The sequence below is a fragment of the Zootoca vivipara genome, chromosome 1 (assembly GCF_963506605.1).
Source record: "Zootoca vivipara chromosome 1, rZooViv1.1, whole genome shotgun sequence".
NCBI lineage: Eukaryota > Metazoa > Chordata > Lepidosauria > Squamata > Lacertidae > Zootoca > Zootoca vivipara.
The window spans coordinates 18,643,264-18,715,352 of record NC_083276.1 but is presented as its reverse complement, the minus strand read 5'-3'; the positions used below and the strand labels follow the sequence as shown (position 1 = coordinate 18,715,352).

At 42.5% G+C, this 72,089-nt stretch overlaps 1 protein-coding gene across 4 annotated transcripts; it reads left to right on the top strand.

Annotated features, from left to right (window-relative positions):
- The first annotated feature begins 29,573 nt into the window (after positions 1–29,573).
- Positions 29,574–69,209, top strand: VRK1 (VRK serine/threonine kinase 1). 4 transcript variants are annotated; one of them, XM_035106459.2, is made up of 13 exons: positions 29,574–29,703; positions 38,486–38,644; positions 40,304–40,359; positions 43,367–43,436; positions 44,743–44,830; positions 47,576–47,684; positions 47,818–47,910; positions 51,382–51,514; positions 52,352–52,472; positions 54,331–54,389; positions 55,293–55,471; positions 64,294–64,405; positions 64,681–64,846. In XM_035106459.2, exons 2-13 carry the CDS (start codon positions 38,494–38,496, stop codon positions 64,767–64,769), a joined length of 1,260 nt encoding a protein of 419 aa, XP_034962350.1. In that variant the 5' UTR covers positions 29,574–29,703; positions 38,486–38,493; the 3' UTR covers positions 64,770–64,846. The 4 variants fall into 4 exon arrangements, with proteins under 4 accessions (XP_034962350.1, XP_034962341.1, XP_034962360.1 ...); XM_035106450.2 differs by lacking the exon at positions 29,574–29,703 and adding an exon at positions 29,723–29,843; XM_035106469.2 differs by lacking the exons at positions 29,574–29,703; positions 64,681–64,846 and adding exons at positions 29,734–29,868; positions 68,848–69,209.
- Positions 69,210–72,089: the final 2,880 nt, after the last annotated feature.

Below are 72,089 nucleotides of genomic sequence, written 5' to 3'. Positions count from 1 at the left end.
CTTGATACAGATTAGCTGGGTTTCCAGAGAGCACACTGCTTTGCCATCACATGGAAGGTGATTTGGACAAAGCAGGCGACCAGTGACCATATTAAGCTGCTTTATACTGACTTGGACCCTTGCTCCATCTAGCATAGTATTGTCCACAATAATGGGCAAGAGCTTCCCATGGCTTCAGGTAGTCTTTTTCAGCCCTACCTGAAAATGCAAGGAATAGAACATGGAGCCTTCTGCAAGCAACGATCCATTTTCTTTCAACTGAGCTATAGGCCTCCACTAAGGCCCCTGTTGGCTTTATGATGACCACTTCCTGGCAGTCAGAGCAGGCCCAGTACAATTCCCCCCCCCCAAAAGCACTTTTTTCAGGCACAGCCCCCGAAAACACAGGTTATAGGGTGCCATGCAAGATCATGGCTCCAAAGAAACACTTTTTTGGGGGGGGAAGGGAATTTGTGGCATGAAATCGAGGCACCCCAAATGGCCACCATTCTCTTACAAAGGAAAAAACTGAGATGCCCCGTTTTCCCCCAGGACACTGGCAGGGTATGTTGCTTGCATCCTCTGGGACCTTGATTCCATTGTTACAATAGATGAATCTTGAGGGGTGTCCAGAGCACTGTCTAGACGTGTTGTGTCCGATGAGCTTCAGTTCATAAAGCTCGAGGTGGACATGGGCACCACTTGTACTCTGGACCCTTGCCCCTCTGTTGGGAGAGAGATGGGGGAAATGTGTCTTGACCACTCAGCAGCTTTTGATACTGTCAACCATGGCATCCTATGGAGTGGCTGTCCAAGTAGAGGGTGGGCAGCATGGCTTTGCTGTTGTTCTGGTCCTGCTTGGATGGGAAATGCTTGGGGAGTGCTCTTTGGCTCCATCGAGCCTTCACTGTGGGGCTCCTCAGGGTTCAATTTTATCTCCCATTCTGTTCAACGTCTACATGAAACTGGGCTCATTGTTAGCAATATGCTGATGACACACAGCTCTATTTTTACATCCTCGGGAGTGGCAGTAGATGTGCTGGACTACTGTGGCAAAACATGGTTGGGCCTTTTCTGTGGTGGCTCGCCGTTTGTGGAATGCCCTCCCCAGGGAGTCTCAGCTGGCACCTTTGTTACATATCTCTAGTTGCCAGGCAAAAACATTCCTCTTTTTCCAGGCCTTTGGTTAATTAAACATTATATGGCCTTTTAAGCTGGGCGGAACGGTATGTGTCTGTTTGTTTCTATGTTACATATTTGTGTGCTTTTATATTGTAAACTGCTTTGTGATCCTCCTCTGATGAAGGGTGGTATAGAAAATATAATAATAATAATAATAATAATAATAATAATAATAAGAAGAAGAAGAAGAAGAAGAAGAAGAAGAAGAAGAAGAAGGCTGTCACCTATATGCTTGATCCTATATACAGGATTGTATATAAAAATGTATGTATTACAATAAATTTGCAATGAGATGCAGGTGAATTTTCATTACAACTTAAAAATCACAAACTGATGTAGAAATGTGAATAAATGAAGACTGGTTTTTATTTCTTAAGAAACTGAGAGAAACCAAAATGGAACAGGTAGGTAGCCGTGTTGGTCTGACATAGTCGAAACAAAATAAAAAAAAATTCCTTCCAGCAGCACCGTAAAGACCAACTAAGTTTTTTATTTTGGTATGAGCTTTCGTGTGCGTGCACACTTCTTCAGATACATCTGAAGCTCATACCAATGGCAAACTTAGCTGGTCTCTAAGGTGCTACTGGAAGGAATTTTTTTATTTTGTTTCAAAATGGAACAGATTTACCCAAATCTAATTTAGACTTTATACCAACTGAAGACTTGTAGCATGGGAAGTAATTACTCTTTCCTTATTGAACTGAACAGATCGCTGAACTTTAAGAGTCAGATTTGTTCTTTTCTTCATTATTATTATTATTATTATTATTATCATCATCATCATCATCATCATTATCATCATCTCTTTTGAAGAAAATAGGAAAGCTGTGTTGGGAAACGATATATGTTGCAAGGCATTTTAAATTGTGTCACTCTATTTTTGCCCTGTATTTTGTATTCAGGAATAAAAAAGGAAGTTTAAAGAAATACATGTTTGGATACATGCCCCATATATATAGAAGCATGTGTCTACAGGCAGGACAGCATCTAAGATAATCACTAATCACTGAGTTGTTTACATCTTTCCATCAAATAAAAGCACACAACCATAAAGAGAAAGTGATAAAAATTATGTTTTGGCTGAAGATATGTTAACTTGCTGTCACTTCCCTTGTGGAACATGTTGTGTATTGAGGATTTTATATCTGCATTACTATTGTCTGTATGTGCTTTAGGGTAAAGTAACTGCCTTTTGGCTCAGCTACTATTGGTTCATTTAAGCTGCTGTATTTGGATCGTCTATCTTATTGGTTCCCTCCAAAAGGCAGCACTGTGATTGCCTGATATTGTTCCCTCCAAAATGTATCCCTTTCTAGCTAGTCCCCTGTCCCTATAAATGTAGCTTTCCTGTCCTCAGAGTCAGTCTTGTCTTGTTGCCTTAAATAAAGAGCTGTTATCATGAAGATGTTGTAACTGAATGACTACTATTAAGAAACCCACGACACAACAGAACATACATCTTACCTATTAGAACTGATTCAGCAAATCTTAGGTGATTAATTGTATGGTTTCTAATTGATTAATTAATTGATATGTGGCTCCCTCATGAGGAAAGATCCACTGGGTTCAATCCTGCACATGGGAGTAAGTCCCATTTGGTGGGTCTTACTTTTGAAGAGAGGATTGAACTGTAAATATGACACATTCTATTTACTTATTCATAAAACAATATTTTAGAAGGAAAAGGCCTTATTTCTTTGGGTGGTACCTTCACAACTCCAGAAGGGCTTGTGATCAATCTACTAAAGAAGAGGTAAAAGGCTGCAGTCTTCCCACAACCTCCCACCTTTTTTTGGGAAAGTCCTTCAATTCTCTGAAACTGATTTGCCTGTGTGCTTGCGGGTGGGAGGCAAGGGGAGGGGAATCTACAATAAACATGTCTCCTCCTACTATAGTAGCAGATGCCTCCACTGGATCAAAAGTCTCTTCATGGGCGTAGTAGTTGCGCTACACTCATTGCATGTGACTTGGGTGTTGAGAAAATGAAGTAGGAACACCTCTTCCAAGGCAGTGCACACTGCCTGCATTTTTGGTAAATATATGTATTTTAAAATCAAATGCACCCCTTGCTGTGTGGAATTGCAAGCATGAAGTCCATTGTGTGGACTTGGTGCTGTTTTAATTGATCCAAAAGATTTATTTATATTACATTACATTTGCAGCCTTTTACCTGGCATTGCTCAGGAAGAAACAAACAAACAAATGAAATGAGCAGTTAAAATCAGAGCAGTTCTGAAAGATTTAGCCCACCATCTTGATTCAAAATGGTGTGTCCAGATGTATCCAGACATAGACAAAAACCTGCTTCTTGGTTGCAGGAACCATTCTGCAAAATTTGGTTATTATATCTTAAGAGGTGCCCAAATGCATAGGGAATAGGTGAACAACACATGCACACACACACACACACACACAAATTATATATATATATATATATATATATATATATATATATATATATATATATATATATATAGCCCTTTACTCAGATGCCCCAGGGTGGAAATACATAAGTGAATACAAAAGTTAAGACAATAATACTAAAACAGGCAAGCGTGAATTCCATGCAAAATTTCAAATACATTGCAGCAGCCATGATAATCCAATCTAATATACCCCACCCCACTCCTAAAAGCCTGAGGTGTGTCTTCAACTGATGACAGCATGACAACGATGTTGTGGTGAGAGGCAGTTCAGAAGGGGAGGTCATTCCATAGATGGGAAGCCACTACCAAGAGAACCCATCCAGGGGTCTCCAGCCCAGAGATCTCATTGGATCTATGGACCACTAACAGAGTCCTGGAAGGCAAAATGGGATTGTAAATCTGCATCTGTACTGGAATTGTTTCAGATGTTATAATTGTTTCATTGTTCTTGTGTTTGCCGCACTGAGCTCATTTGAGAGGAAGGATGAGAGAGAAATTTAATAATAATAATAATAATAATAATAATAATAATAATAATAGTAATGTACTTAATCCAATTGATTTGCTGATGAGATTTTGCTTACACCCCTCCTGTCTATAGATCCCTGTCTATAGATGAGCAGATAGGAAATCAAAGCACATAGCTCTCTAGATATTGCAGGTAGAAATTATGTCTTACAAGCAAATAGGCAAAGAGAATAAACACAATCTATTTCTGTATTTCACGTGGTGTGTTTAATTTTTTTCCCATACGACAGGGAAAGAAGAGAAAGAGCTTATCAAGTGAAAACAATAATGCCCAGATTGCATATATTTCAAAGCATCCTTTGCTAGGGCATGTTGAGTGATAGTTTTAATACACATAGCAGCAATAAAATATAGATGTTTCACACTGGTATAGATTATTTATTGATCTCATTCTGTGTTACTAAATAGATACTGTAGTAATGGTCATTGAGAAATACATATTTGTCCACTGACACATGTTTATACAAAATGTCACATATGCAGTGCCAAAATATAACTAAGCATTCCTGAGAACAGCTGGGAATACTATATTTTTTTAGGGTGTTGAAATAATACCATACCCATTCTGTTTTGCTTTTTTTAAAAACACACACAAAAACTTTCCTTTATCACTCTGGTCCCGCAGTGTGAGAATGCTCCCCCCTCCCATTCCCCTGTAGATGCAAATGTAATTTTTAACACATTTCTCCAGCAGAAAAGTTATTTTATCAAAACACAACATTGATGTTAAGCTGCAACCTCTTACCCAGCACAGTGTTTTAAAAAACTTAATGGCTTTCTCCATGTTTTTAATGGCTGCAATATTATGCAGCTAACAAACAATTTCAGAATTAAGTTGCCACAATTAGGAATTAGAAGCAGGTGGCACAATAATGGTGCTTTTTCATTTCATTTATTAGGAGGAGGGGGGAGGGAGGAAAAGCTTCTCTCCCCCCCCCAAAACAACACAGAGCTTTAGTTATTTTCATCAATTCTACAGTAAGAGCATGTAAGCAATTTGCAAGACCCAAATCATTTCAAGTATAACTTCACGCCCGTCGTTCATTCTCTGGAGTTTTTAAAAGCTACTTTGCAGCCAGCACAAATTTGAAAAGATAATTTATTCCCAGTTTCGCAGGTACAAATATTTATTTATTTGGCTGGTACATTTCTTTCAATTATAAGATTTCTTACCCACCCTTCACCGTAAACTCCCATGGTGGGTTATGAGAATAGAATATACAATTGTATTTTTTAAAAAAACAGCCTAAAACCATTTGCAATTATAAAACACACACACACACACATTCAAAATGGAACAGAACAATATGGACAGGAGCTAGTAAGATGCTGTTTAACAACACTATGTTGCCTTAAAAAAACAAAACAAAAAAACTAAAATTTTCTAAGGCAACAGATGGATTTCATTTCCTCTGCTGGGTGATCCCCGAGGTAGGTGTCTGCGTGTGTGTACAGATATATACGTGTGTGTGTGTAAGTATGTGTCTTAAAACCTCACAAACAAGCACATAACAACATGCCCCCAAAGTCTGTTTCAATCGTTCTTGCTTCCTTTCCTTTGCCCATTTGCAAAAGAAGGGTGTTAAGCTGATGCTGCCGTTCCCACAGGGTTCAGTGTTAAAAAGGAGACATTAAGCGAAAAATGTTATCGATAAACACACCATTTATGTAAGTAGATTCTTGTGCTCAAAAACATTAAACCGTGCAGTAAGCCTCCTTCCTCCCCGCTCTCTTCACATCTATTCCTTCTGCACAAGCCTGGGAGCTGTGACCCTGGCACGCCCTCTAGCGGCGAAGTTCAGCAAAACAACCTCTCTTTCCTTACCTTTCTTGCCGAATGTGGGATTTGCATGAGCCAAAGCTGAATGGCAAAGCCTGTCCCCCCTCCCCCGGAGAGACATTTTGAGACCTAAGGAAGAGAGAAATCCTGTCTCTTCCTGTCCCGCTAGCGTTGCCAGATTGCTTTTTGCAAAAGCCTGTTCCTTAGCTAAAGGTTTCTCATTTTTCCCATCTGAAGTTCAGTTCTTCACATTTCCACATCAGTTGGTGAATTTTGTTTTTTTTAAAAAAGCAAGTCCTCGTGACAATTCATCGGTGCTTTCGTTTGAATTTATCCTGGCATGCACTCCTTTGTTGGCAATTTCGCCTTACAAAATACATTTTGATATGCTAGTTTCATGCACATTTAAATGCACTCTCCCCTAATTTGCGTAAACATTACTTTGCTGGAGAACTGCATTGCAAAATTCGGAGAAATGTGAATTTCAAACGATGGCTATGTTCTGGCTTGCATATTGTTTCAGGAAGTGGAAATTAGATACGTTTACCTCTCAATGTGAACTGAGCTTCTCCACCTCTAACTGCGTAATCTTCAGTAGATCGGCAAGGGGTTGTTGTTGTTGTTCCTACTCCCAATTGTTTAACAATAGTGACAACAAAACTGCTTTTTCCATCTAGGCTGTTGAAATGAAAAATGCTCATCAAGAATAGACATTTAAATTAGAGTTAGCTCAGTTCAGTTCAGTTCTTGTACTGAAAAAAGATTCCCTAGGCTCAGAAGGGCCCCCTTCTTTAATTCCTCCTACTGCACCATTCTTTGTGGTAGATCTTGGGGGTTCTTGGGTGCGGTGGAGATCCAACAAGCCTGAAGTCTGCTCACCCCTGGTTTAAAGGACTTTCCTTTATTCCAGAAATCCCTATGCCTCTGGGAGACATGTTGGCTTTACATTGGAGAAGTACCCCAGACTCCCATATATACTGTGTGTGTGTATGTGTGTGTGTGTGTGTGTGTGTGTGTGTGTGTGTGTGTGTGTGTGTATTACTTAGTTTAATTGGATCCACTAAATACAATGGGAATTACTCTTTTGCAGACTATAGGAGCAATCCCATGTACAAGAAGCTGGTATACAGTTACACTAGTTCCAAACCCCATTCAGCAGTGGGGCTGCTGCTCTGCTTAAGCCTGGCAGAGGCAAAACAAGCCTTCAAAACAGTTATTGATATTATTGTTGTATCTTTAATTTTAGAGCTTATGATTTACGTGGAAATTGTTTCCATTTGGCTGTGTACTTTTTGATGATACTACTGGCCCAGAGGTGGAAAGAAGACAAAGTTCCAACCAGAGAGGAATGGTTGATGAAGATGATGGACGATGCCGAAATGGTGAAATTGACTGGGAAAATCAGAGACCAGGAAGAGAAGAAATTCAAGAAGGAATGGGAAAAAAGTACAGTGTATTTAAGAGAACACTGTAAACAACTAAAAACCTTGGCAGGATTAGAATAATGCTTGTAACGCACAAACTACAATGTAAAAATGGTTATTAATATTTCTAACAAATTAGAGAAAATAGGATAAGCTGAAGGAAAAAGGGATTGACAACGGAAACCAGGGAAGGCGGTGGTAAGTCAAGGGATTCTGAGAATTCTAAATGTGAAGCTGAATGATATGTTTAAATTGAAATTTGTATTGTAAAATCTAATAAAAATATTTATTTAAAAAAAAGCAAAGTGTGAAATGTCCCATCTTTAGCGTATGGTGGAAGGGATACCATACCAATGAATCTTAACATGGAGAAAGTTTTCTCCTGAGGCCTAATTCTGCATCATTAAGCCCTTAACCCAGTCGTGCTTTGCAAGGGGACAAACTATTGTGAAGCGGGTGGAAATGTGTCTGTATTCACGTACTACTGGTTTGTGTGTGTGCGACTCTGGAGAATGTGGGCATTGATTGATTGATTGATTAAATGTATGTACCGCCCTTTATCCAAGGTCAGGCGTTCCCCATGCCTGCCTTACATGGAGACAACTAGTAAGGAAAAAACCTACAGTACTTGCTAATTTTTCATGTCAGACTTTTTTTTTAAAGGAAGAGGGTCAAGGTCAAGAGTACGGGGCACAGCCCTATATTACATTATTATTATTATTATTATTAATTTCCATACCACCCTTCATCCAATGCTCACAGGGCAGTAAAGAACGAAAACACACAACATAGCGGCAAACAAAAACAGAAGCCCTCCGCACATTTTAAAAGGCCAGAGATTGTTTAAATAGCCAGAGGCTTGGTTATTGAGGAAAGCCACTTCCGTGCCTTTGCCGGAGGTGGAGTTGTGGGCAGCCCGACGAGCCCATTGCGTGGGGGCTGCAGTGTCAGCCCCTACGCAATGGTAGTTCCCGCCTGCGTCATCCGCCCCCTTGTCCAATAGGGATGAGGGGCGGGGCCGCAGCGTTTAAACCCCTTCGCGCGGCCGGGGCCCGTTCTCTTTCTCCCAGTTCGCCGGAGCGAACAGAAGCACCCGCCCACCCGCCCCTTAAAAAGAGAATAGGGGGCGCTGCTGCGGACCTGGTCGGTTGCCTGGTTAGTCAGTGGACCGGGTAGGACTTTTCCCATACTGGGCTAGCCATGATGGGTTTTTCGCCTACCTCGTAGCATGTCGTCACAACTTAGGTTAGGCGGTTAGGCGTTGGAAATTTGCATAACAATAAGATGGAGGAGGGGCAGATTGCGTCATCACCTGCCCAAATTTGGAGAAGTAATTCCGTTAAAGGATTCCGGGGGCGAGGCTTGGTCCAGAGCCTGGAGTCGCCAGGGCCGTAAGGCACGCCCCGTACGGTGGCCACAGAAGGAGTTCCGGTTGATCGGCATCGCCGGGTTCCTTACTGGTGGTTAACTTCTCACGGACTTCAACACACGGGTTGGAGTCAGATTTAGTCTGATAGGTTCCAACGCCTAAGCCAATTCCGCTCAACATGCATATTTAATAAAGTTGTGGCCTGAACCACCCAATTAACCTTTAAATTCGGTGTCACGTGTCATTATTACACTGATCGGAGGGCATTGCTACACAAAGTTTTTGCCTTGTGTCTAAAGATATATACTGAAGGTGCCAGGTGAGCCCCCCCCCCCCCGGGGGGAAACATTCCACAAACAGGGAGCCATCGTGGAAAAGGTCCATTCTCATGCTGTCGTCCTCCAGGACTCTCATGAAGGAGGCACATGAAGAAGGGCCTCAGAGGATGATCAAAGGAGCCGGGTCGGTTCATATGGCAGGTGAATCTCATGAGAATGAGACTTAATGAACCCATGTCTGTGACCCAGCTTTAGGAATTCCAAGTTTAGGCTTCAAAGGACCTGTGGTAACAGCAGTCGCTCCCGTTTTGCCAGGTTAAAATAGAGGCGCTTGCTGAACGTTGCGTAGAAAGATAGTTCCTGAGAAGAGGGGGGAAGGAAGAAACAGCACGAAGAAGAGATGCTTGAGGAATTTCAGCCTCACAAATCCTGATACAGAAATACCTGATCCGTGCATCTCAGACGAATGTGCGGATCAGAGCTTGGCTGTCCACCAGATTTCACACATCTCCAAATGCTGCAGTGCCGTTTCTGGCAGTTTAAATGTACCAAAATATACATTTTAAAAATGTATTTTGAGAGAAGATGCGTATTTACATATATATTAAGATATGTGTGAAAATGTGCATTTAAATACTTATTATGAGAGTATTTATTTTTTTAAATTGTAGATGAGTTTGGAGATGCAATGAAATTGAGAGTGAAAACAAGCGAAGCTGACATGGATTGGAAACAGAAAGTCTAGGCCAACTTTACAAACAAGGCATTTCTACACTGAGACCATCAGTGCTTATGCAGCATCAAAGAAGCCTCTTCAAAGTTCACATTTCCCTGTCGCTCCTAAAGGTTTGGGTTTTAAAAATATCAGCAGGATTTTGGTAACATTAAAAAGGTAAAGGTAAAGGGACCCCTGACCATTAGGTCCAGTCGTGACCGACTCTGGGGTTGCGCGCTCATCTCGCATTATTGGCCGAGGGAGCCGGCGTACAGCTTCCAGGTCATGTGGCCAGCATGACAAAGCCGCTTCTGGCAAACCAGAGCAGCACATGGAAACACCGTTTACCTTCCCGCTGTAGCGGTTCCTATTTATCTACTTGCACTTTGACGTGCTTTCGAACTGCTAGGTTGGCAGGAGCTAGGACCGAGCAACGGGAGCTCACCCCGTAACAGGGATTCGAACCGCTGACCTTCTGATCAGCAAGCCCTAGGCTCAATGGTTTAACCACAGCGCCACATTACTTTGCAATATTTCCACTCTGCTAAATGAATGAATGAAAGAATAACGGAGGGAAAGGAACAATCCCAACGGCACAAAAATCAACCAATCAATCAATTGGATTAAACTTCCTGAGAAGTCTACCACGGAAATGTTTTTTTAAATTGTTTTTATTATTAAAGATTTTCTGGGGTTACAAAAGTACACGCCTCCTCTCTATTATCAGATCGTAAAGTCCTTTCTGCAGATCAGTTCTAATCAATGTGAGACTGTGATGTTGCAATTCAGTATAAGGTTGGAGCAAACTTCTGTTCTTTTACATGTTATATGTGTGAGGTTGTTGTGTCAGCGTCACATGGGTAAGGTTCTCTTTCCATCCATTTATTAGTTATCATTGCATGGTTGGTTGCCTACAGTTGGCTGCAGAGAGTTTTGTTATGAATCGCTATGGCTAACTTGGAAACATGGAAATGTTAAATTAAATGTATTTAATTGTGTGAGCCAGGCGTCCCCACCCACCCCAGGACCGCCCACATTGATTACGCAGGACATGTAAAGGTAAAGGTAAAGGTACCCCTGACCATTAGGTCCAGTCGTGGACGACTCTGAGGTTGCTGTGCTCATCTCGCTTTACTGGCCGAGGGAGCCGGCGTACAGCTTCCAGGTCATGTGGCCAGCATGACTAAGCCGCTTCTGGCGAACCAGAGCAGCACACGGAAATGCCATTTACCTTCCAACTGTAGCGGTACCTATTTATCTACTTGCACTTTGACATGCTTTCAAACTGCTAGGTTGGCAGGAGCTGGGACCGAGCAACCGGAGCTCACCCCTTTGTGGGGATTCAAACCGCCAACCTTCTGATTGGCAAGCCCAAGGCTCAGTGGTTTAACTCACAGCACCACCCGTGTCCCTACACAGGACATGTAGCTTGGGTCATATAAGGCTACAACTCTTATTTATTACAGATGGTTTGGCAAGGCATTGGAAAACCATTTTGAGCACCCGCCTGCTTGCTGAGGCACACCATTGTCAAGGCTTCAGGAATTCTATTCCTTCCATGGTGGCAGCAAGAAGCAAGGTAGAGTCCTTATTAATGAGTTTATTCATTCATAACAGCGAGAGACAAAATAATGCAGTATGCCCTGATAAATGCTTTGCTCCAACTGAACTCCTCCTCCCTCCTCCCTAGCAACAGCATTTCCCCTTACTGTGGCCGCTCGTGGTCAATTGTCTTTGAGTCCTTTGTTCCTGCACTCTTAATGAGAGCCGAGTTCTGGGAGAAGGGGGTTCAGAAATGCTCTCCAGTGACAACATGTCAGCTGGCTGCTCCGCCTCTGTCTCCCCTCCCTCTTCTCCTAACACTTCCCAACTCTTCTGTTTGTCTATCTCTGAGCTGTGACCTTCCTCAAAACCCTGCTGTAAATCAATGCTGCGTTCCTCTTCTCCTGCAGCGTCAAGAGAAGGGTGTGTGTGATCTCCACCATTCCACCCCCTTGAGTCAAATCCCTGACAACAATTTGGGGTCAACCCGAGTCAAAGGGGGGGTCTGATGACACGCATCAAGTAGGTACCACCCACAGAGTTGCCAGCTTGAGGAGTGCTATGGCCCCTGCCCCTGCTTGGGCTTCCGGAGAGAAGCAGCTCCTCCTGGATCCCTTTGGTGGGATCAGGTGCGCCGGGTTCCACCCAGAATTGTGGGTGCCCGGCCCGTGTGTGATGTCACATGCAGCATGTGATATCACATGTCATTGCTGCAGTGGGGAGGGCCCAACAGAGCACCCCACTGCAGTGCACAACATGTTGGGTCGCCCAGCTGGGTACCCATGGTGAAAATTATGTGGGTACCCAGGCACCCAGGGCCCCCTGAAGATGGCAGTTATGACAGGGATACCCTGTGCTTTGGGGGGGGGCAGGCAGAGGCTACAACCTCCCCTCCACCCAAAACTAAGGTTTACCCTGTGCCTTAACTGACAATGTTGTGACAATTGCTGTGAGGTCGGCATAACCAAAGGACGGTGCCAATAAGTCCCCTGGGCAAATTCCTACCTGGTCCTGAATACAGCCACCAAGAGTAGCTATAGCAAGGTCAAGTATCTCAGGACAGTTCACAACATTAAAAAATGCAACATAAAAGCACAGAATACATGCTAAAAATAAACATACACTTGTACCTTGGAAGTCGAATGGAATCCATTCCGGAAGTACGTTCGACTTCCAAAACGTTCGACTACCAAATCGCGGCTACATCGGATGTTCAAGTCCCAAAAGAATGTTCTCAAACTGGAACAATTACTTCTGGGTTTGTGGCGTTCAGGAGCCAAAACGTCTGAGTTCAAGGGCGTTCGGGATCCAAGGCATGACTGTATATCAAGTGTGGATGGCTCTTTCTCATTTGCAAAATGTGGCAGACCAAGCGAAAAGATAGTAGTGGAAGAAAATAAGCCTACAAGATGAGCCTGCTAGATCAGGCCAATGGCCCATCTAGTCTAGCATCCTGTTGTCATAGTGGTTAACCAGATGCCTGTGGGAAATCCACACATAGGATGGGATCACAAGAGCACTCTCCCTTCCTGTGGCTTTCAGAAGCGTTGTTGCCTCCAACAGTGATCCCCACCCCACCCCTGTTTGGGGTGTGTCCCTGGAGACAGGCATTGGCCAAAACTACTGTAATGGGCAAATTTTTATTGAAGCATAGATCAAATTAAATTTGGGAACTGGAAGTTAAAATTAAGAGGTAGGAACAGACGGTCTGTAGGCGTGTCCCCCGAGATGTTCCTCTTTTGTGTTAGTAGTCTGTCTTGCTGATCTGAACGAAATCTGGCTCTAACCAATACTGTTACCCTCTGTTTCTTTCATTCATTTTCTTTAACGACTGCTTAATTCAATCGCTGTCCAATCTTTAAATATATTACTTTCTTTAAATTTCAGCCGCGTCCTCCCTACGCTAAAACTTTTGATTTAATAGAATATTCAAGAGATATATCTCTACAGGTGGGACCAGATTTTTTTTTCCTTGCTCCCCCACCCCTCTTGCTTCACGTCAGAAGCTCTCTTAAAAGCGGAAAGGTTTTTAGAAGATAAAAAAAAATGCAAGATGACTTGTAGGATGCTTAGGTCACAGCTGTAGTTGAGGAGCTAGGAATGAATAAGGGAACTGTGAGCTCCCCCCCCCCCTTGACCTTCCCCTCCTCTCCTCTGTCCTAATAACATTTATTAAATATTATCAAATAAATAAATAATGTATTACCGTATTTAATTAAACGGGTTAGCCATATCCTCCAAAATGGGAAAGTATAATTTAATGTCAGCTTACTATCTGGGACCGTAAGCCACAGCTTGAAATTTGTTTAGTAAACTGGCAGTAGGTCACAGTTCCCAGCTAACTTTGGTTTAACGTGCCTTTGGTAGTGGCACCCGCCCTGTGGAACGCCCTCCCACCGGATGTCAAAGAGAAAAACAACTACAGCGGTACCTCGGGTTAAGAACTTTATTCGTTCTGGAGGTCCGTTCTTAACCTGAAACTGTTCTTAACCTGAGGTAATGGGGCCTCCCACTGCTGCCGCGCTGCCGCCATGCGATTTCTGTTCTCATCCTGAAGCAAAGTTCTTAACCCGAGGTACTATTTCTGGGTTAGTGGGGGGGGGGTCTGTAACCTGAAGCATCTGTAACCTGAGCGTCTGTAACCCGAGCTACCACTGTACCAGACCATAGGTGCCAACTCCCAGATTGAAAAATCCAGCAGCGGCAGCGGAAGTCATGCGGCGGCCATTTTGGAACTGGGCAGAGCAGCACCGGAAGTCGCTTCTACGCATGCTCTGCCCATTTCCAAAATGGCTGCAGCGCCAGAAATCGCTTCTGCGCATGTCCAGAGACTCTAGACATGCGCAGAAGGAGCCTCCCCGGGCCGGTAAGAATCCGGGGGATTTACAGTTTTTTTAAAAAATCCGGGCTGCCAGCGGGAAACGGCTGGAAAAGCGGGGGTTTCCCGGGGAATACGGGAGACTTGGCAGCTATGTACCAGACTTTTAGAAGACATCTGTTTAAGGAAGCTTTTAATGTTTGATGGACTATTGTATTTTAATATTTTGTTGGAAGCAGCCCAGAGTGACTGGAGAAACCCAGCCAGATGGGTGGGGTATAAATAATATGTTGTTGTTGTTGTTGTTGTTGTTGTTAGGTTTGCAGACTTCTGAACCATTGTTGGTGGTAAATTTCAAGAGGGCTTTCTCTGTGGTGGTCCCACCCCTGGGGGGAACTCCCAGCTGCAACAGATTAGGTTATCTTCTTCTCCATCTGTGTTCTGATAGCAGCCAAAGCAACCTTGAGTATCCTTAGTGAGGCACAGTACTCCTGAAGTTTCAGAAGCTCTGCTCTCAAGACTTCTGGAGTAAACGCAGTGCAAGCAGAGCCTGGCTGCCTACGGCAAACAGCAAGATGGCATCCCATCTCATTGACTCCCCACTAGGGTGATGACTTTTTCATTTTCTCTCTCAAAAATTATTTCCTGTAGTACAAATGGATGAACTTTTGCCTATTAATGACTAAAATGAGGTATATTCCATTGAAATATTAAAAAAAGCTTATGCACAAACCGTTTTTAATTTTTTTGTATGCCGTTTTACCATTTCATAAAATTGTATTAACAATTCTATATATATTTCATATCAAATTTGGACACAACACCACATTCCACAGTGGGGAGTATTCTTAGCAACATAGGGTATACAAATGTCACACCTGCGCAAGGTAAAACCCCCTTTTTGGGACCTCAAAACTCAGCCAGTAGACCCTGCCGGGCATGCTGGGAAAAGAACCTACAGGTAGCAAAACATCGTCCTCTAGCGGCGTCTATACTGTTACTGCAGCTAAGAAAAGCTTCCTTGTGTGTTTGATGACCCTATATAATGTTGTATATATGTGACTCTAAAGCTTGGGTTCAATTTTATATCTGCTTACAGTGACTTCAAAAATGCTCAAAAAACTGATAAATAAAATTTTTTAAATCATTTTGTGCGTGAGGGGTTTTTTTTTTTAATCAAATCTCTTTGGAAGTAAGATTTTATCTAATCTTTAATGAAAGCTCATCAAATTATGATACAGGGAAATGAGGTTGTAAAAAAGCCATCACCCTACTCCCCACATATTTGAAGCTGGCTGGTGTTGAATCTTCCGCACTGGTGAAACCATCCCTTGTGATGGCAGTTCAGAGGATGTCAGGTAAGCTGCATGGCACACGCATTTCAGCTTTCCAGCTTCTTAGCATCAGTCTCCGCCCTCCAGCATCTGAGGCACCTACCTCACTCTGTATAATGGTAGGGGTTGGCCCTGATTACATACCATCCAACTTGGGGAGACTCTAAACCGGGATCCGGGTCTTCCGGGATACGCTTCCAGGTGAATCACACAACCCACATCTTGCTCTCGCGCCCCCCCCCAAAAAAACACTTGGGGGAGGCTCGTGAGAGTGCGGCACAAGTGAGTGGGACCCAAAATGGCTGTTGCAATCTTGCACAAAAAAACCAGGAGGTCTTGGCTTTTTCCTGGGGCACTTGGTAGCGTGTGATTTGAAGTTGTAACAGGAGATATATTGAGAGACTATCATCCCAGAAACTGTGCACAAGAAAGCCACAGCTATACAAGGAAGGAAGGAAGGAAGGTGGGAATGTCAACTGTTTGTCAGGAAAGAGAGAATGAGAGTGAGCAGGTGCAGCCCTCCACTCGCCCCACTCCAGAACAGCTGATCAGTGGGGCCCTTTCAAAAACATTGCTTTGTGTGTGCCATCCTGGGGAGGGGGGTTGTGCATGCAAATTCTGCCCCCAGCTATTTCCCTCCTGCCATCCCCTTTTTAATTGCTATTGCATCTCTTCGACATACCTAAATTCAAAGTTGAAGTTTGCTTTTGAAATATCTTATCCAATGTTTTCAAGGCATAAGTTATCACAAGCACAGATCTGCAGGAAGGCGCTTTAGAGCAGGTCTGGCTATTTTTCCATCTAGTCCAAGGTTGCCTACTCTGAACGGCAGGAGCTTTCCCGGCCTCAAGCAGAAGTCGTTTCCTTCTCCTGCCACCTGGTAATTTTAATAAGCAATGCCTTGCCTCTTTCTTCCCCCTCTCCTTGCTGCCAGCCACATGCTTAATTAGGGCTTAGCCCCTGATGGAAGGCCTTGCAAGACCCTACTTGTTAGTGAAAATAATGTAGGAAAAAGCATTATGCCAGGGAAATTTGCTTGCAAAAATGCATGCATTAGACAAAATTATGTGCAAAAATACAGTGGTACCTCAGGTTACAAACACTTCGGGTTACAGACTCCGCTAACCTGGAAGTAGTACCTTGGGTTGAGAACTTTGCTCCAGGATGAGAACAGAACTCGTGCGTTGGTGGCGCGGCGGCAGCAGGAGGCCCCATTAGCTAAAGTGGTACCTCAGGTTAAGAATGGATTCAGGTTAAGAACGGACCTCTGGAACGAAGTAAGTTTGTAACCAGAGGTACCACTGTATGTAATATTTTGTGAAATGCACATGGGAATATGTATAAATTAAAACATTTGCAAGCTGTTGAGGAAATGGGGACAACTGAACATTGATAAAATTACCAGCTGAGGGAACCCAAAATTGGCTTATTCATCCATAGCTAACAAGCCGAATGGGGACATAGAGAAAAGTGAGGTTTTCTTCTTGTAAGAACTCCAAGATAAGGGATGGGGAAGGGAAACATGGCGCATATTAAGAAATACTCATAACCCTCACAGTGAATGCAGTCTTGCCCATTTCGTCATTGGTTCAAGTGATGTAGTATTTGGGAGCCTCCATTAAACCAAGTGCCATATATATTCACATATTACTTCATCTTCCCTGCTTTATATCTTGGAAGAAACATTGCCCTCTCTTTTTAAAAGTACATTATTATTTTTGCTGTTTGATAAAATAGGCCAATATACATTATGATATGTTGACGAGGCGGCGGTGATACAAATTCAGCACTTTTAAGAATTGGCATGCCGTTCCAAAATCACACACACACACATAAAGGTTTCAAATGGCCATGCTTACTTTCCAGAGCAAGTTGAGGGTTCCCCCCTCCCCCCTTTTTCCAAATGAAGACTTGATGGCTGCAATTTGATTATTAACAGAGAAAAGAGCGCAGATGGAAGTGATATTTAAATTTCAGCATGTGTTGATATTGCATGGGGTGGGGAGGGAGATGAGGAAAAAATGTTTAGTGGAAGGTTTTAGCAATATTGCCAGTTCTGTTTATTTATCCCATATCAAGGATGCAGTAGAAATGGTTACAAAAAAGATTGCAGCAGGCGTGTTCCCCGGTCCATTAAGGGGAACATTAGCTCCAGCGGTACATGCCAGCTAATGTGCTGCAAAACCACCCAGCGTTTCTGCCACCAAAGGAAATCTCCTTACTCCAAACAGCCTATTACAAGCGCAGCCTGTATGGAGAGTGGTTGCACAGGGAATCGGTTCAGCGTTGTGGACCCACAACCCCCCATAGCCCCACCCCTCCACCCACCGGTGCCTCCCCCAAATCAGTCAATAGCTTTTGTTTATTCCAGGTTCAACAGTGAGCAGGTTGGACCTCATCAGACCCTGGTTGATGTCAATGGGAGCGAGATGGGATCCCACCCCTCCGTCAATCCCTTCAGTGCTTGTTAGAGCATCCAAGTTGCTAGGCTTGCAAATGCCAAAGAGGAAAGAAGGGAGTCTTCTTTTTCTCCCTGCCACTGGCAGTGGGAAGCAGCAGAGAAAGGAAGGGCTCCAGCTGAGATTTATCAGGTCTAGCCAAATCAAAAAGAGCCTCTGGGTTGGCTCAGGTGGGTCAAGAGGAGTTGCAATTTGCATGCACTCTGGTGCTGCTTCCGTTGGCTGCCCACAGCATCTAATCTCCTCCTGCCCCTGCTGCTGCCGGCTCCTTGCAGGCCCCATTGCTCAAGACCGCCTGCATGGCCCCTATCCAAGAGAGAAATTGGGGGTGCAAGGGGTTCTCCAAGGCAATCTCACTCGTTTGCCTATGAGGTGGCTGCACCATCCAGGCAGGGGAGGTGGAACAATGAGGATCAGGGACTGCGAGTCCACTGGCGGTGGGTGGGTGGGTGTTAGTGGAAGATGTCGAGGCAGCAGGAGTTGCAGCCAGGTGGGAAATGTTGGTCCTCCATAAGCGGCAAGATATATTGGGCTGACGATCGGGCCACTGTGCTTGCCTCATATCTGAAGCAAGCATTATGAGCCGCTGGGTTTAAGACGATTTGGTGCATATCTGAGAAATCTGCACATGTGAGCATGCAAAGTTTGAATGTGACCCACATAGGTTGCCCCTCTGCAGTGTGTAAGACTGCTGGCCACCCCAAGATTTAACTGCAAACCTGTGGACATTTATTTTAATTATTAAATTTCTATGCTGCCCTTCTTCCCAAAGCAAGCCCAGGGCAGCAGACAACAAAACGATACCAAGAAGAAGAAAAGCCATTTAAAACATCTGGAAATATTTTCAAACCATCTAATATCGTCTTTGTCGTGGATTTATTAATTGCCTTTTAAACCATGTAAGATCATTAAAATACAGAAATGAAAGTGGGGGGAAATTGTGACAGTCTCGGAAGGGTCTATGGCTGCAGATCCTCTAAGGTATTGCCCCAGCTATTGGCAGAGCAAATGCCGACCCTCGTGAATAAGGCGTGGGATGTAATTCGATCTTCTCCAATCCGTTCGGTACCCAGGCTGCTTTGTGGGGACTGGTATTGGGGCTGCCAACAAGCACACTGATGCCAATTGTGACAGTTGTTTATGTGAGAGGGGACATCTGTCTACAGAGAAATCTGGAGTGGGATGACGGAATTATATCCTGCAGGCCACTGAGGTGGTCATCAGATAGCAATATAAGTCCTTCCTATTATTGGCTTAGTTCTGATGTGACCCATTGCCCTGTTACAGCGTGGGGAAAGTTCTGTCCTCTATAAAGTTGTCATAGCAAAGTTATTTTTCACGAACAGGAAAAGCTTTCTCTTCACTGACAGATGGATAGCTGTCAACAGTATCTTGCTTCTCTATGTTTTTCATCTATTATGAAGTACAGCCATGAGTAAATGCATAAAAATATGCTATACCATAAATTCCACCATTAAAACACACACACACACACACACACACACACACACACACACACACACACACAACCCTCTGCATTTGATCGTGTTCTGGATGTGAATTCTGTGGTACAGATTTGCTTTCATGATTGTGGATTCTGGAAGTCCTTTCAGTTGCCACCCTGAACCAATAAATTCGTATTCCGGAGGGCATTTCAGTTTGATAGGGAAGGGCATATTTACTTATTAAAATAGCTTGACCCCCCCCCCCCAACCTCTTAGTTAAAGGTCCTCAACCACATGAACTGCCCCCCCAACAAATATTAAAAACAGTGAAATGGTCTAGCGCAGATGTTCTCATGCACATGGATGATATTTCTGAGCATTAGTAGACACAAGGTTTTATCAGTATTTAGGTAGGTAGGTAGGTAGGTAGGTAGGTAGATATGCAGGGCATCTTATGCATTTGATCTGGAAACTGTAGTTAGCACAGAATGCTGTGGCACAATTGCTGACAGGAGTGAGACCCTGTCAGCATATTACACCCCTGTTCCAAGACCTCTGCTTGCGGCTGCTTTGTTACCAGACCAATTTCATGGTGTTGCTACTAGCATATAAAGCCCTCCACAGCTCGGGACCAGTTTGCTTGACGGATCACCTTATTGCATATGTGCCCATTTGACCGCTTCAATTTGCGGAACTGCCACTTTTGCAAATGCCAAAGCATGTTTATTCTGCTCTTGCAAGAAATCGATCCTTTAGTGTGGTGGCAGCGCCTATTCCTTGGAACTGCATATAAATAGCAGGCAGGTGACATTGCTGTCCTCTTTTCCACACGTGCTAAAAAGTTCTTTGTTTGGGCAAACCTCTCCAGACATGTAATCTTACTTATATTCGCTTTTAAAACTGTTGGTTTCATCCATAACTTGATTGTTTGTATTATAGCTACTTTTAAAAACAAAGTTTTATTTTATCCATACCTTTAAATGAATATTTTATATTAGTTTATGTCAACTGCTCAGGGTTTTATTATCATTAAGCAGTATATAAACCTTGTTAAATACAACAGACAAATACAAATAGTACTATAGATGTATTTGCAATTTTGCAATTAATATTAGTTTTTAAAAGGGACTACAAATAACCTTGGTAGGAGCAAGAGTCACAGCCAAGGCCTTTGCAAGATCCTGTGCACACTTGCCATGGAGTTGGCTTAGTTGGTTAGAGTGTGCAGCTGATCATGCCAAGGTTGCAGGTTTGATCCCCGTATGGGGCAGCTGCACATTCCTGCATTGCATGGGGTTAGACTAGATAATTCTCCGGGTCCCTTCCAACTGTACAATTCAAAGGCCCTTGGAACACAGAAGGACTTCCTCCAGAGGTATCATGAAAACAGGATTGTCCTACACCATGCTAAAAAGAAACACCGATACAAAAACCACCTCACTGTATTTTAAGAGCCATTGTTTGATACCTTTTATGCCTTGTAATAGCCAAAGACGAAGACATTCCCGAGAAATAATTTGATGTAGTCGGAAACCCAGGGAGGCTGCTCCTCCACCCCACCCCAACAACCTGAGTATACACGTCCCATGACTTCTTGGTTACTACAGAACATCCTTGGAAATTAAACCCCTTTGAAGAAAGCTGTGTTTGATATCTTGGCTACAATCCTTGCGATGCAAGAAGCCTTTGTCCATCCTTTGCAGTTATATTTAAAGCAAAAGAGCTCTGCTGAGCTCAAGCCAATATGTGTGCATAGGTAGATATAATCAACAGAGGTGTTGACACCAACACAATGGCTAAGCAGTCAAGGAGAGGTAGTACTAGTTACAGGTAGGTAGCCTTGTTGGTCTGACGTAGTTGAAACAAACAAACAAAAATCCTTCCAGTAGCACCTTAGAGACCAACTAAGTTTGTCATAGGTATGAGCTTTCGTGTGCATGCACACTTCTTCAGATACACTGAAACAGAAGTCACCAGACCCTTATGTATAGTCAGAGGGTGGGGAGGGGTATTACTCAGAAGGGTGGTGGGAATGGTTGATTGGCTGATAGGTGTGGTAAACCTGTTGACGACTGTTAATGACTGCAATTGGTCTTGCAGGAAAAAGCAATGGGTGAGGTGCTAAAGAAAGCTTTATCATGTATAATGAGATAAGAATCCAATTCAGACCAGGTCTCTCCATGGTTTTAAGCTTGGTAATGAGTTGCAATTCAGCAACTTCTCTTTCCAGTCTGTTTCTGAAATTTTTCTGTAATAAGACAGCTACTTTGAGATCTTGTATAGAATGTCCTGGGAGATTGAAGTGTTCTCCTACTGGTTTCTCTGTCTTGTGATTCCTGATGTCAGATTTATGTCCATTTATCCTTTGGCGTAGGGTTTGGCCCATAGCTGCCAAGTTTTCCCTTTTCTCGCGAGGAAGCCTATTCAGCATAAGGGAAAATCCCTTAAAATAAGGGATAACTTGGCAGCTATGGTTTGGCCTGTTTGTCCAATATAGAGAGCTGAAGGGCATTGCTGGCATTTGATGGCATACACAATGTTAGAAGATGAGCAATTAAATAGTCCTGAGTTGGTATGTTTGATGTTGTTGGGGCCAGTAATGGTGTTGTCCGGGAGAGGTAGTGATACCCTACAATGTGAGCATGCTGTCCGCATCGTAGGCATGTTCCATTTTGTCCTCTTCAGAGAGGAGAAAGATGACAGCGTCCTTTGGACACGGACACTAATAATAATAATTTATTTATATTCCACCCCTCTGACTGGGTTGCCCCAGGCACTCTCGATAGCTTCCAACTATTATAAAACCACAGTAGAACATTGAACATTAAAAGCTTCCTGATACAGGGCTGCCTTCAGATGTCTTCTAAAAGTCAGATACCGGTAGTTGTTTATTTCCTTGACATCTGATGGAAGGGCATCCCACAGGGTGGGTGCCACTACCGAGAAGGTCCTCTGCCTCGTTCCCTGTAACTTCACTTCTTGCAGCGAGGGGACCGCCAGAAGGCCTTCAGAGCTGGACCTCAGAGTCTGAGGCTGAACGCTGGGGTTGGAGACACTTCTTCAAGTATACAGGGCTGAGGCTGTTTAGGGCTTTTATGGTCAGCACATTGCTGAAGCTAAGTGGACCTCAGCCTACTTGGATGGGAAGCTGCATTTGAATTCAAGATTTATTGCTTGAATACGTTTGTATCACACCCTTCCTCTCAAAGGAGCCTAGGGCAGCAAACACATCAGGGTTTGAGCAACGCAATAATTACTGTTCAAAATGTTTATAGCATTTAGACGCCTAATATATAAGCCACTTTGGGTTTTGACAGGGCTGTAGCTCAATGGCAGAGCAGCTGTTTTGCATGCAGAAGTTCAATTTCCAGCATCTCAAGGTACGGCTTGGAGGAAGAGTCCCTGTTTGAAACCCTGGTCTGATTGTGTATCAGACACCTTTCTATTGCAATAAACCAAGTTCTTGACAGTCTCTGCAGTGCAACCGATTTGTGGGGCAAAAGAATTAGCAGTTCTCAGTCTTTTTTTAAAATTTCTACAGAGAAGCACCCATCCCCCCCCTTTATTTTTGTGGTACAGTATTAATCTTGCCATCTCCATGCTTTAGGTTGGGGTGGGAGTAGGATGGGGAGCGGGAAATAGTATTATAATTCTGTCCAAAAAATAAAATAAAAAATGAAACACTTCAATTCGTGATTGGCAGGTTGATTACAATAATGCATGTGATTAAATTCTTAGCGTGCTTGTCTAAAGAATGAGAGAATGTCAGTGGTGATTAACAGTATTTTTGTTAACTCTCAGTGCGTTAACTTTTTGAGCTTGCATTGCCTGTGCAGGAGAACCAACGGGACATCTGATGATGAGTTTTTCAGAGGTTGGGTGCCTTTTGTTTACCTTTTGCTTTTAATATAAAAAAGAAGCAGCCAGGAAAGGACATTGATACTCAGGGAATCAGTGAATAAATAATCTAAATTCCTTATTTATATGCCATGTAAACTACCATGCAAATATACTAGCACGGAGTTCCTTGCATCCTCTACTTTTTGCTATTGCTCCTGACGCAGTGTGCTTTTCAGGATATCATGGGCCTTCTTGGCATCTGTTCTCAGACTGTGGAACTCCCTTCCACCAGAGGTTAGGCTAAACCCCTCTCTGCTTTCCTTTTTCTGATAGGCAAAGAGTATTTTGTTCTGACAGGGTCTTCTGAGGGTGAATGTTGTACGTATGTACTTTTAAATGGCTTTAAGTGTTTTCAGTGCTGTTTTTAATAGGGTTGCTCAGTGCTTTTTCCCCCTAGAAAAATGGGTGTCGGTACTCACCATGAAGTTACAGTAAGAGCCACACTTTTTAACAATGAAAAAAGAGGTGCCATTACTGCGTACCCTTGAGGTACCCCCTGGGGAAAAAAGCACTGGGGTTGCTTATTATTTGTTTGTTTTAAAATGGTTGTGTATATTATTATTATTATTATTTATTTATTTATACCCCGCCCATCTGGCTGGGTTTCCCCCACCCCTCTGGGCGGCTTCCAGCAAATACCAAAATACATTAAAATATCACAGATTAAAAACTTCCCTAAACAGCCTTTAGCTGTTTTCTAAATGTCAGGTAGTTGTTTACCTCCTTGACCTCCGATGGGAGGGCGTTCCACAGGGGGGGCGCCACTACCGAAAAGGCCCTCTGCCTGGTTCCCTGTAGCTTTGCTTCACACAGTGAGGGAACCGCCAGAAGGCCCTCGGTGCTGGATCTCAGTGTCCGGGCTAAACGATGGGGGTGGAGACGCTCCTTCAGGTATACAGGATTGAGGCCGTTTAGGGCTTTAAAGGTCAGCACCTTTAAAAACTTGAGGAAGTAGCCCATCTAGGAGAAGGAAAACTCTTATCCTAAACCTCCGCTGCCTTGCGGGACACCTTCAGGAAAAGAAAAGGCTAAGGCGTAACCCTACGAAAATCCAGAGTGGTGCCCCTAAGACGGTTGGGTGGCGACTTGTACGCCTCCTTCCAGCAACTCCTGCAAGCAAACTGCTGCCAAATGTATTGCTTTCCTTTCTTTTGGACCACATCAGTGAGGCTGAGAGAGGGGTCTTGTTGTCTGGGCAGCCCAGGACCTCCATACACACTGCCCAGGGTTGCATCCTTCCACCAGCATGGTCTGGTGGCATGGAGTGACCACTTATATATCACCAAAGAAGAAAGCAAAAGAAGATGCAGATTGTGTTAAAACTGGCATATGATGAACAGGTGCAAATTTAGAAATAACCACTCTAATTTATATAGAAATACAGGCCTGTGTGGCAGCCGTTGGTGGGCAATTTCAATGCCAACCGCTCCCCTTTTTGAGGTTTGTTTAGCATTGAACTGACCCGGCACAATGCTGCTTCCTATCTTCCAACCCTGACAATCTGCTCGGTGTTCCTCTCCTCTTTTCAAAGTTCCAGATGCAACAAAATTAGGATATTGAGCAAGCCCCAGATGCCGCACCTTACATGGCTGGTGGGTCATAAACTCAGCAGACCTAACTCAACTTGTTGGTAGGAACTAAGAATGGGCAAATCTGCCAGTTTTGGTTTCTTTCTCTGTTTCTTTTTTTTTTAATCTTCAACTTGATCACCCACTTTTCCACATCACTTAGCATATGTGTGTGTGTGTGTGTGTGTGTGTGTGTGTGTGTGTGTATGCATGTGCGCGCTCATGAAAACTCACCCTCCCTAATATACACATTTTTAATGCAAATTTGCCTAATGCACACATTTAACAATCCCACAATATAATGCATCTTATGCACACTTTAACCCAGTATGCCTGTTGTCTTTGTCCATGGAGTTTTCTTGGCAGGGATACTGGAGTGGCTTGCCAGTTCCTTCTCCAGGTGGATCACGTTTAGTCAAAACTCTCCACTATGACCTGTCCATCTTGGGTGGCCCTGCATGGCATAGCTCATAGCTTCTCTGAGTTATTCAAGTCCCTTCGCCACGACAAGTCATTGATCCACAAAGGCATTGCCTACAAAGGTCCGTATAGTTAAAGCAGTGGTTTTCCCAGTAGTGATGTATGGAAGTGAGAGCTGGACCATAAAGAAGGCTGATCGCCGAAGAATTGATGCTTTTGAATTATGGTGCTGGAGGAGACTCTTGAGAGTCCCATGGACTGCAAGAAGATCAAACCTATCCATTCTTAAGGAAATCAGCCCTGAGTGCTCACTGGAAGGACAGATCGTGAAGCTGAGGCCCCAATACTTTGGCCACCTCATGAGAAGAGAAGAATCCTTGGAAAAGACCCTGATGTTGGGAAAGATTGAGGGCACTAGGAGAAGGGGACGACAGAGAACGAGATGGTTGGACAGTGTTCTCGAAGCTACGAACATGAGTTTGACCAAACTGCGGGAGGCAGTGCAAGACAGGAGTGCCTGGCGTGCTATGGTCCATGGGGTCATGAAGAGTCGGACACGACTAAACAACAATGCAAATTTGCCTAATGCACACATTTAACTATCCCACAATATAATGCATCTTATGCACACTTTAACCCAATATATTCAAATTTGGTTGGAGAACAGCGTGGCAAAATTAGGAGCATTTCATATTTTGAAGGACAGCTGTCATTGGGTTTGCCTGTTTTGGGAAATTGCAAATTAGGTACGTTCACCTTTAAGTGCACACGTTATCAAGTTTCTTCCTCACCCCTAATAGGAATTCACTCTAGCCTTTCAGTCCCTCAGTGTCTGGGGTTGTGCCTATTAGTAGTATTAGTAGCAAATGAGGATTTAAAAATACACCTACCTTCCACCTCACTGCATTGTGCCTGTTCCTAATTACCTCAGGAAATCACTCTTTGATCAGCAAAGCTTCTATCACTAAAGGCCAAACTCACTTCATTCAAGAGCTTTACGTCCTCCCAGCAATAGAGTAATAAATAAGGAGTTTATAGATTCTGGGGTTCTTGTTTTTAAATAGCATGTATTAAGAACACCGCTAGCATTTAATACAGTGATGTTTCGAGGTATGCTAATAGCCACAAGAAAATTTTCAAACCTCCATAATGTGCTTTAATCACCGGCTGGAGATCAAAACCCACCATGTGGTTTTATACAGCCTGGGCACCTTCCAGGATTGCCTTACATGGAAACAGATCAATGGCAAAATTGGTAGATACTGCAAAGCTTTTGCAATAAAAGCTTTTTATGTATCTCGTTCAAAGCATGTAAGTGCCTTTTAGATCACTGATTGAACTGTAGACAGTATAAAGTGGAACCTTTTAATACTAAAATAAATTTCCAGAGTAAAAATTCCATTATAGGGAAAAGTGTTTTTGCTGCAGCAGGATAGATAATAATTCTTTCACACGTAATGGGATTCATGAAATGTTTGATGATAAACAGAAGTCCTTTGTACAACCATAGCAAGACTGTACCGTTTGTGGGGGCCTGTATTAGGTATATGGTGGGTGGCATCATATGTTATATTCCAGAAGGTGATTAGAAGGTAGGCCTAATGATGGGCCAGGTAAGAGGGTAAAAAGCACTCTCATCAACAAAAAAATTGGGGCGATAAAATAAATAAGCATAACCACTTTGAAAGTCACAAGAATCCTTTTAATTTGAATTGATGTCATTCAACAACAACAAAATAATTTCCCAGGCTTGGAACTCTTTAAGAGACTCCCAAGTTGAACTTACTGAAGTGAATCATTCATCCGCCTCCTGATATCACTGGGGAAAATATTGTTGGCCTGCTTCCCGTGTAACTTTCTGCAACTACAATGAATATTTTCAACCCTCTCTCCCACCAGTGATTCCAAACTTCCAGGGATGCATATGTGCGGAAAGGTTATACAGTCAAACCTCGGTTTGCGACCGCCTCCGTTTGCGACCGCTTCGGTTTCCGACCACCGCGGACCCAGAAGTGTTTTCATCCGGGTTCCGCGGCGCTCGGATGCGCAGAAGCGGTCTGCGCAGCGCGCGCATGCGCAGAAGTGCTCTATTGGTGCTTTGTGCACACGCAGAATAATAATAATATAATAATAATTTATTTATACCCCGCCCTTCTGGCTGGGTTTCCCCAGCCACTCTGGGTGGCTTCCACCCAAATATTAAAAACAGAATCAGAAGCGTGCCTTCGGCGAGCGGCTGATATATATGAAGCCCTTTTGGAGAGGGTTCACAACAGCAGTCAGCACCCTTGGGCACCTGCTGACGGCCCTCTGCTTCTGACACATGGCGTCTTCTTTTCTGGAACTCCTCCAGTGATTGCCAGGCAGTTGCCATGCTAACTGCTCACAGTTACCCCAGAGCACCTTACCAGCAATCTGCAGAGATAAATAGAAGGGTTGCCCACTGACGTAGGAGACACAGTGGTTCTCAAACTCTTTTCCCTGGGCCACACTTTCAGACCCTCCAAGTGTTCCTATTTTCCAAGGACAGTCCTGGGTTTACAAAAGCCTTCCCGGTTTCTGATGTGATCCCCAGATGTCACACTTTCCCCCAGGATGTCCCTATTTTCAATGGAGAAATGTTGGAGGGTATGGTAGGACGTCCCTGTCTTCGTCAGAGGAACCGTAGAGGATATGCACTTTCAGAATAAAAATGTTATCGTGCCACACTGAATTTTTTTATTGATAAGAAATACATTGGGAAACAAAAAGAAACAACTCCTAGCAGTCCTTGAACTGCAACATAGAACACAAATACTTTATAATATAATCATTGGACATCCAGAAAGTATGAAACAATGCAGCTACATAAGAACAGGAATCAAGAAGCTGTTAATTATACAATGGAGTCATATATATATATGTCCCAATGATCACTGCCTGTAATTTTTGCATCTCATAATTTTCTGCTTCATATACCTGCCAATTAATATTTCATTTCATGCCTCTGACAAAGCGAGCTTGACCTCTGGAAAAGTTATGCCAGAATAAATTTGATAGACTTTAAAGTGCACAATACTATTTTGTTATATACGGTATGCTTAACATTGAACTTAAGAATGGAAGGAGAGTTTGCTGGGTCAGGCCAGTGGCCCATTTAGTCCAGCATCCTCTTCTCACAGTGGCCAAGCAGATGCCTGACGGAAACCAGCAAGCAGAACCTAAGCACAAGAGCACTCTCCCTTTCTGTGGTTTCCAGCAACTAGCATTGAGCATAGCCATCATGGCTAGTAGACCTTATCACTCTATCCTCTGAATTTGTACCAAATCCTCTTTTAAAGCCATCTAAGTTGTTGGCCATCACTGCCTCCTGGGGGAGTGAGATTCATAGTTTAACTGTGTGCTGTGTGAAGCAGTCTTTTCTCTTCTCCATCCTGAATCTTCAACGTTCAGCTTCATTGGATAACCACAAGTTCAAGTGTTATGAGAGAGGGACATTTCTCCTCTATCCGCTTTTTCCATTAAATGCATACTTTAAAAAAACTTCTACCACGTTGCTCACCTTTTCTCTAAACCAAAGTCCCAAATGCTGCAGTAGTATTTTTCTTACGGCTGCGCTATAAGTTCTTGTTCTTTTCTAACACATTTGCTGTTTGCTGACCACTGATGCACTTTCTCCCACTTCTGTACTGACTGAAATGAGTTTGCGCGCACAGTTCTGCCTACCTAGAAAATATGAACAAGCTTATTCCATGAATATGCATTCTACTTATTTTGCATGAAGCTCTTGCCAACCTATTGCATTTTTTTTATTTTGAAAAAAATGCAAATGGCAGCTAATCTTAAACAAGGGGATTGCCTAGCCCTTTCCCATCACATGATTTGCATAATAAGTCACCCAGAACTGGGGTACTGGCATATTGAGTATTATTATTATTATTATTAATTGTTGTTGTTTAGTCGTTTAGTCGTGTTGGACCAGAGCACGCCAGGCACTCCTGTCTTGCACTGCCTCCCGCAGTTTGGTCAAACTCATGTTCGTAGCTTCGAGAACACTGTCCAAATTAATTATTATTAATAGAATAACAGAAAAAGGTGGGGTGTTAACAACAACAACACCCCAGCTTTTCTTCTGAGGGGACTCAAGGCGGCTTACAGAAAAAAAAGACCCACAAAGACATAAACGAGGCGCAGGGGGAATCATTAAAACAACAACCACAAATCAACATATATAACATCTACCAGTGAATGTACAGTACGGTAGTTTAAAATACTGTACATTCAAACTTAGCACCACCCCCCTCTTCAAAGGCGCATGCGCGAGAGGAGTGGGCGGGGTGGGAATAAGCGAGAAACGGCGGCGCGCCGTTCCTACGCGGGAAATAAAACTACACTTCCCAGAATGCATTGCAGCACGCGGTGGTGTCGGGGGAGAGAGAGAGAGAGAAAAAAACGAGGCGTTTGCCTTGCGACGGCGGCCAAGGAGGGGCAAACGTCACAAAAAAGAAGCCTCGTCGCTTTCAGGAGGAAGGGCGCGTGGATTAATTAACCAATGAGGTGCCGCGTCGCGCGGGGGCGGGAAAGGGTGGAAGCCGAGCGCCGGACTTTGACAGGGAAGCGGAGAGAGCGAGGGACTCGCGGCGGGAATTTCAGAGCGGGCGGAAGGAAGCGAGCGAGCAGAGGAGGGAAGCAGGGAGGTATATTACAGAAGTAAAAACAAAAGTAAGGAAAGGCCGTTGCTGCAGCCTGAGGGAAGGCAGGCGGGCGAGCCCGTGAGGGGGGCGAGGCGGGCTTAGGCCGCCGCAGGCCCAGGCTGCTCGCTCCTCTCCCCCCCCCCCTTCGGCATTCCCAGCTGCACAGTGTAAATAACGATGATGATGATGATGATAAGAATAAGAAATAACAGCCTCCAGGGTAGGGCTGGGAGGGCAACTCTGCTGAGGCGAAGTGAGGCGGGTTGGACTAGATGATCCTTGGGGTACCCCTCCCGGTTCTACACGTGGGCTGGCAGGTTGCGGGGTAGGCGGAGCCACTCGGGAGGGGGGACTTTTCTGTGAGGGAGTTTTGTGGCACATTATTATTATTATTTATTATTATTATAGAGTGGGCTAGGGTCACTTTTATCAGATACAAACGGGGAGAAGAAAGTGCGTCTGCATCTCATTCCAATCCTTGCCCTCCTCCCCATTATTGAGACTCCTTAAAATCACTATTATAGCTGCGCTCATTATCCTTGGAGGTGCTGGAGGCAGCTTAGGTGGCTGTATCTGCGGCCCATTTCGTCCTCATGGGAACCATTGGGAGGGAGGCCTGTTCAGGAGAGAGGCAGGGAGTAATAATACTACTAATAATAATTTATTATTTATACCCCGCCCATCTGGCTGGGTTTCCCCAGCCACTCTAGGGCGGCTTCCAACAAAATATTAAAAATACAATAAAACATCAAACATTAAAAACTTCCTTAAACAGGGCTCAAGGCCGCTCAGTGTGTGGCTGGGTGCAAACCTAACTCCACTTGGCTGGGTATAAGCCCCGTGGATTTATTATTTATTATAAAACCTAACCCCACTTGGCTGGGTATAAGCCCCGTGGATTTATTATTATCTATTAAATTTCTTGTCATTTTGCCTTGCCCAGGGAAACCCAAAGCAACTAAATAGATGTGGTTAGGCTGGACTGCAAGTGGGGATGTTCACCTGGGTATGGCGAGCCTCTGGCCCTCCAGATGTTTATGGACTATGGTTCCCATTACTGCTGACCACAGCATTGAGCTGATGGGAGTGGCAATCCGACACATCTTGAAGGCTGCTGGTGACAATCAGCCAAAACTGCACCAGCCTCTGCACCATGCTGGCTTTGGAGATAGGGGAAGGGGGTTGTGTGCTCTTGCACACTTTATCTCACACACAACCATCACCTGCTGGAGGCCTTTTCATTATCTCACTTTGTATTGAAGCCCATTCCAAAGGGAATTCCCTTTGGTGTAAATGTGGCAGGTTGTATTCCAGCTCAGGATACTCCAGGTCAACAAGTTTTAATGCAAAACAAAGGCATTGTAGTGGCGGAGTTTTTAGAGCTGTCACGTACCAATAGAACTGCAAGAGAGCCATGCTGAATCTGTCCAAAAAGATGCACACACCTTTGCACTCTGCTTTTCACAGTGGGCAGTGAGATGTCATCTTGTAATTTGTCCCGTTGTTTGACCTTGGTATCAGCTATTTGGAAGGTACACTACCCCTGAACCTAGATGTTCCATTTAGCCATCATGATCGACAGTACAATGCTCTCACAAGGAAGTTCTATAGTGAAAGGTCTTACTCTCTAGTGAGACTGTTTAGGATTGCAGCTTAATCTCTTCCAGAGTGGGATCTATGGTATGTTCGTCTTTTGCCACACAAGCAAAGTTTGTCATCTTAAAGGTTCATGTTTATTACAGGGCAATATTTTGTGGGCTAGTGTTGATCTGATGAAGTGAACTGTAGTCCACAACAGCTTATGCCATAATTGGTTTATATTGTGCCTCTTATCTTGCAAACCATTTAAAAAAAATGGTAAACTATCCTATATTCTTGGGTCTTGGAAATCCAGGTTCACATTTCTATCCATGAAGTTCAGAGGGCTCTTCTAATAAATGGCTGTCTTCCTCCTAACCTACCTTGAAGACTTGCTGTGAGGCTAGAATAGCAACAATGTAGTCATGTAACTGAATAAATTAAGTTAAATATAAACAATTTGAGAATATACTGTATACTTACGGGATCTGCACTGATGAGTGACTGACAAGGAAGGAGATTTTAGGAGTTGTAGATACTTGAATGTGAAAAGGTCAACCCAGTATGCCGCAGCTGTGGAAAAGCGGAATTAAATTATGTATTATTTATATGCATTCATATAATAAAGTGTCTTACTATAACCAGGTGGAAGATATTTTTAGAAGTCAATATCCTGTTTAGGTTTCACTTGGTGGTTCTAGTGCTCTGAATGATTAGTGCTGTCACACCACTGATTCATCTCTAGCCCAGAGGACTGTCTACTCTGACTGGCAGGACTCTTTTTCTGCTACCTGATATTCTTTGAAACTGGAAATGTCAGGACTTGAATCTGGTACCTTCTGCGTGCGTTTCTTTTGTATTTCTGCATTATTATTATTTTGCTTTTGCACATTCACATTAAATGCATAAGAGAATCTCAAAAGCAATTTGTCTCATGTAAAAATGTGTGTGGACTTTGTTTTGTACTTCCATTTTACCTGTTTTTAATAACGAGGAGGTGAAATAGCTTAATGGGAGTTTTGTTAATGAGTTCTAAATAAGGATTTCTCATATATTATTATGGAGTTTGTGGCATATAAACCCACAGAACCTGACATTACATGTCATCTTCTGGTAACTCACCCCCCCCCCAAAGTGTACTAAAGGCCTGAGAAGAATTCTATTCCGTTTCCACCCTGAGATCTTATGATGAAGGGCTGCATATAAATTTAATAAATAATCAGATGTTAGTTGCTTTGGAAATTATCTGTTTCAACTCTGGTTGGCATCCATCTGTCGTTGGAGGAGTGCTCCTTTGGGGGTGAAGTCAAAGGTTGCAGCGCTGGCTGTGGCTGTAGAGACTGATGCTGGAGAGACCTGTTTTGTTGCAGCTGGGGCAGATGAAGGCATCCGGTTGTGCTGCTGCAAGTGTGCTATGGCTTTTCTTCTCTGCGCTCCTTCCAGTGGTCATTCCTCCTCTGATCACTGCTGGATGCTTGACCTGCCTGCCTGTCTCCAGGCATTGTGGTAGTCTGCAAGGGATTCCAACATAGCAGGGTTGATGTTCCCAGCCTTCATGTCACATTTGCACTTGTTTCAGCTCTCATCTAAACAGAACCTGCACAAGTGGAAAGCACTTTTGCTTATGTAAGCCCCTCCCCATTTTCTGTTAGTTTCTTCTTTCTGCTGCAGCCTCCTTACAACCACCTTAGCACCATATCCATTGTCAGTCCATGAAACTTTATAAGAGCTTCTGGGTACACAGGTCTTAAGCAGGAAAGAGGCAGTGAAGCTTTGCTGCATGGGCAAAGTACTGCTCATATTTTTTTTGTTACAGCCATTTGTAAATTACTAAAGTATCCATATTCATTTCCCCCCTTTCTCCTATTTGATAAACAGTGCCTCCTCATTTAAATAAGAGGAAAATCTAATTTCTTTATTTTTGAGGTTGAACGTGGGTGTGGTATGTCCCCTGTTCCTTGGGTTTTCTTAGAAAATTTCAACTATGCAGTAGTTACAAACTTAGTGGCATTGCCTGATCACTAAAAGGAAGCAACCTTGCTGAAATAAACAGCAGTTTGTGGTGGATTAGAGCACTACCAAATGAGGAAGGACATCAGCTGTTGAATCATTCTGTGTTCCCACACAGCAGAAACTTTGTGTTCAAAATAAATTAGAGGCATGTTCATTTTAGTTCTGTTCAGCAAGGATGGAAACATATAATAGGAAATGGCTGCTAAGAAACGAAGTGTGCAGGGAGGGGGGGGGGAGAAAAATTAATGGCAGATGCAATGACACTGAACAGTCATTCATGCCCTAGTTATGTCTAAGTTAGATCATTGTAACACACTGTTGAGGAATATACCGTAATGGAGCAAAAAAGACTGTTGCCTAGTGAGAGGTGTTCCAAGTGCGCCACCTGAACATTATTTCAACTATAATACTTGCCCATACTATTTGCTTGTTCTTCTTGCTTCAAACATAGTTGAAGAAAGATTTTTTATTATTTTAAACCTCCTTTGCAAGCCTGAGCTCATTATGAGCATTGGCCCACCTGACCTCCTCCTTGCAACTCTTGGCTACTTGTATAGACTTTTACTTTGTGATTTCTCCTTTCTTCAATTTCTTATACCTTCCCTCCTTACATCTCAGTTCATCTGCAAGCTCCTTATGCAGTCACATTGGTTTATGTAGGTGCCTCCCACTTTCTGTTGAAATTGTCTACCTTTGGGCCTTCTTAAAATATTTTATCTTTAAGAAACTCCCATCTGTCTTGGACTCCTTTCTCTTTGAGTATTTCTGACTGGGATTTCACCCAGTAGTTCCTTAAGCTTTTTGAAATCAGCCTTAAAGTCCAGTTTCTATGTCATTCCTTCCCTCCATTTTCAGGATAGAATATATCATAAATTAGTTTGCATACTTTTTCTGTGTTCAGAATTTGTTTTTTTCACTAGAGGAGAATCTACCGTATTTTCCGGCGTATAAGACGACTGGGCATATAAGACGACCCCCAACTTTCCCAGTTAAAATATAGAGTTTGGGATATACTCGCCGTATAAGACTACCCCTCTTCCTACAATCGTCCGTGGGCCGGACATGCCCACGCTGCCCATATCTAGAATGTCCACATCACCAGAAATCGCTTCTGCACATGTCCGGAAGCCGAAAATCGCATCTGGATATACACAGAAGTGATTTCCAGCGCCGCGCTGCCCATTTCCAAAATGTCCGCAGCACCTGAAATCGCTTCTGCAGCTGCGTATAAGACTACCCGGCGTATAAGATGACCCCCAACTTTTGAGAAGATTTTCCTGGGTTAAAAAGTAGTCTTATATGCAGGAAAATACAGTATCTTAGTTCGCAAAGTTACAGACCCTGGGCAACAAAGTCATGACCTATTTCCTCTGTAGCTCACGCATCTTCAGATTCTTCTCACAAAATCACAAGGACTGCTTAACTTGCCTCTCTCCCCTGACCCCTTCACTTAAATAAGATTAGGAAGAAAGGCTGCTTTCAGAATACAAACTCCATGCAAGTGTCAGGTCGGCTGGAAAGCGAGTCAGAAGCCTTGTGACCTACAACTACCAAGGGGGTGCTTTAAGAAACTCCATCCATCTTGGACTCCCTTCTCACTATGAGATCTTACACCAAGTGACCTTGAACTTTGATAACTGAGGCTTTCCTGGCGATCTTCCACCATATGGAGTATAGTGGATGGGAACAAAAGATGGGCCCTTTTCATAATCTTGAACTTTTTGTTTTGTGGCCAAAATATAGTTTCTCAGAAGAAACTGTAATGATTTAAAGTGGCCTATTTAATTTATTTATGACTGCGGTTACTGCTTTTTCTTTTATGTTTCTATTTAACATTAGCTTTGTTTTGATTTTGTCATTGTAAACTGCCGGGAGCATTTTATGGAAAGACAAGGATATTTTTATAAACAAATAAAATAATTAAAGTTGTGGTTCTTATGCTTTCATAATGAGTCTATTCTAGTTTTGGTATTGTAGGTTGTCAGGACCACCAACACAGTTCCACTTCCTCCCTTCTCCATTTTATCTATTCATTTGTTAATCACCTTTTATCAGAAGATGCCTGGGCAGTGTATAAAAGTGGGGATAAAAACTAGGTATGCCAGAATGCCCAAATAGAACTGCTATAGCTAATTTTCCTAAGCTTTTGCACCTTTTGGGACCCAGGTGGCGCTGTGGTTAAACCACTGAGCCTAGGGCTTGCTGATCAGAAGGTCGGCGGTTCGAATCCCTGTGACGGGGTGAGCTCCCGTTGCTTGGTCCCAGCTCCTGCCAACCTAGCAGTTCGAAAGCACGTCAAAATGCAAGTAGATAAATAGGAACCGCTACAGCGGGAAGGTAAACGGCGTTTCCATGTGCTGCTCTGGTTTGCCAGACGCAGCTTTGTCATGCTGGCCACATGACCTGGAAGCTGTACGCCGGCTCCCTCGGCCAATAATGCGAGATGAGCGCGCAACCCCAGAGTCGGTCACGACTGGACCTAATGGTCAGGGGTCCCTTTACCTTTACCTTATGCCAGAATGCCCAAATAGAACTGCTTTAGCTAATTTTCCTAAGCTTTTGCACCTTACAGCCCCCCTTATATATATTTGCACATTTCTAAAAGCAAGGGGTGATAGTTAGTTAATGAACAGAACAGTTTATTTTCAAGGGGCAAAAAGAGGAGAACCCTGTTTGTTAAGTCTTCTCAAATATAATAGCCAACAGCTAACTATATCAGTTATACCTTTTAATCCAGTGCATTTCTGAGGTGTTGTAGTTCAGTGACAGAGCACATCCATTGTACGCAGAAGGTGCCTGGTTCAATCCCTGGGCATCTTTACTTAGAAACCAGCTGATGGTAAAGACCTGAGGCCCTGGAGAGCTGCTTCCAATGGGAATAGTCTTTGCTCAGCTTGATGGACAAATAGTCTGACCCAACTTAAGGCTGCTTCCTATACTTCTAATTCACATGGTAGTTAAGCCATTTGAAAAAACAACAACTAGATGCTGCTATTTGTGTTATCTGACAGTCTGCTGCTCACTGTTGTCAGCATGCCATCCGTGAAACTGCACATGCTAACATCTCCAAGTCATTTATGCATATTCATATTTATTTAGATATCTAACCTGACTTTTCTGTAGGAAAATTGGATGGAAACGTGCATGGATGCCTGCACAAAATTGCCTCTGCTGTATCTTAAATCCCAATGGACAGAAGTACCTTTTCCTGAGTCTCGGGGCAGGTTAAAGGATGTTTGCAGTGAGTTAAATTTGAGCTGTAGGGGTAGTCATAAGTAGGGTTGTGCAAGATTTGATATCTTCACAAAGAGCAGGTTGCCTGGAAGTGAATGAATACTGTGAAACTTGTGTTCTGCCCATTCAGACTCATTGCTTGGCATCAAGGCCCTAGTAATAGTTTGGCCACCTTGCAAATAGGCACAGTGCCATCATAAGCAGATGGATGTGGGCATTCTCGGCCAGGAAATGGAGCCTGTGCAGTTAGCATAACAGTAGGATTCCTAGAAAGAGTCCTGCTTTTAGTTTTCATAGTTAAGTAGTCTCCCTTCATGTGCATTGCAAGTAAGCATTTATAACTGTGTAGCACTTTCCTTCCAATTGAGAATACGTTGCACAATAATATTTATTTATTACTGTATAAGCAATTGTATACAGTACCACCCTTTCAGCCAGGTTACCTTACTCCCTCTGCCCATGTTTGTGAAACAAGGTAATATAATATGTTGCCACATCTAAAGTAGGCTTGCCATCGAGGCTTGCCAGGCTGCTGCTGTGACTTGTAGGTTATTTCTACCTGCACTCATGAGAATGAGGTGCAGAAACTCTGGATAAAATTTTAACTGTTGTTTGGCCATCAACACAGCCCTCTCCTCCCCCCTGGTTCAACATCTCCAATTTGCTCTGTTGCCATTTCCATCTACAGTACTGGATAGTGAGGTCATAGTTATGGTGAGGCTAGATAATTAAGACACATTTTAGAGCACAAGACAATGTCTATAACAGGGCAGCATAAAGAGCTTTGCTCACATAGAAGTGTTGAAACTGGTTGTTCAGATGTACTCAAGTCTTTATGAAGGATTGAGAACTGCTGATTAAATTCAGGTCAAAAGCCCATCTAGTCCAACATCCTGTTCTCACAGCAGCACAAGAGATAGATGCCTCCAGGAAACCTGCAAGCCGGATTTGAGTGCAACAACCCTCTCCTCATTTGCCATTCCCAGAAACTGGCATCCAGAGGCATACTGCCCCCAGCAGTAGACACAGAACATAGCCAGCATGACTAGTAGCCATTGATAACCTCATTCTCCATGAATTTGTCCAATCCCTTTTTAAGACCAGCTGCCTTTGGCTGTCCCTCAGCTGTCACCTTGCAGTAGCCACCAAGTATGAAGCAGAGAGGAAGAAAGGAAGTATGGATCTTCAACTGGCTGTACTGAAAGATCAGCTGCCTTTGGCTCTCCCTTATCTCCCATTCCATCAGGGTACCTGAGCAATTTCCATTCCAGCTCTTCATTATAAGAGCTGTAATTTAAAATGATAACAATACCTGAGTTTGCTTTTTCCCGCTTTCTCGTCCCCTTTTCCTTTCGTGTTGAGGCTTTTATATTGTAAGCCTGGGGGCAGGGATTGTCTTTGTGTGTGTGTGTGTGTGCGTGCGTGCGCTTTTAAAAATGGATCTGGAAGTCTTTTCAGCTCAAGAGCAGGGTAAAAGTGTTTTAAAATAACCTGTATGGTCATAATGAGTGTTTGAGAGTTTGGTCGCTGATACATATGCCATTTACAAACTAAAGAATTCTTAATGTTGTTCATGTGGGAATATGGTTTTAAGATTCAATTAGGAGAAGGCAATTTTGTCCCAAAAGGGGGAGAAAACAGCACTTCAAGTATCTTCATTCTGGAGTGAGAATTTGTTTGGTTCTTATTTTAGTACTTGGGTTTTGTTGGAGGCAGCATATGTCGAAGAAAGAGAACTGGTATATTAAACAACTAAAAGCAAGTGACTGTGTGGAATAACCTACCTCTTAACAGGTGTGTTGTTTTTTGTTTTGTTTCAGTTTAGAATATGCCTAAGAAAGCAGCTGGGAAAAGAGGCCCTCCAAAACGGAAACTTGCAGAAGAATTTCCCCCAGGAGAAGTTTTTACTGACCTAACAAAGAAAGATTGGAAGCTTGGTCCGGTTATAGGCAAAGGTGGTTTTGGCTGCCTCTATCTTGGTAAGCATGAGAAAGAAGCCTGTTAATGTTGGAGCACTGCATTCCTTTCTTTAGGCCAGGGGTGGTGGTGTGGGGAACATATAATCCGAAAACATGGGAACAGTGAAATCAATTTATCATGGGCACAATTTGGCTAGAGAATGGCAGCTTGATTTCCCTCCTTTCCTTCAAAATTATCACCTGATGAGCCCAAAGACACACTTAACATTCTGCATTGTTTAGATTATTCATTTGCTTAGCTTATTAAGTTTCTGCTGCTGATCTGGATTTTATTCATCACTTTCCATGCCCTGCTTGGAAGCTTCCCAGACGCACCTGGCTGGCTGCTGTTTGGAAAGAGGATGCTGGACTTGACAGACCCTAGTCTGATTAAGCAAGGCAGTTCTTATGTCCTTTGTTATGTGCAAGTTTGGACACAGTTGGCTGTTGGCTGGGCATGGCTTGTAAAAATGAATAATGCATTTCAGCTAGAGATTTCCAGAGTAATACCTGGAGTTTGTGTCTCAAATTTGTTATGATGTAAAACCTACCCATCACTGCCTAATGAGTTTTCTTCTTTACTTTGTGTGTGTGTGTGTATAAATATGTAATCTGGCTTAGGAACAGAAAGTTGAAATTGATGGCCATAGTGTAAAGGAGAGGGAGGGGTTTCTGTCTCAAGACTTGTTTCCTGCCAGGTTGAAGCCAGAGGCTCTTACTTTCTAATCCCTGCATATATTTTTTTGCTTTTTCTAAACTTCTGGTAAGTATGTCAGCCACAGGACTCCTTTATGAGCTGAAATATAAATGAGCAGAGTCTTAATATAAAAAGTAGCCTTTCTGTGTTATAAGAGCATTCGCTTCTACGGTGATCAGAGTATTAATACAAGACCTGCAACAGGAAGTACCTCAAAGACAGTGTAGTTTCTAGTTTCAGCAATTGATGCAATTGTGGCTCTTCAGTGGTACCGTTACTGTGCTGTCTGTACTGATCTTGCTCTGTTTGGACTAGCAATAATTGGAATGCAGAGGGCACGGTCCCTTTCTGGCTCGCAAGAGTTAGACAGGCTAATGTCACTATCTTCGTCACTTGCAGAAGCTAAGTGCCTGCTGGAAGTGACAAGCAATTCCCCGGAGAGGCACTTCATGGTACAATTTAACATGTGCACGGAAAATTTAAATGTTAAGTGTAACAAGCACATGTTTATCACTATGGTTTAGCGCAGTGTGTATGAGCTGGAATGAGTCTAATCGAAGTCGCCTATTCTTTCCTCCTTCGGTGTTAATGGGAGAAGGATTTCACCAGTATTATTGTACAGTGCACATAGGCCATGTCCACATGCCACACTAAACCATAGTTTAGCGCTGTGTCCAGGAGCTGCAATGCGCCTGAACAAAACAGTCTTGTGTGCTACCATCTCCTTCTGCCAGGAGGAGAACTTCACTAGCATTTATTTTCAGTTTCCTCCAATCCTGCCTTGCCATTGTGTGAAAACCAGGAACTGTGATTTATCACAAAATTTGGTCAGTTACAAAACAAGCCAGCGTCAAACCACTGGTTAGGAAACAAGTTGAAAACTTAACTTTAAGCGTTCAACATACTTATTTGTTACTACTAACTGTATATTAAGCAAATAGTTCTTTCACCATGCTGATAAGAAACCCTTCATATTTTAACAGCTGATGTTAATTCTTCAAAATCAGTCACCAGTGATGCACCCTATGTTATAAAAGTGGTAAGTATATATTTGAAGTACGGTAGTCCATTTTCAGATGCATGCACAGAATATCCTAGGAAAACTAGAAAGACTCTTTCAGTAGGTATGTGGAATTTTGTGGAGAGAAAATCCTTAGGCACCCAATGTCCCATGAATTACAAGTAGGTTGAAATAATTTTAGATAAGTTGAAGCCTTGCTTTAAAATCTTTCTATTCTGTTCTGCCATTAGAATTCCTTACACATTGCTAAACCACTTTATATGAACATTCATAAATGGAAATAAATAAATACATAATACATTTAAAAAACACAAACATTGTCCTGTTGCTGAAATAACTGAACACATACTGACCTACATTCCTATAACTGCACGGTTATAGTCTCAAATTACCCTACTGCATTCATCTGCTGGGATTGTTTTTCTGCTTTAAGATTCCCTGAAATATTTATCAATCGCATAAGAAATGGACAGTTACTAATGCTGTGACAGATTGGAGCTGGAGTACGGGCTTATAACTTTTGGTATTGTATATGTCCTTATTATGGTATTAGAGGTGCTTAGCTATAATTCCTTATTTGGCAACTAATTCTGGCTACAAGCCATTATACACAGTGGAGGGCCAGATCATTCCCCCCCATCTGTCCAGTCCCCGACTGCTGTCCAACTGTACCTCTCATCATCTTATTGCCTGACCTTGTTATTGTTATTAATTGAATTTATATACTGCCCTATACTTGAAGGTCTCAGGGCGGTTCACAGAACAAGACTGTCGATATAGAGGTGGCTGGGAGATGATTGGGCACTTGTTTCAGAGCCCTCTGCTATATTGGGGCGTTTGACTCCATACACCAGCCAGACCAGCAACAATAGGAAAGAGAGCCATGGATTGCTTCTGATACAGCCCGTTTCCCCATAAAAAGTGAACGTGTCACCGAGGACAGAGTGCAAGCTTTGTGCAGCCACTTCCTTTCTGCTGCCTCTCCATTCCCTCTTCCACAGTCTCGCCACCCCTTGAGAAGGAGTGGATGTGGCATCCCTGGAAAGTTGGAGGGCGGGGGAGATGGCACCCCTTGAAGCGAATAGGATTTGGCCCTATTTGCTGAAACCCTGCTTGCTATTGAGACTATTGCCCATTTTGACAGTAAGAGGGAAGCCTGTTTATTTTTATTTTTTATTTATTTAAGCCAAATTGTTAAGTTTCCATTTAGCATAGTTGCAAGTATTATTGCCTGGTAGCAGTAAGCTAGTGCCGTGAATTTGCCTGTATTGGGCTGCCTGTTATTTATAGAGTTATAGACACTATGAATCGATTACGTTTATGTTTGTAAAAATAGCCTATACATCATGCCCCTGACTACTAAATGTATTGAAAAGCATTAATGCGTAGTTCATGCCGGTGATGTATGTGTGGTTTTAAGAGGATGCTGATATAAACATTTTATTTATACAGAATATCAGTACTTTGTAGCTTGCTTTAGTGTGTAACCATAATGGAGACAAATTGTGTTAATAAATGAATGCCTCTGACTACATAGAATAGACAGCTTGAAAACGTAAATGTCTCTTAGAGATGGGGACGTATGACCCCAGATGTAGATATGAGAAGTACTTGTGTACATTTCAGTTTACCCTGGATCAAGATTGAGTTGCTTAAGTCAACTTCATGTGGACAAAATAATGTGGTATATGACATGGGCAAAGTTTGTACTTTGGAGAGAAGAAAACAAGGTTGAAATGGGTTTCTTGGCAAGGGAAGGCCTACCATACCGTTCAACTTGCGTCAGATCTCAGCAGGACGTGGCTGAACTAACATGAACATTTCTGACCAACATTAATCACCCATGCCTACTAGGCTTTGGTGTGCATAAGCTCACTCACTGCCATTAGTGGTAAATGATCTGTGCTCTTTAGTATCTGAGCCAGGCTTCCTCAAACTTGGCCCTCCAGATGTTTTTGGCCTACAACTCCCATGATCCCTAGCTAGCATGACCAGTGGTCAGGGATGATCTGAGCCTTCGTTGTCATAGGAACTGATTCAATATAGCTCAGATGGTTAGAGCATGGTGCTGATGATGCCAAGGTTGCAGGTTTAATCCCTATATGGGACAGTTGCATATTCCTGCATTGCAAGGGGTTGAACTAGATGATTTTCGGGGTCCCTTCCAACTCTATGATAAAAAAGTATCCCTTGTATATATTGGAGGGACCATAGCTCAGTAACAGAGCCCATGGTTTGCATGCATAAAGTCCCAGGTTCTATTCCTTGCGTCCTCAACCAAAAATATCAGGGAACAGGTGATGGGTAAGATCTCTGCTTGAGATCTTTGGGAGCTGTGGACTGTTAGAATAGACAGTTTGGGGCTAGGTGAACTAGTGATCTGACCTGTTATAGGGTATATTCCATTGTTACAAACACATATTTCCTCTAAGAGGGGGTCAAGCAAAAATGTATATATTAGTAATTTGCTTTTTCTGCATACCACTATTTCTGCATACCACAATACCCTATTTCTCATATTTTAAGACATACCCATAAAATAAGCCATAGCAGGATTTTTAAGCATTCAAGGAATATAAGCCATACCCCGAAAATAAGACATAGTGATAGGTGCAGCAGCAATGCTGGCCGCGGCAGGAGGAGGAGGAGGAAAAAAATAAAACATCCCTTGAAAATAAGCCATAGTGTGTTTTTTTGAGGAAAAAATAAATATAAGACGTGTCTTATAATATGAGAAACATGGTATTACTGAAATGCAGAATATCACTTAAGTTTTCAGTCAATCCCTGCTCCCAGCATTGAAATCTACAAAAATGTTCCTTTTTTAATTGAATGCTGTTTTATGTAACAGTCATTAAGAAGATAAAGAAAAAGGAAGAGAATTTACAGTGGTTAGGTTGTTAGAATTCTGCATAGGACAGGGGAAGAAAGCTTTATTTGTTAAAAAGTATTTACTAGAGAGAGGAGAGTACCCAACAGATTTGAAAGCTTTCACTTTAAATATATATATATGTGTTTTTTAAAGGAACCCAGTGACAATGGACCACTCTTTACAGAACTGAGTTTCTACACACGAACTGCTAAACCTGACCTAAGTAAGTGATCTACTGGTGTTTGAATCAACAAAACAACTTCTTTAAACCTTTTTGAATATCCTGACGTGAGACGTTGGGAGAGGTGTAATAATATATTTAATGATTCATGGGCAACAAAAACCATAGTTCTCGGAGGGCTCTGAATGGTAACTTTGAGGGCATACCTAATTACAACTCTGTGTTTCTTCATAATGGTGCAGTGTTGGGTAGTTATTGAAGGTAATTTGTTTATAAACAGGGCCTACTGAACTGGAACACTTTCTCTTGTCCTTTTTTATGCTCGAAGGTCACAGCCCATTGAGGCTGCAGCCACTAATTTCCAAGGGGAAAGTGGAATTTTCATAGCACAAGGTGGCTGTTCAAAGGGGGGAGAAAGCATAAGCAATTTTAATTAAATAATATACTTGAATTTGCTAGGAGGCGAGATGTTTGCTATATTAAAATTGCCAAGAAGGCAGAAAGAAACTCGTGGAACGCATAAATGATAGAAAGGGCACAATGCAGTTCCTAAATTGAGCCCTTTTAAATCCCACTAATTTCAGTGAGAGAGACCTAAGCACACGCCTAACTCAGTTGTTAGAGCATGAGACTCTTAATCTCAGGGTCATGGGTTTGAGGGCCACATTGTGTAAAAGACTCCTGCCTTGCAGCGGGTTGGACTAGATGACCCTTGTGGTACCTTCTAAATCTATGATATTGTTGAGCCTTAAAATGCTTAGCGTTGATTAGGTCACATGCTTAGTAACTAAGGGAGCAATCCTATGCACAAACAGGTTGGCCTAAGGCAAGCTGGTGTAAGTTAAAGTTACACCAGATCCAAGCGCCATTCAGCGGCAGGGCTGCTGCTTTGCCTAAGCCTGGCAGATGGAAAACAGACCTGAAAAAAGTGTTCTGTGCTGGGTCGCCAGGTCACATGACCAAACTGATTGGGCTTAGGAGCCCTCCTAAGTCCCTTACCCCTCCATTCTGGTACAGCCCCAGAATGCCACTTTTTTGGGTACACTGACCTTGGCTCTGCCAGCCGAGCTGGGATGAGCAAGTTATATGAGCATATCCTTAGCTGAGCCATGATTGGGGACTTAGCACTGGTTGAGCCAGTGCGTCCTAATCTTTTCAACCTGGCAGATCTTGCCATAAGATTGCCCCCTTAGTGAGTTAGTAGTAAATGTTTAGTACTTATCCATAGGTGTTCATCATTTTGCTTTCTGTCTGATTTAACTAATCACATCCTTACACAAATATGGCAATAATTGCTTTGCAGAAAGCTGTAACAATGCATATTTGGAAACTTTTTTTCTTGTTTCAGTTAAGAAATGGATTTCTTCTCACAAACTGAAATACTTAGGTGTACCCAAGTACTGGGGTTCTGGCTTGCATCAAAAGAACGGCAAAAGGTACAAACCTTTTCTTATTTTTGAGTTTATAGGATTTTTCATAGCCACTACTCCCCTATGTGAGTTTCTCACATTCTTACCACATCTCAGTAACGGATGGCCTTTGGTGTTATGTCAGCATTCAGACTTAAAAGTTCATCAATGTGAAAATATCGGAGGTATTGCCATGTGAGAATAAACTCTATATAGAGAATTAAACCTGTACTAACAGTTAAATTAATGTTACTGATGAACAGATCAATGTTACTGGAAATATGTATGGACAGATACATGCAAAAGGCATTCTTAGATTAATTTTAGAACTTTTTTCTGAATTGTATTCAGTTGTGTCCCTCTACTTGATGGGAAGCTCTTGAATGTAGTAGCAGCAGTTGTTTTTTTCTGGGGGGACGCAGCGGTATGCATACCCCTAAACATTTTGTGAATCTAAGTTTGGCCTCATTGAGGGGCAATATTTCTATATGAGTAGGAAAATAAGAGTACCCCTAAACATTTTTAATAGGAAAAAAAGCACTGAGTAGTAGCTGGAAATACAATTTTAACTGATTCTCCCTTCCCTTCTGGAACCTCCTTCACCTCCCAAAGTCTTCTCCAGAGGGTTGGGGAAGTAGCCCAAGAGGCTGCAGGAGAAAGGGGGCATTTTTTTATTTTTAAAAAACCACCCACTCAGACAGCTCACAGAAGATTCTACATGATCAAAGAGCCCTTTTGTTTGGGGAGGGACTGAATTTGTCTATAACCCTCTATCTTTTGTGGCTCTTTAAAAAAAAAAATCAAAACCAAGGGTTTCTGAAGACACACCCTTACATATAGCTCAGTCGTTAGAACATGAGACTCGTAATCTCAGGGTCATGTTGTTTGAGGCCCACATTGGGTGAGATTCCTGCGTTGCAGGGGGTTGGACTAGATTATGCTCGTGGTCCCTTCCATCTCTGTGATTCTAGGAGCAACTTTTCACAGTCAACTAATACAGTTTCTAATTTCTATGTGAGTCACAAAAGCCCTCCCGTGTGGACTCCACGCTTTCCGTAATTTTGCTTTCTGGTTTCTGACCAGAACTCCTTTCTTTGGAATAGTTGCTTGAATGTTCTGCAGCTTTCAGCAGCAGCTTGTTATGAGTACCACCACGAAAGGGTGGTGGGTGCTGTGGGTTCCATGGTGGTGTTTTCATTTTTAATAAAATGTTGAAATGTCGTATCCTGCTGCTCAAAAGCAATAAGAACTAAAGCAATCTGTTAAAAGTGCATTTTCAATGGCTGTGAACCAGATAGAGTCCTCGGTGGGATCAGGGCATTCAGACTTCATTGCAGGGCATTAGCACCAAAGCAAAAGAAAAGTGAGTCAGTTATGTGTTATTTCCTCTACAGCCATCTTTTTCTCAGAGCATGGAATATTCACAAGCATTATAGGGCCTTTTTGGCATTTTTTTTGGAAAAGCAGCTCAACATCAGCATGATTTTTTAACTTCTTCAGTTTTTTGTTTTTTAAATGAGCAATTCGAAAATATAGAAGTGTAGGACCTAAGTCCCACCCGGGTATTAGGAGCAATGGAACCACACAAAGAGGCAACATGCCAGGCAGGATACGACAAGATTTATTTGCTCAGCATATGCTAAGTAAATGGTGCAGTGCAATCAGCTCGCAACCTGCACACAGAATTGTGGAATTACAATACTTTTATACAGTCAAAAACAGGCCAACACCTTATTTCCTTAACTACAAAAACGCATGTATTCCAAATGCCATACACCCTTATCTGGTCCTGTGAACCCAGCTTGTACTCTCCTCCTCCTTTACTTGGCGTTAAGAGAAAGGCAGGCATTTGATAACAGTTTGCAAGCTACACGCCCATGGGGCCCCCTGCCTGTGTCTCACTTCATGCCCCTCTATACAATGTTCTGGGTATTTGAATCCTAAATACTATACAACTATTTTCATATCAATTATGTGTGTCTTAAATAAAAGTACTGGCCCTTCATTAGGAATAGTAGGTAGAAATGGAAAGTAGGAAACAACCATTCATCAAATTATTAAATGAAAAAAGTAGAAGAGGAGAGAGAAGCAGCCTGACCCAACCTTGTCATTTGACGCAGAGCATTATCCTTTCCATTTAGTCAACTGCTTCCTGTTTCTGCAATTGAATCTTATTGAGGTTGGTGGGGCAGTGCCCCACCGGCTATAATGGATCAACCTCCACTGCTTGAAAGAATTACATTTTCAGTTTGAGATCATAGTATTTATGGATGATCTGCTTCTACACGATCACGCCTGCCTCCTAAGATATTTTGGTGAGGCCCAGACCTCTGCCCCACCAACATCTCTTTCTCCCGCTGTCATGGGACAGGAGACCAGACCCTGGAACACCCTCCCTCAGGAACCTAGTCTTGTCCCTGTTCATCCTTAGTAAACTCGCTTAGGAAACATCCTTAGGAAACTCGCTGTCTTATTCTGACAGTCCTTCACTGTTCATTTGTTCTCCTGTTTAGATTGCTCAGATTGCTTAGATTGTGTGTTATCTTTTTTGCCACATAATTTAAATAAATACATTTAATGTATCTATGGTAGATATTAAATTTCTGTTGTTAAATGTGCATGTTTATTCATTTTGTACTGTGCTTTGGGGCTTTTTTTCTTTGCTGGAAAGCAACCTAAAATTTAAAATACTTACACTAAAAAGGTATATATATTTTTAAGGTATCTCGTATGGATTATCTTAAAGGCTATGTTTTCTTTTTCTTAAACCAGCTACAGATTTATGGTAATGGACAGATTTGGGAAAGATCTCCAGAAGATTTTTGAAGAGAGAGGAAAGCACTTTACCCGCAAAACAGTATTACTGTTGGGCTTGAGAATAGTAAGTCAAAAATTAAGTATTATTAATGTTATCTAATGTAGTTTCTTTGCTTTAAATTAACTTGTAAAGAGTAGTTGCCCTCTGCTGTGTGTGGTTTATATATGCTGAAATTGTTCTGTTATGTCTTTATTAGCTTGATGTTTTAGAATACATTCATGAACATGAATATGTGCATGGAGACATCAAGGCCTCAAATCTTCTCCTGGGCTACAAGGCTCCACATCAGGTAACTTCCAGGTTTTTTCTTTCTTCATTGTTTAACCTATTGTTGTTTTTTTAATGGAGCTGCTGTGAACCTCAGCAGAAATCTTGCCTTTATGAATGTGTACAGCATTAATATTTCTGCTTGACATTTATATCTAGTTAATGTTGTACATTTTTTATTCACTTTGCTGGCAGTTGATCAAATTGGCTATTCTGCCCTGAATAATATTCAGGAGAATGCTTGCGATACAAAATGAATTTCAAATAGCTATTTGGGGGTGGAAGTTTAAAATTATATAGTACACCGGTGAATTACATTTGCCTGTCTGCTTTGTCAATTTTTTATTTCCTTTGTTTGAGGAATCCATCAAGCATAAGTGTTCTGTTACTTGGAAAACCTGATTTTTAACATGTTGATTGTTCAAATCAATTGGTTTACAGAAATATCTGTAGCTGTCTAATTTTATTATTATTATTATTTTACATCTTTAGTGTTTGGCAAATGCACATACAAAGTCCATAATTTCCCCTTGTTTGAGTGCTTATCTTGGAGTGAATAAGTGAATGTTATACTTTTTTTTAAAGTGGCCCAACTAGCCTTGCAAATGAATTCGTGACACTTACTAGCTACCCACATGTATATGGACTAAACTGGCCAGAGGTCTAAATGTCACTGGGCAATTGCTTTTTTATATATATACCCAAGTAGGAGTGCCAGCAAGAAAAGATCAGCTCTTGCCCTCATCTAATAAAGATGCCCATTTAAAGTTCACTGCTGTTCTGGCATTGCTGAACTGATCTCCATCCTCTACCTAATTCCCTCCCTTCCCTTCCCTTGGATGTCTTGTGTTTTTTAGTCTGCCAGCCTGAGGTCAAGGCCTGTGTCTCATTTTAATTTATGTACAGTGCCTCCCACCAGGACTGTATTGAATTTTTCATTGATGTGAGCTGCTTTGGGAGACAATATTTTTGTCCGAAAGGTAGGATGAAAATATAATTATTAAAAACGGTTGAACAATTTGTTAAATCCTTTATTATCAAATTAAGTATTCAACCAGAGGGTAGAAAACTCTTGGTCCTATTGGGGGAAGGGAGGGCAGAATTTCTCAATTTAAGGTATAGGGAAGAAGATGGCGCTAATACTGACTGGAGTCACTATGCCAATTAGTGAGTCTCAAAACAGATGCAAAACATTCCTCTGTCATCTGAGTGGAGTAGTGTCTGTTTGTTAAAAAATGAGCAGGAGTCTTCTGTAATTGAGTGAAAGCACTTACAACAACTGAGCATTCGTGATAGGTTTTAAAAATAAATTATAGATCAAACTTATCTTGGTGACTTCTTGATGCAAATCGGAGCCTTCGGGTCTCCACCAGCTCACCTGGGGCAATTTGGTCAGATCCATGCAGCCAACCAAATGTTTCTTTTTCAAGGATTATGAGACAATATAGTATTTACCTATATAGTTTAAAATACACCCCCTTTTATTTTTAAAGCTCGTATTGGATTGCTCTAGGTCAGAGACCAGGAATCTGTGGCTTTCCCGTTGTTGTTGGACTTCAGCTCCTATCAGCCCCAGCCAGCACGGCCAGAGATGATGGGAGTTGAATCCCAGCCTTGCATTTAAGCCCTAGCCTGGTAGCCACAAGTGACAAAGAATTGCATACAGGTGAGCAAACAGGCTGTTGGAGGAGAGATGGAGTGCTCCTTCCCTGCCTTGTGTCCATAGAAACCAGGCAGGCTGACAGAAGAGAAAAGAGCCCTCCTCCATGCCCATCATAGAAATACAGAGACAAGAGCAGGCATCCCCAAACTTCAGCCCTCCAGATGTTTTGGACTACAATTCCCATCTTCCCCAACCACTGGTCCTGTTAGCTAGGGATCATGGGAGTTGTAGGCCAAAACATCTGGAGGGCCGCAGTTTGGGGATACCTGGACAAGTTTCCTGTGCCAGTCCCCAGCAGGATAGCATTTTTTTTTACAGGCTAGTAACTTTGGTGGCGCTGTGGTTAAACCACTGAGCCTAGGGCTTGCTGATCAGAAGGTTGGCGGTTCGAATCCCTGTGACGGGGTGAGCTCCCTTTGCTTGGTCCCAGCTCCTGCCAACCTAGCAGTTCGAAAGCACGTCAAAATGCAAGTAGATAAATAGGAACCGCTACAGCGGGAAGGTAAACGGCGTTTCCATGTGCTGCTCTGGTTTGCCAGAAGCGGCTTTGTCATGCTGGCCACATGACCTGGAAGCTATACGCCGGCTCCCTCGGCCAATAATGCGAGATGAGCGCGCAACCCCAGAGTCGGTCACGACTGGACCTAATGGTCAGGGGTCACTTTACCTTTACTTTACCTAACTTTTGTGGGTTTGTTTGCAAGGTTGTTTTAATCCAATGGTCTTCCCATCCCTGCTCTAGATAGAAATACAGCATATAGGTAGACTTGCTTTAACGTCATAGAATCATAGAGTTGGAAGAGACCACAAGGGCCATCCAGTCCAACCCCCTGCCAAGTTTCTTCCTTTATTTAAACAACAACAAAAAGCAAGTATCTCACAATGGGATTGTGTTATATTGGAGTACGTGGAATCAATGATTAGTCACACCCAGTCATGAATGCCCCCTCCATAGGCAAGGTAGTGGAGAGAGTGGTGGCAGAGCAGTTGGAGAGATTCCTGAAAGATGTGGACTAGCTAGATCAATTTCATTCTGGGGTTAGGTTCGTATTTTTGACTGAACCAACCTTGATCACCCTGATAGATGACCTGGATTGATAGAGGGACGGGGGGATACATCTTTTGCTCCTGCTTCTCAAACCACCTGCAACTTTTGATACAATTGACAAGGGTGGCTTTCTGGGATAGGTATTGGGGGCACTGGTTTATCCATTGCAACCTGCACATAATCCTGGTGCTTAAAAACTTGCACCGGCTGCTCATATGTTACCTAGCCAGGTTCAAGGTTATTGTATTAATTCGCAAGGCCTTTAGCAACATGGGTCCAGAGTATCCAAAGGACCACCTGATCCCTTATATCCCATCTTGATCACAGATCTTTTGCGACATCTCTGTTGGCGATCCCCTGTGGCTCAGGTGGCATGGCTCGTGACTGCTAGAAGCCATGTGTTCAGGGCTGTGGGCCCAAAACTATGGAGCTCCCCTCCTGACTGAGATTAGACAGGCACCTCCTTGCTGAACTTTACATGCATGGCAGTAGAAGCTAGTGTTCTTTTTTATGATGACTTTTTATTGTTTTATATTCTGCGTGGCTTATGTTTATGTGCATTGCTTAGAAGTATATAAATGACAGTATATAAATATATAAATGACAGTATATAAATTACTTTAATAACGCAATAAGTTAAAATGAATAATTTGTAGATGCTAGTTTAAGTATAACCTAAGCATTTGAAGTCTGAATGATAAGAGAATTTTTGAAAGTATTGTAAAAGGGTCCTTATAAATTCCTGGATGAAGCTGATCTTTGTGCATTTGGAATCTTAATAGGTGTACTTGGTGGATTATGGCCTCGCCTATCGATACTGTCCAGAAGGCAACCACAAAGATTATAAAGAGAATCCCAAGAGGTGTCATGATGGAACTCTTGAATTCACTAGTATTGATGCTCACAAGGGGGTGGGTAAGTAGTTCTGCTTTGCTTCTTGCATAACCTTTCCTGTGGTTGCTGTGCAAGGTAATGAGCTTGAAAATGTGGCCATGTTGAAATACTGGTCTAAGGTAGCCCGCTTACATATCAAGAATTAATTTAGACACCAATGGTGAAAAATAATAATAATTTTAAACTAAAAAGGGTCCCATCAGGAAGTGTGGCATGGGTCACTGTGCCTCAGAGTACATGTCTTCTAAGTTTACTAGGTTCAGGATCTTGAAAATGTTGAACCCAATGAGGTTTTGGACTTGTGCTAATGCAATGAGTGGCTCCCCATTCTTGTCATGCTGCTGAGGATAGTCTCAAAAGCAATTTGCGAGACAGCATGGGGTTTTCTCTTCTAAAAGAAACCCCACTGGACAGGTGCAAATCCTTGGGTACCACTAAAGTAGCTGTTTGGATCCCAGCCATTGTAATCTCTGACACCACTTAGAAACCTCATCAATTACACACCTCTTCTCCCTGCACCATTTGATCTCCAGCCAGGCAGAACAGCAGCTGGGGACTCTACATACCTCATCTTTCTATTCACTGATGACACTGGATGACCCTTAGAAGACCCTGAACTATGAGCGCCTGTAGGCCTGTGACCAATAGTACCATGCCAAATCTTTGCCGATGTTCCACACACTCCAAAGAGATCCCGTCCATCAGTTTTGAAAAAAACCTGTTGCAGTATATTGATGGCTCCCTTTGGATTCTTTTGGATTTTTTTATAGTTCCCAAGCTTGATCTATAAATCATCTATATATCTTTAAATTGACTATAAAACATAATTGTGAATTCAATGCTCTGTTTTGTTTGCAGCTCCATCAAGGCGTGGTGACTTGGAAATTCTGGGTTATTGTATGATCTGTTGGCTTTGTGGTAAACTCCCTTGGGAAGACAACCTGAAAGACCCCAATTATGTCAAAGACTCAAAAATTAGGTAAAACTCTTATTTTTAATTTTCAAAAACAAATTTGGCTTATTCAAAATAGTAATCTTTCAGCTTGGCTGATAGCGAGGCCCCCAAATTCAAAATATTAGTCAGATGTATAGTTGGGGCTTGACTACCCAAAAGGAATGAGATTACTCTATTTTCCAATACCCACCTAACTGAATGAAAAGCCCTTATTTAAATAATATGATAAGCTATTCACATTGATTTTGAGTATTCCTCATTTTACATAAAAGAAAACAGATGACAGGGCTGGCCCAGGACATTTTGCTGTTTGAAGCATCCCCCCCCCTGCTCATCACCCCCCTCCTCCAAAGTCCCTCGCTTCTGCCAGCACACTGAGGCTTCCCTGGGTGGTGGTCAAGGAGGTGCAGCAGCAGGCAGGCTGCAGGGGCGTGGCCCAGACAGTGGTGCATGGCTGCAGTGGCAAAGGAGCAGGAGGAGGTGCCGAACATCTGGCAGCAGTGAGCAGCAGGCACACAGCGGCACCGCCACCTACAGGAGCCTACTGCGCCGAGGCAACCGCCTGATGGGCAGGCCAGCCCTGACAGGTGAACATACTGAACATGCAGCAAATGGAAAGCGTAGCTGTTGAACAAGTAGCTCACCATCCACTTTTCATCATTCTCATTGCACATACCATCCAAACTCAGGAATCCCATTAAATGCACCCACCTGTGCACTGCTACTGTTGTTGTTCGCAACAGTCTGGTGGGGCCTTGGTAATAATAATAATAATAATAATAATAATAATAATAATATCTTTATTTATTTATACCCGCTCTGGGCGGCTCCCAATTGAATATTAAAACAATACAGCATTAAATATTAAAAGCTTCCCTAAACAGGGCTGCCTTCAGATGTCTTTTAAAATTAGGATAGCTGCTTATTTCCTTGACATCTGAAACTGCATCTGAAACTGCCAGAAACTGCAAACAAGGGCATAGTATAATCTGTTACTGCTGAAAATTTCTAGACAATGAGTACATACTACCTACTCATCCCACATCCCTCTTAGTTCGCAACAGATTCCTGACATGATTAGCATGACCATAGTTTTTTTTTAATGTTGTGCTCAGATGTGTTTTTGGACAAGCTGCCCTGAAATAACCTAGATGCTGAATCATTACCACGGTGTTCCTCATTAGCTAGCAGCCCTTGCTTTCGTGAATCACCCCTCCCTGCTCTGCATAGCTGGAATGGGGAACCTGTGGGCTAGCTGCAGCCCACAGCCAGATTTCATCTAGCTCTCTGGGTCCTGTTTCAACCATCTGTGGGGAGGGAAAGGGGCTTAGCTGTTGTGCAAAGTGTGTGGTTGCAACTCCATCCTCTGCAAGTAGATCTGCTGGCGTGGGGCCTCTTCACAGCATTCCGCTGGGGTAATGTGGCCCTCAGCTCTGAAAATGTTTCCGGCCTCTTTGGTCATTGTAATTTCAATCTGCCTATTATTTCTGCTTTAAAGTTCTGACTTTCTCTACTTTCCCAACACAGGTTGGGCCAATTAAAGGCCCCGGCTTTCCTATTTGATATACATGCATGATTCTCTGGGAATTTCATGATATAGTAACACATCCATCAAAAATATAATGCAATAATATTTTCATTCATCCCCAGTTTTGATTGCCTGAATATTTTGAGCAAATGTTACTAAATGAGATTGTACTATATTAGAAAATGAGATGTTTTATTCAGTACTAAAGTATAATTTTTTAAATTTAAGGGATTTGCCCCATTTTTACTCTCATCATTGTGTTGATACACACTTATTTACACAAGGGAGAAAATTCACCAAAAATACTAGCAGCTGATCTCTTAAACATAACTTGTCTGCTTTCCCCCCTGTCAGGTATACAGATAATATTGCAGACTTGATGAGTGAGTGTTTCTCTAAAAAAGATAAACCAGGTAGGAAGATTCAAATTTCATATTAACCCATAATGAAACTTTTGTAAATTTTTTATTACAAGAATTATAAAAAAGAATTCAAATGGGGTTTTTGTTGAAACAAAAAGTGTCCAGGATCTGCTTGTTTTTAGAGAGCTTGTGGTGCTCATTTTCCAAACAAAGTTAAAATGACCGCTTGAACAACTTGCTTCATATTTGTACATTTTGAATTTTGCAAATATAGTGAAGGTTGTCATGAAATTGCAGGTTGAAAGGATTGGCTTGCAAGGAAATATTTTTTCTTTTTAATGCAGGGGGGCAAAATTCACAGCTATTAAGATCGTTTAGCGTTCACACATAGACCACCAATGGGATCTGAGTTGCCAGTGGGATGCCAGAGGGATCCAGATTCTTCAGTCATAGCATGCAGCACACATGAAACATGTCTGGCTTTCAGATCATGACAATTTTTGCTTGCTTGAGAGATGTGTGTATTTGTGCCTGCAGACAAAACAAGCACTTTATGTCTAAAACACTGGGAAACGTGACATAATTTCTGGGAAGTTTAAAAACTCCTGAGTGAATTGAACTTTGAAACTGTAAGTCATTGGGCTCAAGTCTATTTTCATTTAAATAAGCCCTCCTGAGCAAGACTAGTATATTTTGTAAACGCCTCCTTCCAAAGCAAAATTGCAGGGTTGTTTGTAGTGCTTTCTTACTGAAATGCTAGGATGGCTTTTTCATGACGAAGGGCGATATTCAACGTAAGCCCTACTCCGAGTAAACGCTTGAAATCAGATTCTGCACAGCGGCCATGGCTGAGTGGTAGCATAGAATTGTGTGAATTTTCTAGGTGAATCGCTTTAGAATGTGTTTGTAGTTATAATTCAATCTCCTTAGACAGACACTTATTGTTTATTTCAGATGAAATAGCCAAATACATGGAAACAGTGATGTCTCTGACTTATGCTGAGAAACCACCATACGAGCAGTTACGAGAAATACTTCTTCGGGGTCTCAAGGACATTGGTCAGAAGGATGATGGTATACTGGACTTGGATGTTTCAGAGAATGGAGACATTCCAGCAAAGCCTGCACTTAAGGTCTTTATTTTTTAATTCAGATCAGTATTTAATGCTTCTTCTTTTCAGCTGGAAAGCGAGTGAGTGCTGTTGGAAATGGGTGTCACGTAGGTGAAATCCAGACTGGAAGAGGAAAGGGAACAAATGCACACTTGAGACTTGACTATATTTCATGAGCAAAAGGCTTGTTCCATCTTATTGTCACTGGCCTGAGTCCAAAGAGTTACTTTAGCCTTTCCCAAGAGCTTGCACGTGTGCCACTGGGAGGGTTTCCCCCCCCCTTTTCTTTTATGGAGACCTCTGTGCCACATCACAAACCACTGTTGAAATGCCTCTTCACACAGTGTAAGTGGCTGAAGTGGAGAAACACACATACACCCAAGTCTCCTTGGAACTCATGTGACAGCTAGGAAAAAGCTCTTTGGAGCTTGACTACCCAGAAGGTTTTCTTTTTTTGTGCATTTCAACATGGCAGATACAATTTTCATGCAGGAAGTCATTGTGTGGCTCAGGTATGGATAAGCCGTGGCCCCGCAGATAATGCTGACTACAGCTCTCACGATCTCTGAATGTTGACTGTCCTGTTTGGGGCTGGCTGAGGAGAGTGGGGAGACCAACAACAACCAGAGGGCTACAAATTCCCCATCCCTGCTGGGCTATCAAATCTTTAATTGACATGATAGCTGAACAGTGAGAGAGACTGTTCTACAGATAAACCACCAGATGTGTTACTCCTGTAATGGCATGTAAACCAAGCATTCAGTCTACTTCTATATAATATCCAATATTTTCCTTATCAGAATTTTATCCATAAGATTGGTATTGGGCAACCAGGCTATTTGATCAGAATATAATTACTGAGTACTAGCACAATGCTGTTCATGAACAGTAATTAAAAAGATTAGAAGTAGGATTTGGGGTTTGCCATAGTAATACATTTCTATGATGGATATTTATTTAGTTGTATCCCATGGGTAAAACACTGATGCACCAAATGCGTGTATTTCAGTATTTTTCGTATGAACTCTGTATAAATGCTGATTTTAATGCCTGTAGTTCTGAACAGAACTCGATCTACAAGTGTGTGAGTGTGAGAGAGAGAGGCAGAGAAAGAAAGAGAGGTCAGTTCCTTCTTTTCCTTTTTAGAGGCCATCTCTTTGCAAAAGCACATTTGACTGCTTTGTTATTCATAAACAGGAAAAACCTTCAGTGAATATATGTATTGACAGAGATGTCATGAAATGACATTATTTATGATTCAAGTGTAAGATTTATTTGAAGTCTGCTGTGTATATACAGGAATCAGCATCCACAGCTCAAGGTGGTGATGTACTGATAGTTGAGACTGAGGAAGGTTTTTCACCTAATGCTGATGACCCAGAAAGCAAGAGCCGCAAAAGGAAGCTGGATAAGAAGGAAAGTACTAGCACCAAATGGCTGTGCTCAGAGCAACTGGCTGAAGAGAAGGATGAAGTGATAGTACTAGACTGAGCACTGCAATGCTTCAACCAATGGGACGTGCCAATAGGAAGATGGTTCGGATGTGCCATTTCTCAGGGTGTGGCTGCTGTCATGTGCTGACAGCTTCTAGGAGCCACAAGTGGGAGCTGAGTGCAGGGTAGGGACCAAAAGTCAACAACCTACACCAGAAGGAACATGATGTGTCTGCTACCAGAAGTACTCCTCCTCCTCTAACACCCCATACACCCTGCCAGCTTCTGCCAACCTAGCAGTTCGAAAGCATACCAGCGCAAGTAGATAAACAGGTACCGCTGCAGTGGGAAGGTAAATGGTGTTTCTGTGCGCTCTGGTTTCTGTCACGGTGTCCCATTGCACCAGAAGCAGTTTAGTCATGCTGGCCACATGACCCTGAAAGCTGTCTGTGGACAAACATCAGCTCCTTCGGCCTGAAGCGAGATGAGCGCCACATCCAATAGCCAGGTTTGACTGGACTAAACCATCCAGGGGTTTACTGCAAAACAATATTGATTTGTCGGCTAATACAGCTTGAAATATATACAGTCATACCTCGACATCTGAATGCTTTGACTTCCGAAGGTTTCAACTTCCGAAGTTGATAACCCCGGAAGTTTTTTCGCCGCGCAGGCCCGGCGCACGCAGTCGGCAAATGCACAGAAGTGAGAAATTGCGCTTTGCTCATGTGCCAACTGTGCACCTCGACATCCGCAAACCTCGACTTACGAAGACGGCCGTGGAACGGATCGTCTTCGTAAGTCGAGGTACCACTGTACAGTCATACCTCGGTTTAAGTACGCTTCAGTTTGAGTACTTTCAGTTTAAGTACTCCGTGGACCCGTCTGGAACGGATTAATCCACTTTCCATTACTTTCAATTGGAAAGTCCGCTTCAGGTTAAGTACGCTCCAGGTTAAGTACAGACTTCCGGAACCAATTGTGTACTTAAACCGAGGTACCACTGCATAGGAATAGTCATAGCAGTAATTGTGGAATTAACAGTATTGTATGTTGAAGTCTTGTCACCGGGAAGCACTGTCTACAATGTTCATTAGTATACTTGAAATTAATAGATCGTGCTTGACATGTTGACTGGTGTAGCCTATATGTTTAAAAGCTTTTAAACATATGTTTAAAAGCTTTTTAAAGCTAGAGTTTCTTAATCTTTCAGTCAAACCATATTTTAACAAAGAGGAGTGAAATTTGAAGTGGACTAAAAAAATGGATAGTTTAGAGAAGAAGCTGTTATCTTTCCATTCTGTTCACATAACGTATGTTCCGGAACAAGAAATCATTATTCCAGAGACTTCAAGGGAATATTGCTAAGGACAGGCAATCAATTGGCTTCTGTTGCCTGAGCCAAACAATAGCAGAAGCTATACACTAGCACATCTCTATGAAATGCATTAAAATGTTGAAAGCAAATACTGCATTTGGATTTCCATGGGCCTGACTTACTGCACTGGATGTTTTGCTGCACTAGCGCAGCAGTTGTGCATAGACCATCTCGTAGCAGTGCTGTAAGATCCGTTTCATCTGATACTATCATTTTCCTGCAACGGAAGGGCGGGATATAAATCTACCTAAATAAATATCTGGGACCCATCACTTTTTGAGTCTCTTTCAGTGTAAATTGATGTGATTGCTCTTGCGTTGAAACAGGCAGTTGGAGAATAAAGCCTCAGTCAAACAAGAATTAATCTTAGCTGGTGACTCTCTTTCCATCCCCCTCAACCCCCACCCTGGCAATTGATTTTCGTCTATGATTCAGGTTGTTAGCCTATTGATGTTTAGTTAATTGAAGCTATAAGTTGCACTGAAATAATTGGTCTTGCTTCCAAGTAAATATCTTTGGGATCATGTTGTTGATCTTTCCCTCTAAGTTGACTTTAAATACAGGTGATGGCCATATGGTATTTGTAAGTTTGCTTTTCCTTTCCCTAAACCGGGAAATTGTATTCTGAAAGATAATCTTCAAATGCCTTGTCTGAATCGAGAGCTGTATATAGATTTAAAAAGCGTTCTCAGTGCTGAGGATCTTTGAAAGGGAAGTGCTCTGATTTACAATTCAGGTAAAAAAGCCACACTTTAGTTAATTGAACCAATTAATATATTAATGCACTCAGCTCTACTCTCTCTAGAAGTGTTCAATTGGTTTATCTTGGCATTTAGCTTGGTGGGAATCGTGAATCCAATCAGCATTCACTTGTTTGGTATGCTAACGTATCTGTAAGCGGGTGGGAGAATTGTACATAATGTAGTTGAATGGATTCATAGTCTAGCTGTTAGTTTTGGACTACGACCATTCATAGTATAATGGTTAGTTTTGAACTAGGATTTTAACGATCAGGGTTCAGATGTTGAGCCAGTGACTGTCTTCCAGCCTAACCCACCTCACACGATTGTTGTGAAGATGAAAAATAGGGGAGGAGGAAAAACTCTCGAAAATGCAGGATGTAAATGTAATGAATAAATGAATGACAATAAATATATAAACAAATCCAAAACTTTTTTTTCTTCCTAACTCTTTTTAGAATAGATGTGCCATGCTTCACAGCAGCACTGGGTTAAAAAATAGAGATAATCTCTTGAAGAGCTGATGAATATTTGTTCATTTTTAGAGATTTGTACCGTGCAGATCATCAAATTCCCAAGATGGCCATCGAAAAGGTCATATGACATTAAAACTAAAACAGGAAGACACCACTGTGTAGCTGGCAAAGTACAGTTATAATGTGATCACAGCTCTCAGTCCCAGTTAATAGTGCTGGAGGTAGAACACAGCCATCATGACTATTAACCTTACATCTCCATAAATTTGTCCCAGACTCAGATAGCTTATCTAGAAGAATGCCATTTCAGAGGTTAAGAACCAACAGGATGCAACAAGTTAGGCTAAAAATACTTTCCATTAACGCTTTGCCAGGTTGCCAACTTACAAAAATAAGAGTCGTAGCTATAAATAAAAAGTTGGTCATAGTTTGCTTTGCACCTTTTCTTTCCTTGCTCTCCTTTTTGAGAATTAATAGGATCAACATCTTAGCATGTAGCCTTGCCATCCCAAGAACTAGAACCTCTTTTTCCGAGTGAAAACTCATATTCTAAAAGAGCCTGCTGATCACATGAGCACAGTATTATGCCTGCAGGCTGTGTTAGCCATTTCATAATTGATTCATTAGTTTACTTATGATTGGTGTGTGGGAACGGCATGATCCTTGTAAAGGACAGTGTATGAAGGGACTTTCAGCATTTAGCAGTTGTTTCGACTGGATTTCAAAGTGCAGCTTGATAAAGATTTTGTTCGTAGCTCAGCACTGATTTTTACACTTCCCATTCTGGGGGAATGGGACTCACCATTTCTCTGCTCTTTCCAGGCACAGTCTCCATTTATAACTTCATGTCTGAGCATCCCCACTTTTTTTTCTTTTTTCTTTTGCTCTTGAGCCCTCCCCACAAAAACCTGAATTAACATTTGTTCCAATTCAGCTTTAAATAGTGGGTTTTCATGGGGGAAGATCCGGAGCAAAGAAAAAGGGTGCTTGGACAGGGAGCTTTAAAGTGTGGACGTGTGGCTGGAAAGAGCAGGGCAAAAGATAAGCATGGATAAACTCTCAGAAGCTTAGTTTCCTAGAAGAAAAATTCAAAAGTAGAAGCGTTTTGTCCTGTTTCTGACTGGTAAAAAATAACTTTCAGTTAAGCTGAAGAAATGATCATGGTATTCTGAATTATGAGGTACTTCTGGTAAACACTTGTCATTATCAAGTCAAACAGCATTTATAGGTGGAAAAATACACTTTGCTTATTGTTATAATACTACTTTTCAGAAGAGACAGAGTGTTATACGCGTCAGGGGAAGGAAGGATTGATAAATCTAACAGCACTTTTAAAAAACAGCAATCAAAGAATTATAGAGTTGGAAGGGACCCTGAGAGTCAACTAGTCCAACCCTCTGCAATGCAGGAATCTTAGGTAATGCATGACTTTGGTTAATTTTTTGGAATAGAGGAGAAAGTGTTTGGAAGCAGCTAACATCGCATAATGCTAAGGTTCCAAAGTCTTGATGTTAATCCCTCTTGTCCCATCAATCCCCCTGATGAGCCACGAGTGGTCACTCAGACTCTCCTGCAAGGACATTCGTGGGCTGTAGTAATTAAAATTGATCCAATTCAGTTGGACCAAATAGTACTTTGTATGCCTCCTCAACATGGTGTCAAATTGCATGCAAATCCTGAGTGTCAAGGAATGCGGGTGGCACTGTGGGTTAAACCACAGACCCTAGGGCTTGCCGGTCAGAAGGTCTGCAGTTCGAATCCCTGCGATGGGGTGAGCTCCCGTTGCTCGGTCCCTGCTCCTGCCAACCTAGCAGTTTAAAAGCACAAAGTGCAAGTACAGTGGAACCTTGGTTTATGAACACCTCGGTTTACTAATTTTCGGTTTACGAACGCCGCGGACCCATCTGGAATGGATTTCCATTACTTTCAATGCGAAAGTTCGCTTCAGTTTATGAACGCTTCAGTTTATGAACAGACTTCCGGAACCAATTGTGTTCATAGACCGAAGGTAAACGGTAGAAGGTAAACGGTGTTTCCGTGCGCTGCTCAGATTCAACAGAAGCGGCTTAGTTATGCTGGCCACATGACCCGGAAGCTGTACGCTGGTTCCCTCGGCCAGTAAAGCGAGATGAGCGCCGCAACCCCAGAGTTGTCCGTGACTGGACCTAACAGTCAGGGGTCCCTTTACCTTTACCTGAGTGTCAAAGTGGCTTCTAAAAGTATCAGCTCAGGCTTCCTTGCATGGCACTGTTTTATGCTAAGCATAGTTGGCTCCAAACCCAAAGTTGGACCTATTGCTAGATTGGAAGAGGGAGGAGTGTGTGAAGTTAATAAAGTTAATAAGCACTTTCAATCTAACTTTGGTTAGAAGATGAGACAGTCTTGCGTATTAATTGGACCTCAGACAACTCTGAGATGAGCTGTTGTTCTCCCTTCCTAAAAACGAAATTCATTCGAGAACTATATTTATATGTGTAGACTCCTCTTCTGCTATTTCATAATTTGCATCCTAAACACACTTACTAGGGAGTAAGCTCCACTGATCACAGTGGGACATGCATCCTGAGTAAGTATACATATAGCATGGTAGGCTTCTCAAATGTTAAACTGTTGGGTGAACTTTAATCCAGTTTGTGCTAGGGTATATATGACATATCAGAATGGCCAGTATTGTGAAACATCTGCTGCCTACCTTAATTGAAATTCTTTCGCGCTAAGAGATCTACATTTTCTCCTCTACTATAAATTTTAAAATGATTCTAGTTCTGCGATTTATTAATGAGACATTGTTCCCAACTTGGCTTGAATCTAATTCACTTTCATATGTAATGGATGATGTTACTTTAATATTTGCATGGGTTCCGTTAGCTCCTGCTGAAAGAGAAGTTATCCTCATTGTGGTGCAGTGAAAGCATCCATTATTGTTCCTGTAAACTACTCAAGCCGTGGGGCATGTCTTATCCTCAGTGATGGGCCCATTGATGGCACTCGATAACTGTTAGGAAACATTTGAAGTGAAATAAATATGAATTAGTGATTCATAGTTTGCCTTGCGCTCTGCATCAAACATGGGTGTTGCCTCTGTCAGAGAATGATGCCTGACTTCTCTTGCCATGTAACTCACCTGCATCGAGATTAAGAAATCCCTTTTTTATTGAATAAGCTTGGAAACAAGATAAATGTCCTTTTGCTTTTTGTGTGGGAAGTATTGGATATCTGTTTCCGCAATGAGCCTTTTAAAAATCTCTCCTCGGTGCAACCAGGAGGAATGCGTTTATATCCTGAATATAAAAGCAATACAGTGGTGAAATATTCCTCCTTAATTTTGGTCAGAACGAACAAAAGTGTCTGTGTTTATTCCTGCCTAATGCATCACAAATCTGCTGACATGCTAACCTTGGAGTCTTGGTTGGCGTTAATCAGGCCTGTGCACCGGCAGGAAAGATGTACCTAATGCACTCCATCAGTGCAGTTTGCATATGGAAGTTCTCACAGGGGAGCTGCCCTGTGCCAGCTGAGGGTTACCTGCCCACTGCAGTTATTGTATGTAATTATCGAACCAATCTGTTCAGCCCAGCAGGGTTTAGATGGTAATCATGAAGCAACACTTTGGAAAGATGTAATGCACTCTCCCCTTCTCTCATCAGCTATGTGAGGTTGCAACCACTTCAGCAGCTATTTCAGTAAAGCTACACGTTTGTCAAACTTACCCCCCCAAAAGCAGGCTGAACTTTCGCAGTTATTTTTATGCTTATGGGCGAAGATGTGTTTGTGTGTCTGGCAAAACGTACTGGCTTGTCGACATTCATTGCAAAAAGATTGGGAAAAGAGAGATACCCGATTTATTTTAAAATATTTTCCATGCTCTGTTGTTTTTAGAATATGTCTAACCTGATGTATCTTTGGTTGAGAACCAGGTCTTCCCATAGGGTGATGTGGCACGGGGGTGGGGTGGGGGCTGCAGAGATAAAGGAGAGACATTTTTTTCAGGCTCAGTTCCCATGATGAGGAAGGAGGGAATCTGTCTCTGATCCGTGTCACTTGAACATGTTCCCCACATGATTAAGTTCTCTTTCTGCATTAATTTGCATTTAAAAAGAAAAAAAGAAAGAAATCCTTAAAAATATTAAATGTATGCATTTTCTCTCAAAATGTGTCCTTAACACATACTTTGAATTAACCAAGAACTAATTGGAGAAATGTGAAATCAGGTGCATAGCAAAGTTCCATTGCACATACTGTATTGGTCCGAGAGGTGCAGATCTGCTCATTTTGTATAGCAATTTGCAAAAATCAAATTTCTTGTGCATTCCTAGCTGATGCTGTCCACATATTGTAAAAAAAATGTGTAGTTTGTTCCCTGTGATCTCAAAGACAAGAAACTTTAAAATAAATATTTGGGCACAGTTACTAAGGAATCACACAAAGTTCATTTTCTAGTCTGTGGCTGGGGGAATGCCCTTGTCTCTGAATGCAATCCACATGCATTTTAATGATCCAGCATTTGATGTATTATACCTCATGATTGCAACTATAACCTTGTTCTCCAACAGACTATGGGTTTGCATAGGAACCTCATTTAAACAAAAACAAAAACCTTTCAAAATAAGGGAATGAAAACCATGGTGTGTTAATTATGACAAAATACTATTCCTCTTATGGGCTTTTGATCTGGTTACTCACACAAGGGCAAAGATGGAGAAAATGCCAAACAGTTTACTACAGTGCACTATCATTTTGTGATTTAACTTGTCTGCATGCACTTTTCTGCTTTGTATAAAGTGCGGCTTTGTTGTTTTGTTTTGTTCGGGGATAGACGAAAAGAAAACCAGTTGCTGCCTCAGAGCCGGCCTCTACTGATGAAGACAACAACGAAACAGCTGTAGAAGATGCGAAAAACATCAAAAGAAGAAGACGTGCTACCTCTAGTAAGTACCCCGTTGGTATTTGTCATAGATTTTTCATTTTGCTAAAAATAAAAAAAATCAAGTTTTGCAATAAATGCTACTCTTTTATACTAGGCAACCTGGAGAATGTAAGGTTGTCAGCTGTCTTATCTGCAGCAAATGCGAAATATGCTTTTGGCCCAACATATAAAGCGGATGGTTGTGGTTGGTTGTAGTCCCTAGCCCCTTTCCCCGCCTTTTATTTTCCTCTCTGTTCTCATTTTCATCCTCCCCTATCTTGTCCAATTCACTGTCAGGAAGTGCTCGCTCCCCAGGACCAATTCGTCACAGCAGGTTACAGCCAGAGGCTAGCAGCAGCCGCCGCAGCCGCCGTATTCAACAGTGAGTGGAGCTACTTTAAGAAAAGGGAGTTATCCAGATAGACTGAAAAAGAACCTTGGTGGTGCTTCGGCATAATTGGTAGCTTACCAGCAGACCAGCAGAACTTTTGAAAGCAAGATTTGCCAGCCCCTGCCACCCAATATCTGTTTAGCAAGAAATGCCAGAGGTTAGATGTTGGAGCCCACACACCTTCCGCCGCTGAGCCTGTCCTTAAGAGACAGGCATCGGTGCAGGTGATGCTATTTCCAAGTGAAGATGCATGGTGTATGCATAACTCAAAGGACTCGACTTCCACCCAGTCTGTTATGCTTATCTAGCCTGGTATGGCCTGCTCTGGGATGGATGAAATCCATTGCTTGGTTTTTGTGTATGTTTGTTTTTTTTAAAAAAAAAATTGTTTGGAACTTTTATTTTTTTTTTATTTTGAGCTTTTGTTAACATGTGGAAACGTGTTAAGAGGGAAACCCAGCTTTAAAATGAATCTGTCACCTGTTAAACCTGTTAAACATGAAGCTGTTATAATTAAGTTGTTGATTGTTTAGCTTACTTGGGGGAGGGGGGAATCAGAGAAGTGGATTTTTTAAAAAAGCTTTCAAAAACTTTCTGCATGGTTATTTTTGGGGTGGCGGAGGTACTTCAGAGGAATGGAATTCCTCAGTCCCCATATCAACTGACCCAGACTCTGCAATGATTGTCTGAGGTCCTTCCTCGTGTGCCTCCTCCATAGGGTGGCAACATGAGAATGGGCCTTTTCTGCAGTGGATCCCTGTTGGTGGAATAATAATAATAATAATAATAATAATAATAATAATAATAATAATAATAATAATATATTATTTATAGCCTGCCCATCTGGCAGGGTTTCCCCAGCCATTCTGAGTGGCTCCCAACAGAATATTAATAACATCAAACATTAAAAACTTCCTTAAACAGGGTTGCCTTCAGATGTCTTCTAAAAGTCAGATAGTTGTATATTTCCTTGACATCTGATGGGAGGGTGTTCCACAGGGAGGGCGCTACTGCTGCAAAGGCCCTCTGTCTGGTTCCCTGTAACCTCACTTCTCGCAGTGAGGGAACCGCCAGCAGGACGCTGGACCTCAGTGTCCGGGGCTGAACGATGGGGGTGGAGACGCTCCTTCAGGTATACTGGCCCGAAGCCGTTTAGGGCTTTAAAGGTTAGCACCAACACTTTGAATTGGAGCCTAACTGGAAGAAAAGTGTGTGGAGCGAAGTTGTTTGGGCTGCGAAACATAGGCATGTAGCTTTCTCAGCAGCGGCTAGCATCCAGTTGGCCCGGCACTGAAGTGTTAACTTGCAAGTGTTCCATTTCTATGCCACTGAGCGCACATTCTTTCAGCGCCATTCCGTTTTTCAAGGCTGAATTGGGCCCTCAGTGTTCAAGGCCTCTAATCCATTATGCGCCTTCTTCAGTCAGAGACCCCACACACTATCTGGTCTGTTTTTTCCTGTTAAGCTGTTGGCTAATCTCTCAGTGTTTCCAGCCATATTATGTATATTTTCCATGGTGTTTCTCCAGTAATACAACTTTGCACAGATGCAGTTTCTTTATTTTCTGTTCCCAGTAACAAACCAATCATGTGGTGTTGAGAATTGGTCTTGGTACCCCACCTCCTGTTTTAAATTTCTTGAAATATGGCTGGCATTTCTCCCATGTATCCTTTTCAAATGTCTGAGGTTGCAGTGGGAATTTCAGCATAAAAGTGTGTGGTGCTCCTTCTCAGGTCCAGCCATCCTTATTCCAGGATGCTGTGTTCCATTTTGCTTTTCCCTGAATTTCCATTCCCTCCCTCCTAAGAGCCAGTTGGCATTCCTTGTCTACTGAGCAAAGTCAGTCATCACTGGGCTCCTGCATTTGAGATCCCCCAGTTTATTATTATTATTTGTACTTCTGCACACCTTGGAGTTCCTCCAAGCCTGCTGATGTATCCTAATTTTGTGTGGATGGTGTCCTTTTGGCGACATGAGGACCCAACATCAGGATAATGAGTTTGCTATTAATATGTGAGCTTGTTAGTGGGAAGTACAAGGTTTTTACTTTTCCTAGTGCATGTTTTATGTGTTAATACAACAACAGCAGCAGCAGCAACAACAACAACAACAACAACGGTTTTATTATTTATATACAACAACAACAACAACAACAACAACAACAACAACAACAACAGTTTTAATATTTATACCCCACCCATCTGGCTGGGTTTCCCCAGCCACTCTGGGTAGCTTACAGCACATATAAAAACATAATAAATAGCTGAGATCGTAGAATTGTAGAGTTGGAAGAGATTCCAAGGGTCATCTAGTCCAAGCCCCTGCAATGCAGGAATCTCAGCTAAAGCATCCATGACAGATGGCCACCCAACCTTCCCTTAAAAACCTCCAAGGAAGGAGAGTCCACAGCCTTCCAAGGGAGACTGTTCCAGCTCTTACTAGATACTAGAGATGTTTGCCTACTACTCCCTAGTTAAAGCTGCATGAGTGCTTGTATGCTTCTTTATCTTTTTTTGTACTGAGAAACATTAGTTGTTTCTGGACCTTGCCTTCTGTGTCCCCTTTAGGAATATTAAATTGCCCCAATTCATTTCCCTTTGTTTTACTTTCACTGTTGGATGTGAAGCTGATTTGCTCATTTTTGAGCAAGTTTGGATATAAGGGTGATAGGAGTAGCAGAATGGAGAACTGACTGCACTCTACTTAACTGGCACATGGATCTCATTTGCAGTCATATTTGTGTCCTGAAAAGTCTTGGAATACACAGATCAGATCTGACAGCAGGCAAGGGGAGAGATCTCTGTGTTTTTAAAGTGATTTAGACAATGGAATATCAGCGAGAACAACCAATGCAAGAATCACCTACGCTCCTTCTTTACCTGCTAAGGCACCACTGTCCAAACAGCCCTTGCTTTACCCAAAAATGTATTTCCCGCACTGGAGCATCAGTTTCTCACAGAGGGACTTACACGCTTGCAAATATATATTGAGGATTCATTGCCGTTAGCCAAACACCTCTTTTCTCCCTGCCCTACATGCAACTCAGATTTCTAAACAGTTGTGGGGTATTTTTATTGGTCTCTGAAGACATAAGACGAGCAGCTGGGAGGTAAGGGGTGCTGCAACAACAGCAAATAAAGAACTTTTTGTGTGTGAACACCTATGTATACAGCTGCAGGTCCCTGGCTGTGGATCTGCTGTGAGACCATTCTACATGAAATTACATTGTTATTGCCAATATTACAGTACAGGAGCATACATGGAAAGTATTCATTTTAGAGGTTGGGGTTCATGCAAAGATAGGGGGCTAACCTGAGGCACCTCCCTCCTCACTTGAAGCTGGAATGTATTTCATAGAATCATAGAGTTGGAAGACACCACAAGGGCCATCCAGTCCAACCCCCTGCCAAGCAGGAAACACCATCAAAGCATTCTTGACATATGCCTGTCAAGCCTCTGCTGAAAGACCTCCAAAGAAGGAGACTCCACCACACTCATAGAATCATAGAGTTGGAAGAGACTCTATGCGTTCTTTCCCACCTTTTTATCCTTCCCCTCCCTAACCCCCAGGCCTCGGCAGCTCATGTGGATGCTTGGGGAAATGCTCTTGGTGTCAGGACTGTAACAAGTGAATGCTCCCCAAGCATCCCTGCTAACCACTGGACTCAGGAATAGAGGAAAGGACCCATTGTGTGCCTAAGAGCTGCCTCGCATAGTCCTCTCCTTTGGCAATGTAGACACACAGGGATCACTCTCCAGGAATCTTAACAGGGGCCAGATGAAATCGCGTAGAGGACTAGGTACTGCCCATAGGCTGCCATTTCAAACTAGATAGTTTGTATAGCTTGAAATACTATAAACTGCTTCTACAACTTTTACTGCTATAAATTAATTTTGTGGGGTTCAAGAGTGTCCTAAAGCTGATGTGAGCAGGTTGGGTTCCCTTTCCAAATGTCTGGTCTAAATCAGTGGCAAATTCACGTGGATTTTCCTTTGTTAATATAAAACGTTCTGATTATATCCTGACCACCTTACCATAGTGAATATTTCTAATCTCTAAATTGTTTTTGTAGAGGCAGGAGCCACGAAACCCAAGGCACTGAAGACCCCTCCCAAAGCCAAGAAAACCTTGACCCCCAGGAAGAGGACCCAGAAATAGGAAAGTCTAAATGATGAGTGCTTGCTGCTTTTTACTAGTTACTATTCTTTTCCCAGTAATCATGGGCTTTCCCCTTTTTCTGTATGTGTTTAGCCTATAGGCAGTCATAATGCGGCACTGCATTATGTAGCTGAAACTGGAAAGGGGGTATTTTAAGCTTTTATGTACAGTTTATTACTAGTACAGAAATTTTCAAAAAATCTTGAATGGCTGTTTTTGCACTTGCTCGTTTAACTGTTTAGTTTATGTCAAACTTGAATAAAAATAAAGTCACAATTCTGGTCTCTGTTTAAATGAAACCTGAGGCTGAAGTAGAAGCGTGTTTGGGTGCAAGTTGCGTTGGGATCCAGGTGCTGTACATGCAAGATAAATGTGCTTCCGACTGGGGTGCGATTGCAGTTGCTAGCTCAAGAAAAGACTGGCAATATACATTTATTTAGGGTAACTTATGTGCCCCTGGAAGATTACTCAGGTGGGAATGCAGCACACAGTCTCAGAAAGGTTCCCTGCCCCGATGTACATACTTACATGGCTGGAGCTATACTAGCAGCAGCTTTGACAAATCTTTGCCGAAGGAGTTTACAGTTTAAGCCACAGAAGACGTTCGTGGGGTGGGGAGCAGACCAAGGCCAGAACAAACAGGAAGGATATGCAGTCATTTCAGTCCCAGGCACTATAGTTTGGTCCAGTTTGGTATTTGTTCATCCTAAGGTCGAGGTCCAGGAACAGAGCTGAAAGAATTAATGGAGCTTGTTTGCACGAAAGTGTCTCTGAGAAGCAGTCCCAGGCCGAAGGGGCAGCAAGAGAATAAGTGAGGACTGACATTTGGGAGCAGGGCTTGGAGTGACTTGAGGATGGCAGAACTGACCAAGGGAAGGTTCCAAAAATGGATGTCCTCAGATCCAAGAGTGGAGAGAAGGAGAGAGATAAGGCAATTGTTACTATTTTTAGAAAGCAAGAAGTTGGTTCGCTCAATGAAAACCTGCAACATTAGGGAGAGGCTTTCCTTCGGAACTGCTGCCTGGTGCTTTAAAGAACCAGGGAGAAGATAGGAAGTGCATTGCTATGACGACATGGTTAAAAAGTATTGCCCTATCCTGTTGTCTGTAGGGTGGGAGGGAGCAGAAGGAGGGTGGCAGCGCTTGGGGGGCGTCCTGATTTGAATGTAAAGTCCCTTACACAAAGGAAGCAAGCTTCCTTATAGACTGCATTTACTGCTCTTGATGACTCCAGTTGTGTGTAAATATTAGAAAACAGCAGGGTCCTGCATTCCAAGAATCACTTGAGCACTGCCACGAAGACAAGAGTCCTTACCGGTATTGTAGTCATACTCCCGAGCTCTCCTGCTGTTTCTAATCTGTGCGCACAGCCGTGAAAAAACCGGACTGACATTTACAGGCACAGCAGGGAGACACTTGAGTCGGGAATGTTAAAGACTCCACTACCTACGTGGGGTTCCCCCCTCCCCCATCTTCTCTCTCCCCACCTCCCCACCCCTTTCAAAGTAGCCACCATACATGATAAATCTTCACAGGAGAACCAGTACTGTATGTACTTCAGCTGATGGTGTAATGAGGGTATTGATAATGAAGCGTACAACACCTCTTGGTGCCAAAACATTCAGTAGGCAGATCCTTGTGTACTTTGGTCCCCTCCCTCTCTAATCTAAAATATCTGGAGGGGAGACTTTGATTTAATTATAGGCATAAGGAGTTGGGTTCTGTCCTTTCCCTCCCTCTCTCTTAAAAACACACACACACCCCAAATACTCTGCTGGTTTGATGGTTTCATTTTCTCTCTGCTCCCGTTCCCCCAGTAATAATTCTTAAATGAGTGTGTGTATATATAATCTCTTAAGACTCTGACAGCCCAGAATTGAATAGCTTTGGCAGCGCACCCCTGCCGATATGCTAACATGGTTTGCCCCAAGAAGCTGCCAGATTTGGGATGCCATAATACCACTAATATAAGGGGGGGGGCATTTTTGGTGGTGGTGGTGGGGAGGGGGTTTCACATTGTCTGCTTGACTTCTCAGTTAAGAATTCCGCTTCCCTTTGGGAATAAGACTAGACAGACTGTCATTTGCTATTACTAATTCTGCTTAGCATTATCACTGGAGCTCTTTTTCTTTCTTTCTCTCTCTCTTTTGTAATTAGCTGTCTTAGTTGGCTCTTAAATTTTAATAGCCAATTGAAACTACGTTTTAGCCAAGTTCCATATCTAAATTGTATTCAGTCCATTAAGAAAGTTGGTTAAAAGGCTATTAAAGCAAAAAGCCAATATATGGCAGCCAGTGCTTGTGTTTGCAGCTCTCGCAATGCCAGATTTCAGTAGAAATTTTGGAAGGGGTGCCTTCCACATTGCTCTGAGTGGGAAACACATAGAGGCTAAATTCTCACCACATGTCTAAAGCACTATTATACCACTTTAAGCAGTCGTGGTTTCCCCCAAAGAACCCTGGGAACGATGGTTGGCTGGGGGTCCTGAGAGCTTTTAGTAGATCACAGAGCTACAGTTCCTTGGGAGGAGGGATTGATCATTAAACCACTCTGGGAACTGTAGCTCTGTGTGGGGAACAGCGTTCCCTACCAAATCTCTGCATCCTTAGCCATAGCTGCCAAGTTTTCCCTTTTCTCGCAAGGAAGCCTATTCAGCATAAGGGAAAATCCCTTTAAAAAAAGGGATAACTTGGCAGCTAAGGCTTAGCAAACTATGGTCCCCAGAATTCTTTGCAGGAAAGCCATGATTGTTAAAGAGGTATAATAGTCCTTTAAATATACGGTGCAGATGTGGCCAGAGAGTCCACAGGCTTAGTTTGTAATCCCATGCATATGTACCTGGGAGTAAGTCCCAATAAACACAGTGGAACCTGCTTGTAAGTATAAGCATGCAAAGGATTGCACTGTTAGCTTTGGAAACCAAAGATGTTCAGAGATGGAAGGAGGGAGGGAGGGAGGGAGGGGCAGCAGCTGAGAGGTGGAGGTGTCAAGGCTCAACTAGCTAATTCTCCACTTGGAGTCTTGTTTTGATTTTTTTTTACTTATTTTTTAATCAGAGGAATGATGGTTTCCCCTCTGTTTCATCTAGTTGATCAAAATGGTTAGCACACACATCCGAAGCCCCTTCTGGTGGGGCGGTAAATCTTGCAGAGATTAC

Bases quoted from the DNA above. Each gene is read 5' to 3' on its own strand.
- VRK1 (XM_035106459.2), top strand. From the start codon at position 38,494: ATGCCTAAGAAAGCAGCTGGGAAAAGAGGCCCTCCAAAACGGAAACTT. The intron at 40,360-43,366 runs GTAAGTATATAT...TGTTTTTTAAAG, and splicing joins CACCCTATGTTATAAAAGTG to GAACCCAGTGACAATGGACC. The intron at 51,515-52,351 runs GTAAGTAGTTCT...TTTTGTTTGCAG, and splicing joins TGATGCTCACAAGGGGGTGG to CTCCATCAAGGCGTGGTGAC.